General features: G+C 42.0%; 1 protein-coding gene and 1 long non-coding RNA gene across 3 annotated transcripts; both read left to right on the top strand.

Annotated features, from left to right (window-relative positions):
- The first annotated feature begins 9,004 nt into the window (after window positions 1–9,004).
- six2a (SIX homeobox 2a) lies at window positions 9,005–11,749 on the top strand. Of its 2 annotated transcripts, none has more exons than XM_042333394.1 (2): window positions 9,005–9,588; window positions 11,387–11,749. In XM_042333394.1, the coding sequence occupies exons 1-2, from the start codon at window positions 9,029–9,031 to the stop codon at window positions 11,724–11,726; spliced, it is 900 nt and encodes a 299-aa protein (XP_042189328.1). In that variant the 5' UTR covers window positions 9,005–9,028; the 3' UTR covers window positions 11,727–11,749. The 2 variants fall into 2 exon arrangements, with proteins under 2 accessions (XP_042189328.1, XP_042189327.1); XM_042333393.1 differs by having other exon boundaries at window positions 9,005–9,594.
- A 19,602-nt stretch (window positions 11,750–31,351) lies between these two features.
- Window positions 31,352–34,768, top strand: LOC103180810. Its single transcript, XR_006084950.1, has 4 exons — window positions 31,352–31,662; window positions 32,623–32,704; window positions 34,052–34,250; window positions 34,363–34,768. It is a non-coding gene; the product is annotated as an uncharacterized LOC103180810 (long non-coding RNA).
- The last annotated feature ends 37,321 nt before the right edge of the window (window positions 34,769–72,089 follow it).

Raw genomic sequence — 72,089 nt, 5'->3', positions numbered from 1 at the left:
TGGAAATTCGTGCGGTGGGATGGATGATTGCTGGAAAATTGCGTGTCGTTGTTTTAGAAAGCACTTTTTTTGTTGTTAAAAAAAAAGCCAAACTTGAAATGCTCCATCGTTTGAGGAAATGCAATCCCAATGGGTGTCTGGCAACGATTACAAGACATTTCACTGATGTTTTCCGATGACACCAACAAACCTCACTCAGTGCAGTTTATAACAGTTATCTCTTTCTCTCTCTCTCGCTCTTTTTCTCTCTCTCTCTCTCTCTCTCACACACACACACATCGAGGTGAGTGACTTGAAATCATTCCCATTTCATCTGTTTGTTTAAACTATGTGCCGTGGACTCGGTGGAGACAGTTTAATGCTGTTTTGACTGGGTTTTTTTTTCCCCCCTCTCTGGTGGCAAACGTCATGGTCCGCAGTGAGACTGCTTAAAGTGATGAAACTACACAGCTCGAGTTGAATTCTGATGTGGATGGATCACTGCAGGTTTTCAGTTGAATGATTATCTATTATTAACCGCCCACATAACACATGCAATATATATATATATATATATAGCAATGTATGGACTCGTGCACCGGTTGTTGTTTTTTTTCATACACTTCTCAATGTCTCCAAACAGTAAACCAACACTTTCCCACGTTATCGCTGAAGGGCATCAACTCCTAATGTGTTGGCTTCAAAATTTCAGACCTGAAGATGACTCCCTTCTTTTTAATTCGAAGAGGAAAAAAAAATACTTTTAGTTTCTCCATCGTTCTTTCTGGAGCAGCTCAACGTGATTTGCAAGCAAGCAGACTGGCTAAATCAGCACACGATTATATTTCATAAATATTAAACGAGTTCGCATCAGTTTCCATCATATACCTTGGAAATAGAACAATATTTTGTAAATCAATAAATTAAACAATGAATCCCGTAAAGTGACCTTGTGTAAAATACCCGACTTTTTCGCATGCAGTGCTGCAATTAATGAAAAACATAACTTCAATGAAACTCAAATTGATCAAAACCCACAATACATTTAACCCTCAGGTTGTGAGTGAATTCGTGCATCAGACGCACTCCCCCAATCGATTTACCCCAATGGTCTGTCTATTCGATCATTATCATAATAAAAGTTGGATTATAGGCGTTTTACATCTCCTACTAATCGCATGTTTTGAATTGAACTTGATTTTTTTTTCGTGTCATGAGTTTTAATCCTCCTGTTATACCCGTTGAGATACGCAGAATCATTCAAAGAGTAGCAAAGCTCATATCCCATCATTTAATTTGGCATAGAATAAGGAAGCCCTCTGATGAAGAAAGCTGAAATGTTCGGTAATAACCGAGTAGTTAGTGGATCGGTCGATGTGTCAGTTTGGATATTCATTACCTTAAAACGCAGGGCCCGAAAATACAGAATAAACAGACGTGAAGTCGGGAAAAAAATAAGAATTTTATTTTATTACTCACAAAATCGAGATGGTGTAAATTAACAAGGAGGTCGCTTTAAAATGCGTTCAATTACCCCCCCCCCCCCCCCCCCACCCCCCGCAACGTTGTGAGGCAGATATTATTGCAGACAGCCTTTAGCAATCAAACATATTTCATAGCTGTCGAGCGAGAGAGATAAAAAAACACTAGTTTCAAGAACACTTGCTGAAATTTCTGCAAAGCAATGCAAGATTCAAGTAAGATTTTGTTGGGGGAGGGAAGAGGAGGATGTAAATATATCTCGATAGTTGCACCTATATGCTTCATATAGAGGAATGTTATACTCTTATCACAATTTCGTCCTAATTTACACGTGGATCGATTTATATTATTATGCAAAACTTATTTGCTTGAACGCGTTACAACGGTAGATTCGATTGCAAAATGCAATGCTTCTTTGAGTCTTGAGTTAGTATTATTTGCCTTGTAATATAGTTGAGTCGTTATGACGAAAACGTACAAATGTCACCGTTTTGTACTTAGAGTGGTGGTTGGGGCACGAATAAATAAATGAAATTGAATACACATAGAAACACCCAGAAAAGAAGCGGTGTCCGAGATTCTTAAGGGATGAAATAGCTTCTTAAATTTACAATAAACACAGCAACTTTTTTTTTAAAAAAAACAAGAAATACATATCTTGAAGGGGGCGGGGGGGGGGGGGGGTCAGATATACACGTATTGTTTGTTGTTCTAGCTCAAGAACAAATGTTTAAATAAATCAGTTCTACAGTTAGGTATCCCCAAAGGCATGGGGTGTATTTGCTAAAATAGCTGTAATGCTTCATTACTCGTGAAGCATTTTGTACCTTCTCGGTTCCATTTGTGTATTGTGGTGTTGGGGTATACAGGTGAAGGTCATTTTGCTGCCCTTCTAGATTTCCCACCTTCCCCTGCAGCTAACTATTTAAATCCTAATGAAAAATCACATAACTTTTTTTTTTGGGTGGTGGGTGGTGGGGTGGGGGGGGGGGGGAGAGAGTCAGGTTCAAAGACTCTTTAATTGCGCGACGTAGAACAGCCATTTAAAACAAAATGCACCAGAGTGTACAGTTTTCAAATGATTAAAATAAAAGTGAATAAATTAAATTAAAATAAAAGTACGTGTTTTAACGAGCAGGTCTGAGAGCCCCCTCTCCAACCCCCCCCCCCTCCCCCACCCCCACCCCACACACCCACACACACACACAGATACACAACTTGTTCTGCTCTTCCAGAAAATTGGAGCTTGGGTTGTGGGTTCAATACGAAACCCACCTCCTGCGAAATGGGTGAATTAAAATTATTAATTCGGTCACACGAAACCCGAAAGCCTCCCCCTCCCCCCAAAAAAACACATGATTGATTTGGAATAAAAATACGATACATTACTTGATGTGGGACTGTTTTTTTTTTTCCTTTCCCCCCCCCCCCCCCCCCCCCACCCCACCCCCACCACGTAATAAGGACCGATCTTTACCATTTGCTTCAGGGAATTGGTTTGGACTTCGCTTCCCCCCCCCCCCCAAAAAAAAGTCCTGTATTTTTGCACCGTAGCAGCTCGAAGTTGTTATGGTCTTTAAAAAAAAATCAAAGGGCTGACATTACATTACAGATTTGGCCTTCGAACTGAGTCAGGAATCCGCGGAGAGCCTCTGAAGTCCATCTCTCAGCCAAAAAAGCGACTACTTGGTTGGTGACCTGAAACACCGGAGGGTTTGAAAAGCGCGTTAGGATCTGTACAGAAGGTCCAATCTCTGTTTGCGGGGGTGGAGGGGGGGGGGTTCGGGTTACTCCGAGCAACTGCGGTAAAATGCAGTAAAATACTGCATTTCTGCAAAGAGAGAGAGAGAGAGAGAGAGGGAAATGATAGAATGCAGTTCTGAGAATAATACTTTTTTTTTCAGATTGAAATCAAAATAGAGCGATGTGAATTCAGTGTGAATTCACTGGTGTGTGTGTGGGGGGGGGGGGGGGGGGTGGGGGAGGGGGGGGTGGGGTGGGGGGGGGCGGGGGTTGGAAGTAGAGTCGATGCCTCGCTAACGGTAGATTTTTTAAAAAAAAGAAAAGAAAAGACCGCAAACACAGAGACACGGTATTGAGTGGGAAAACAGCGTTCATTTCAGAAGTCGCTTCCAAGCAATTATTTCCCCTGAAGATCACGAAACGTCGCGAAAGGAAAACACTGAGAGCCCCACAATACCTGTCATTAGGCAATATCAAGAGACGATGGTTCTCTTCTATCAGTTTTTCTCTTTTTTTTTTTACCCCCACCACCACCACCAACCCTTTCCCTTTTTTTTTTGTTGGAACATCTTGGAACGATCAAGCAAATTAAGACCGGTCGACCCCACCAGCCTCTCGGGTTAGGTAGTGGGAGGTTGTCAAAATACAAGAGCAGCCATTAGTAGAAACGTGATATCTGTTCATCAGCGAATCTAATCACTGGCCCACAGTCAGCCGAACCCGCAAACTTGTCCCCTCTCAGATCCGCAGCGCTGGAGAGGCACCGGGAGCCTCCGCAGATAGTGCTGAACACTGATCCTTGGTACCAACTACACTGTTCATTGGGGGTCTGTCACTCTCACTCACTCGCTCGCTCGCTCACTCGGTCTGGCCCCTTCCTGACCAACTATTCCTTCTGGTAACGTTAACAGCAATTGCAGTTTATTCCCACACACAAAACATACACACATAGAGACACACACATACACACACAGAGAGACACAAATACACACAGACATACACACAGAGAGATACAAATACACACACATACACAGAGAGAGACACACACACACACACACAGAGAGACACAAATACACACACATACACACACACAGAGACACACACACACACACACACACACAGAGAGACACACACACATACACACATACATATACACACACATACACACAGAGAGACACATATACACACACACACACACCGACACAAACAGCCACCCGCCTTCTCGCCGCTATAATACAAGGATTAACTTTTTTAAATCAGCTTTGGGATGGTTGTTGGGGGTGTGGGGGGTGTTGGGTGTGTGTGTGGGGAGGGGGGGTTGTTGGGGGTGTGTGGGGGGGGGGAAGGGGGGGAGAAATCGCCGTTGAGACGTTCCATACGCACTTTCTTTACGGTTACAACTTAAACCCCTAATTGGATCCCTTGAAGAGCAATACATTGCTCGTGTTGTGGAACTCGACTGCCTCTCGAGCTGAGGACAACTGAGATTTTATTTTCCTCTCTGGACTCCGTTTCCCGGTTCCCAACAATTGATCATTTTACTCTTTCATCTCCATACGAAATCTCAATGTTTTATCAGTACTCTCCCCAACCCCCCCCCCCCCCCACCTTCCCCTCTCCCCCCCCCCCCCCCCCCCAACTCCCCCAATCCAATTGTATTGGTAAAATGTCACCATGGTCAAAACCATCGTATGGAGTGAATTAAGGTGAATATGCCTTTTCGTGTTGTTTTAAGATCGAAACCGCCGATAGCTAAACCTAATTGCCAGTAAGTGACAGAGCTTTATTGTTATTCTCTCTCTCTCTCTCTTCCGGATTAAAGAGAAAAATACCAAGACAATGTTATAAAATAGATCTGTACATACATACAAACACAGACACACACAGTACGCTGAAAACTACACTGTCTGGATGAAAATTGCTCGCTTCTTTGTATATATATATGTATATATATACACATACACACACACACACACACATGCATCAAATGTTTTACGACTGAGCTTGCCGTGAAAAGGGAGTGTCTGAGGTGAATCGGTGAATTGTAGCCTCAGGTTCAATGGAAACTGAGTACCTGTAATGGAATGAATGCAGAACTTCCTCTGCTCAATAGGGGTGAGCCGAGCCGAGCTGAGCTGAGCCGAGCCGAGCCACACACGGCCTGAGCCGCAGACTGGAGACGCTTTTATTTTATTTTTTTTGCCTCGTGTCAAAAATTGTGGCCCACAATTTGTAAAGAAAAAAAAATATATAACCGTTTGAAAAATGCAACGTGTTTGGACGACGAGAACGACTGTCACCGCATTACAAGATGTGGCCATAAGCAAAACACAGGTGATGTGTATATATATATATATATATAGTGTCCCACTCTGGAAAGGGATGTTCCGAAAAATATTATTCGGGTCCCAAAAAAAAATAACCACTTGAGAATAGTGCAGTACTCCCGTTTGGGGTGAGGACAGACGCACGGGGATGTGGCTGCTAATTTGAGGGCGAGAGAAGCGATCCCAAGAGGGTTTTTTTTTCTACCAATAAAATAAAATCGAATACAATACAATACGATACAGTGCAACGCGTTCATTCCGCAATCCCCGTCTCACGCAGAATTACACCCAAATCCAAGACGCGGCGAGTGCTTTAACCCGAAAAAGCGAACACACGCGGGGGTTGTGTTCTGTGTGTGTGTGTGAAAAAACACACACACACACACACACACACACAGTGTAAGTGTTATTTTCCTTCGGGTGTGACTGACTGTCTTACCGGGTGCGATAGGATAAGCCACAGAAAAGCAACTTTCAATAAATACGGCTCATGACCCGAAATGTTAAAACGTTTATGGAGAAGGGATGATCAATTCAATTCCCACCTCCCCCCCCTCCCCCACACCCCCCCCCCAGCTCGGATGTGACTCCGAGACAGACTGACCTGTGGTCCAGCAGTTGTTAACAGGAGCGCTCTCTATTTATGGAGTGTCTCTTTTTTTTTAATGGTGATTCGGCAGAAGTATTTAAAGGGGTGTTGTGTAACGATTTGTTTTGTTAGGGCGGACAAGACAGAGGGTGGGGGTGATGGGGGTGGGTTGGGTTGGGGAAGGGAGGGGGGGGGGGTGTGGTCGCAGGGCTGGATGTCTGCACTCACTGCGAGTCACTGGGAGGATAACTCGCCCCGTGTTTTGATCGATCGATAGGGTACATTTTAAGGTACACTTGTTCGGGACTCAGCGGAGAGACGTGGCTTGCACTTGTGGGGAAAAAAAACTCGCGAAGCGCCTTGAGACGCCTCGACAACGGGATAAAGCGCTGTATCAAATGTAAGGATTATTTATTATTATTATTATTATTATTGTTGTTGCTCTTCTCATCTCCCCGGCGTTATGGAGCGCTGGGAATACTCTGCGTAACGATGTTTAGTGACACCCTTTGGGTTGTGTGCAGCGCCTCGTTAAGTGCAAACTTCTCAAAGCACTCGATGGTACACACTTTTAAGGGTGGCGGCTGTGTGTGTCTGTGGGTACACAGACCTTTTGCGTACAAACAGTGCCTCACAAACAACCAAGAGTCGGAGCGGTCAATTTAACGGGAAGGTTTTTTTTTACCAACGACGTCCTGGAGAAATGCCCTCTATTCCAACAGTATCAAGGGGGGTTGGGGGTGGGTGGGGGGGTTTGGGGGAGGGGGGGTCCTTGACAGCCACCTGCAGACTGACTGGAGACGATGTCACTGGGCTGCAATGTCAGTCCTGGACCATGAGCTTTAAAGGAATCTTTAAAGGAAGTTAGAATGAGAGAAGTTTCAGCTAGGCCAGATGTACCCTACTCTATTTTTCCTCCCCCCCCCCTCCACTCCACCCCCCCCCCCCCCCCCCCCCCCCCTCTCTCTCTCTCTCTCTCTCTCTTTACGTTTACACAAGAGAGTAAACTCCGACGATTTGCATTCATTAGAAAACGAGCGCAAACGACGTTATCACTCAAATGTGTTATATATACACATATATATATGCACACACACACTATACATAATATAATAACACAGCAACTGAGGTCTGGTCCACGGGGTTAGGAAGATGCTCTAAAACAAAACAAGCCAGTGCATCCTTGTGCATTTGCACTGTTTGCTACTGCTGGAATATTATCTACCTATATTATATTACTCTGTCCTCTTTGCCACCACAACAGATTTATTTAGAAATCACTGATCGCCAAACGTGCGAACAGTACTTTTTTTTTGCCCACAAAATGTAGACCGTCAAATTCACTTCACAGTCTAATTCTTTGAAGCGGTTTGAGACGTATATCAAATGCAAGGATTAGTAGTAGTATTATTACTGCTTCAAATACCCCTCTTTCTCATATAATCCAACCCCCACCGTGCGCCAAAAAAAAAAACGCCAAATGATATCAATTGCATTTCAATAATAATCTCACTGATCGACTTGGAATAAATGAAGTGTCGCTGTTTGGGTGATGATGGACTTTCTCTCTCTCTCTCTCTTTCTCTTTCTCTCTCTCTCTCTCTCTCTCTCAGCTCGCTTTTCTCACCAGCTTGCCTCTCCGCAAACTCGTCCAACAGAGAGAGAGAGAGAGGAAGAGAGAGAGAGAGAGAGAAAAAAACACACAACATCTTGTTCCAATTGTCAGCACAGGATTTGGGGAGATGTGTTTTAACCCGTGCGACGGGTGTGTGGCCTGGGATTGGAGATGTAACTACAGGTACCAGAAGCCATTAGGTTTCACAGTCTCCCCCCCCCCACCACTACCACTACCCCCACCTCCCCCTCCCCACCACCCCCCACCCCCCCACCAAACCAAGCACTCACTTATTTCCCGATCACTGGCGCCACCTTCGAGTTGCCTGTGAATGTTGCTGGGTAAGAAGGCAAAGCAAAACACTCCCTCTCTCTCTCTCTCTCCTTCCCTCTCTCTCTCTCCTTCTCCCTCTCACTCCCACTTTCTCTCTCCCTCTCTCTCTCGTTTTTTTTGTGTTTGCTTTGCACGGTGTCAATCAGCGAAGAGGCTTTTCACCCCCCCCCCCCCCACCTCCCCACAGTCCTTGTCATACCGACTGCTGCAACAAACACATATAGAGCCAGTCTGCAAGAAGAAGAAGGAGTAGGAGGAGGGGAGGGGGGGAGGGGGGGTGATGGGGAGGGGGGATTTAGTGGGGTCGGGGAGGGAGGGGGGCGGGGGGGGGGGGTTGAGAGGAGGCTGTAACAGTATTAAAGCAGGACTTGTTCTCGCATGGGGTTGATTGCCAGACTGGGAGCCGCATAAAGGAGCCCAGTCTTACAAGGTGGGTTGGGGGAGTGCGGTTGTGGGGGAGTGCAATCTGTTAGCGCAGGGAGGGAGGGAGGGAGGGAGAGAGACACCTTCAAAGGCGATCGGGTTACTCTGATTGACAGCGTCTCCATAGCAAATAATTTGACTTAACTATTGTCTTATCCTCACCATCCGTAGGTCAGATCTCCGACCAATCGTATGCTACACAATGACTATTCGTGCCAACTTGGAATAATATTATTGGAAAAAAAAGAAACCCCCCAAAGCGAGAGCACTCTGGACGTCTTGATGCGCAGTGATGTCGGGGCTGGTGTGAAAGGTTTCCTTCTTTTTGTGTTACATTGGACGCCCAGTCCATATATGCGCCTTCAGCCCCCTCCCCAGTTTCTGCTGCGTCTGAGGCTGCGGTGGATGTGGCTGTAGAGCATTCTCAAGGCGGAGAGGTGGTGGTGGTGGTGGGTGGGTGGTGGGTGGTGGTGGTGGGTGGGGGGGGTGGGGGGGGGGGGGAAGGGAAGGGGTGGGGGGGGTGGAGGTTGAGAGATCATGTCGATGCTTCCGACGTTTGGCTTCACTCAGGAGCAAGTGGCGTGCGTGTGCGAAGTGCTCCAGCAAGGGGGGAACATCGAGAGGCTGGGGCGCTTCCTGTGGTCACTACCTGCCTGCGAGCATCTGCACAAGAACGAGAGCGTCCTCAAAGCCAAGGCCGTGGTGGCCTTCCACCGGGGCAACTTCCGAGAGCTCTACAAGATCCTGGAGAGCCACCAGTTCTCGGCGCACAACCACCCGAAGCTGCAGCAGCTGTGGCTCAAGGCGCACTACATCGAGGCCGAGAAGCTGCGGGGGCGACCGCTGGGGGCCGTGGGCAAGTACCGGGTCCGGAGGAAGTTCCCGTTGCCTCGGTCCATCTGGGACGGCGAGGAGACCAGCTACTGCTTCAAGGAGAAGTCGCGCAGCATCCTGCGGGAATGGTACGCGCACAACCCGTACCCCTCGCCCCGGGAGAAGAGGGAACTGGCCGAGGCCACCGGGCTGACCACCACGCAGGTCAGCAACTGGTTCAAGAACAGGAGGCAGAGGGATCGAGCCGCCGAGGCCAAAGAGAGGTACGAGTAAGTGACCAACCGCTTCTTTTATTTTTGGAGGGGGAGGGTGGGTGGGGAGGGGGTTATTTCATGCGTTGTTGTTGTTGGTGGTGGTGGTAGTAGTGGTGGTGGTGGTGGGGTTTTTTTGGGGGGTGGTGGTGGTAGAGTGGGGCAGTGCAAAGAAAAGACTGTAAATCGCAGCAGCAGAATTTTTATTATTTTGATGTATTATACATATATACGCGTGTGTGTGTGTTACTCGTTTGCAAAGCAAATCTCTCCCCTGTTGGCAAATGTTGGATTTTCCTTGAGTTGATTTGGATTTGGGTTTTCTTTTTTCATTTGGTTCTGTTCTGGCTTTCCGAGAGAACCATCGATCCAATTAACCCCCCCCTCCCACCCACCCCGGTGTGTGATATGGTTTGGATTGCCCTGGCATTATAAAATAACACCCCCCACCACCCACCCACCCCCACCCCCCCACCCCCACACACACACACTCCAATCCCCCTGCAACACAACTGCTCTTATATTTATATATATATATATATATATATACATAGAGAGAGAGAGAGAGAGATGTCACTAAATAAATGTCACTAAATCACAAAGCGAGAAAGGACGAGAAGAAAACGCAACCGACGAGGGGTTTTGTTTTGTGTGTCCCAAACGATATTCGATTCGCCTCGAGTTAATTTCATGATAATACTCGAGTACCAGAGTAACAACAACATCACAGCAGTTTGTCCCGTCCGGACGTTATATTCGGGGCAAGTGATACACACACACACACACACACACACACACCGCTGGTACCGACCCGCAACTCACAACCGTTCAGCGAAGGGTTTCTTTGGGAGTCCAATTCGTGAGGCGCGTTGCACCTTTCCAACTGCAGCCCTCATACAGTTGTCGAACCATTTTCTCAACCGTCCCCCGTCCCCCCCACCCAATCCCCCGAATAATAATAATAATAATAATTGCCTTAAGTTTTTTTTCCTAATAAAAAAGCAAAAAAAAAGTCACCCCTTTCGTTCGCAATCGACCACCTCCTCCTCCTCTACAGACTGTGGCATTTGAAAGAATTTAAAAGAAAACACACACACACAAAACACACATACTTCTAATTGGGGAGAAAGAAAGAAAGAGAGAGAGAGAGAAAGATTTATATTTCCCAAACTCTCTCCCTCTCCTTTCTCTCTCTTTTTGTTTTGTCCAAACGAAGCCACACACACAACAACAACAAAAAAAAAACTACCATGTGAACCGAAAGCGGTGTTAAAACCCTCTGCAGTCGGTTTGCCCGTCTCCCGGACGCGGCCCTTTATCCTTAAGGAAACAAGAGGAAAAGTTCAGGCCAAGTCAAACCCTTGGAAGATTTTTTTATTTCCCCTTTTGTTTGTTGAGGTTTTAAAGAAAAATGTTTTTTTTTTAAAAAAAAATAAAGTGCTGGGTGTTTCATTCGATGTGATGTCGTGATTATTGCCGATGCATTTGACTCGGATGATGATGATGATGATTCTTCTTCTTATCAGTATTATTATTAATATTATGCGGCAGTAGTAGTAGTAGTAGTAGTAGTAACAGTAATATGATGGAGTAAAGCGTTCTGATTTTTAACCACTTTTGCAACGTTCAGAATATTTGGGAGAGAGAGAGAGAGAAAAAACACCCACTGTTTCTTTTTGTGTGTGTGTGTTGCGTGTTGTGCGTTATGTTCGTGCGTTATGTTGCGTGTGTGTCTGTGTGTCTGTGTGTCTGTGTCTGTGTGTCTGTGTGTCTGTGTGTCTGTGTCTGTGTGTCTGTCTCACCCGTGCAGGGAAAACAACGAGAACTCAAATTCCAATGTCACAGCCGGCAGTCGCAACCCAATGCATCCTTCCATGAACGGGAACAAAAACATGTTGCCGAGCTCGGACGAGGAAAAGACTCCGTGCCAGACGCCGGACCACACGTCGGGCAGCCCGGCGCTGCTCCTGGGGGTGGGGGGGTCTCTGGGCCAGAGCTCCAACCCCAGCCTCCAGCCCCTGCACACCCTGGCTGTCCCGCCGGGCCCTAGCGCCGTCGCCGTCCCCACCGCAGATGTAGTGCACCACCACGCGTTACAGGACTCCATGCTGAACCCCATGTCGTCCAATTTAGTCGACCTTGGCTCTTAAAGAGAAAGACATTTATTATTATTATTTTTCTTCTTCTTCTCTCTCTTTCTTTCTCTTTCTCTCTCTTCTCTCTCTCTCTTCTCTCTTCTCTCTCTCTTCTCTCTCTCTTCTCTTCTCTCTCTTCTCTCTCTTCTCTCTCTTCTCTCTCCCCTCTCTGGCTCTTCTCTCTTCTCTCTTCTCTTCTCTCTCTTCTCTCTCCCCTCTCTGGCTCTTCTCTCTTCTCCGAATCAGAACTCAACTCAAAAGAGACTCACTCACTCTCAAGATGATCTTTTTATATATTTTACTTGACCATTACCCCCGATGATGTACATAAACCAAAAAAAAAAAAGAACAAAAAACACTCAAGTGGATATTTTGTCGACCGTTTGGAAGGAATGATGGATATAGCTTTTTTTGGGCGGATGGGGTGGGGGGGGGTGGGGGGTTGGGGGGGGTGGGGGTTGGGGGGGAGTTTAAAACAAAAAGGTACTGTATTCGATTGCTTAAGTAAGAGGTTCATGTAGCAAAAAAAAAGTCTTAATTTTGTTTTTTTTTGTTCCTTTTTTATATATATATATATATATATATACGATGGACGTGGCTTTTTTTGTTTCAGACCGACCGAAATTTATTTTGCTCGGGGTCACACTCACGACACTATAAAATTGCAAATGCTCAAGTCATTTTTTTGGGGGGGGTGGTGGGTGGGGGGGGGGGGGGGTTTGCTCGGGGCTCTTTTTTTTTTCTAAAAAAAAATGTCATCGCCTCTCTATATATATCCAGGTCAGGTAAGGAGGAAGCGCTTGAAAGGTTTTTTTTAAATGTGTTTTTTTTTGGATAAAATATGCTTCCCCCGTTTTTTTTTTAATTCAGAAACCAAACAAATGCAACACGCTGTAGGCAGATGACTTTACATGTAGATGACAATTGTACAGAAAGCTGGCTTTCCTGTAGTAGAACTGGTGAAACGTTTAATCGCAGTTATACTGGACACAACAGGGGGGGAAAGGGGAAAGGGAGGGAGGGAGTGGGGGTGTGGGGGGTGGGGGGGGAGTTGGAATCTGAAAATATATATAATAACCCTATTTCTCCAATGGTTAGAAATAATCTCAAGTTTATATTACAAAAAAAAGGATTCGCCGCATCCCACACATGAACTGTTTTATTACTGTTTATATTACCTGAATACAATTTTTTTTTTTTTTGGGGTGGGGGGGAGGGGGGTTGGGGGGGAGGAAGGAAGGAAAGAAAACCGCTTATTTTATAATAAAAAAAATTAAACACAAGCTACAGTCTGAAACTCTTTGTTTTGCTTTCTTTCCCCCCCAAGCGCCCCCCCACCCCCCCACCCACCATCCCCACCACCCCCCCCCCCCACCCCCCCATTTTATTGCATTATTATAAAGTTAGTGAAACTGATTATTGCTGACAGTGTTGTATACTTGGCGGTGTTTGATCAAGTGCAAAAAAAGTTTTACCCTGTGTTTTTTTTAATGTAAGAAATATTTCACGTCGGGGTGTCGCATTATAAGTCGACACCTGGTGAAAATCGCTTGGGGTGGGGGTGGGGTGGGTGGGTGGGTGGGTGGGTGGTGGGGGGGTTAAATATAACGTTACTTTAACCAGTCGCTGTGGACCGAACTTGTCCTTGTTCAGGTGAGAGAGACGGTTCGTGGAGGAGAGGTTAGAGCAGAACTAATATATTCCCAGTCTCACTTTGTTCCAGAAACCAAGGACTCCACCGATGTGTCACTAGGTTATAGTCACTAGGTTATAGTGTTGGGTAGTTAGTCTGGTTCGAAATCATTCTTCAGCTATTTTGCCCTTTACCTTTTCGCACAACTAACCACGCAGAGTATCGTTGAGTTTCTAATATATATATATACATTTGTATACACACATATATATATATATCTTATCTATATCTAAATCTATACATTTCTATGTTCAGATAATCAGAGCGTTGGCAGAACTGAAAGTAAAACGAATATATGTGATTGTCCTGCGGCTCCCGACACACATTCGATGTGTAACTCTGCAGAGATCTTCGCAGAGATGTGTCGACAAAGAAAAGATGCACTTTGTTTAAGAAAAAGAGAGGGACACAGAGAGAGAGAGAGAGAGAGAGAGAGAGAGAATAAATTATTGGCCCAGGCTGTGTGCATTTTGCAACGGGTGGGCTTTATTTTTCTCTCTCTTTCTCTCACTTTCTCTCTCTTTCTCTCTCTCTCTCTCCCTCTCTCTCTCTCTCCCTCTTTCTCCCAATCTCTTCGAGTGCTGTTGTTTAAAAAAAAAATCCGAAGGACGGTCGAGCGGGAGCTAATGAGACGTTTATTTATATCTGCGTCGGGGCAAACCGAGCCCTGAAGGGAAATGGGACACGCGAGAAAGTTACCTTCGTGAGCAGCGACTGGTTGGTTGTTGCTCGAAGCTTAAAAAGCTCACGTCGTTTGAGGCTTGAGCTCTCGGGGTGGGTGGACTCGACAGACCCAACAGTCTTTTGCATCCAGTCGATGATAATAATAATAATAATAATATAATAATTATTAGTAGTAGTGTATCTGGTTGCATGTTGTAAACTGATTTAAGTTGAGACTGAAGCAAAAAAAAGTTTCCGGTGGAGTGTAAGTGTTTTGACACAAGGTCGAGTGGAACATTATCGCTTAACTCCCTTTAATTTTTTTTTTGGGGGGGGGGAAAGAAAGAAAGAAAGAAAAATAGAGAGAGAGAGAGAGAGAGAGAGAGAGAGAGAGAGAGAGAGAGAGAAAGGAAAAATCAAGAACGTTTCGATTAGAAAATACGGTTGGGACTTGAGTTACACGACACGTCGCCTTTTTCTTAAATAAATGCCTGTGGGCTTTTTCTTTTCTTTTTTTTAAAAAAAAGTCAGATTGTTTTAACAAGACGCTGTGTGTGTGTGTGTCTGTCTCTCTCTCTCTCTCTTTTTTTCTCTCTCTCTCTCTTTCTCTACCTACCTCCACCCCCCACCCCCACCCTCCCTTTTTTTTTGCTTTGGGAATTTCGCTGTCGTTTTAAACGGGTCCAGAGCTCACAGCTGATGACTTTGAGCCTTGCAAATCGGAAGCGATGCTATCAGCAAAGAGACAGAGAGAGAGAGAGTGGCAGCAATAAACCAAAAGCGTGTCGTTTTCGGGAAAGAACTGTTAACACCAGCGAGGCAAGTGTGGAGCAGTACGAGAGAGGGAAGGGGAGAAGAAAGGAGAGAGAAAGAGGGAGAGAGAGAGAGAGAGAGAAATGGTGGGAAGGCCTACTTTGAAATTGACTGTTCGTGTAACCGCAATCCAATACGTGGGGATGCGTTTGATAAGGGTTAGTAGAGGCTCGAAAAAAAATAGCAAGGGCAGAGTGATGGCATTGACAAGATTTGGACGTGGCTGCACGATGGGACCCTGGTTCCCCTTCAGGCTTTCATGCAGTTCAGTCAAGCAGATCCCTCTCTCGTTTACTGTGTGTGTGTGTGAGGGAGAGAGAGTGTGTGAGTGTTTGGTGTGTTTTCTGACAAGTGCAGTGCATTGCAACGCCGAGGGGGTGAAAGCAGCAAATCCATAAATATTCCATGTTTCTGTGGTTGGATTAAACATTCAGTTACATTCAGTGCTGCTCGTTGTTTTCCGCTCTCTGTTTTGTTCTCCAATGCTGGAGCAATGGTTTTTTTTTGCCCACTGGATGGATGTCTGTTTTGTTTTGCCGTTGTTGCTGTTTCAGGGGCGAGTGGATGTTAATGTCGATATTAATGCCTGTGATATTCGGAATAAGTCGTGTTGCAACGTGCCTTTTGCAATCGGAAATGATTGCGATATAAATAGAAATATAAATATAAATATAAATATAAATATAAATATAAATATAAATATAAATATAAATACAAATAAAAATATAAATATAAATATAAATATAAATCGCACCGGTTTTTAAGTTGTCCCCACATTCCCCTGGGCTCGCAATGATATTTTATTTTGTTCCAGGAACGCTTTGGGATGACATTCGTCATTGAATGATCATGCCTTCGAGCATAAGCAACCATTTTTGTAGCAAATGCTCTCAGGTTGTTTTACATTGTAATCCGTATGCAAATATTCAACGTATGAGCACAATTCTTCACCAATAATAACAGGGAGTGAACTAAAACGAGGTATTAATCACATTACGCAGTCTGGTATTTGTAGCTGTTGCATTTACTGACCTCCTGTGCATAACAAAGTGCAATGCATTTTTTTTCCCCCCCCTAAAGTAGTGCTTTTGAGGTACTTCACGTTTCGTTTATTTTAGAAGATGACTTTTTTCTCTCTCTCAGAAAAAAACGTTCAGGGCAGTTCTAAATTTAAGACTAAGTGCAACTCACGCAGCGCGTTTGGGAGACAAAATTGATGGGAAATTCCTTCAATGACAGTTCTTGGCGCAGCCCCCACCCCCCCTTTACCCCCTCCCCTCCCCCTCCTCCAACAGCAACATAGATTGGGCGAAATATGTTGTGCAATTTTAATGTAAGCTACGGTTTTAGTGAATCAACTAATCGATGCTGTAAAATATGCGCCACACAAAGCAACAAAAAAAAGCGTTAGAAATTATGCACATTTTAGCACAACTCTGGCATTCGCAGTCACTACACTTTACAGTAAACTCAGTGAAGCACTTTTGAGGCGTCCTCTTGACGTGAAAGACGCCACATAATAATAATAATAATCCTTGCATTTGATATAGCGCTTTTCACGTCGGGAGGACGTCCCAAAGCGCTTCACAGAACACACTGTAAAGTGAATTGACTGTATATTTGTGGGCGAACGCGGCAGCCAATTGCGCACAGCAATGTCCCACAAACAGTCGTAGATTGAAAATGACCAATTTATTATTGTTTTTGGTTTTGGAGGGATTATTATTAGGCTCTGTGTGGAGTAAGGAAACTTGCCCAAGGTTTCGCCCTCTGCCTGGAATTGAACTCAGGTCTCTCACTTGCAAAGCGAGTGCTCTAACCACTGAGCTACAGGACTCCACTTCTCCCCGCTATATGCATCCCAGCAACTCCAGACATAATGTAATGTAAACATCTAATGTAACGATTGTGATTATTAAAGAAAAGCTGTGGGGTTATGTTTTTCAGATACCGTATTGGTAAATGACTTGTTTTTGTGGCTGATTTATCTTTCACTGACTGGGTAACAAGTGAATCGTTTTGGGATAGTCCAGAGAGCTGATCATTCCCTGGCTGGTGATTAAACGAGGAATACTGCTTATTATATATTACTATAATATGAGGAGACAAGTTATATATATAATATATAAAATTATATATAAATATATAAATATAATATATATAAATTATAAATAAAATTAATAAATCATACATTATTATATATGATCTTATTATATATACTAATATATAATATTATATATAATAATATGTAATATATTATATATTATTAAATATGAGGAGACCAGTGCAGGAAGCAATGCGACTGTACGTAGCGTTTTGATGTTCGAGTACAGCAGAGAAAGCAGTGCAGTGTACCCAGAGTTTTAGGGGAAATGATAGGTACGTTGGGCTCTGGATATTTTTCAGTGATTTACACTATCGTCATGTGTGGTCGCAGTCGTAGGTTCGTGTGAAGGCGGTGAAATGAATCACAGTTTGTGTTTTTTTTGCTGTCTGAAAATTCCGTCGAGAGGAGCTGCAGTGTCACAGTGACGGTCACAGCTGTTTGGTTTGGGTTTGACAAAGGCAAACGCGCTGTTATTCAGCGATGCGACACTTCTTTTCCCATTGATGTCATTTTGAACACTCAGACAGACAGACAGACAGACAGACAGACAGACAGACAGACAGACAGACAGACAGACAGACAGACAGACAGACAGACAGACAGACAGACAGACAGACAGACAGACAGACAGACAGACAGACAGACAGACAGACAGACAGATTCAGGTTCGAACTCCCTTCAATGCAGTCGCTTGAAAAAAAAACCACACGTTTGGAATGAATTTGCCGCAATTTAGTGCGGTTTCACCAAACTTCCACTGATACCTGTTTTGTTCCTGTGATTACACTTGAATAATAATAATAATAATAATAATAATAATAACAAGGCTGAAATTTGCCTCTTTGCAAACTCGGTCGTTCCTTTGCAACTTGACAACGTCGATTCCCATGTTCAACCCTAACAACTAATTTGGCCCAAAATCTACCAGAATCCTTGGACTGAGCAATTGGACTGAACCAGAATTCGGTTTGAGACACAGCACTGCCGACTGACTCACCTACTCGCAGCCAATTAGACTCCCGTTGAACGACAGTATTTCGTCCAGAAAATAAGACAGTCAATTCACTTTGCAGTACGTTCCGCGAAGCGCTCCGAGACGTCTCGAAGACGTGGTGTAAGGCGTCATATCAAACGCAAGAATTATTATTATTATTATTATTATTATTACAGTCGTCTCTCAGGTGGTTTCTAAGTGGACAGATTGAGCATCTGGAGCGGGAGCTCATTTTGATTCTTTCAATTATAATAATAATAATAATTATTATTATTATTATTATTTACAAGAATGGTCATGGCAACTTTTGGGGTCCGGTTTGTTGTATGTTGTTTTTATTATGGAGGGTAAATAGAACATGATTTTTTTTTATCACTGGCAGTTTCTATCTGTGCGTGTGAGAGTTTGGGTAAAACAATCTGACACGACTCGAGTATTGATCAAAACCTCCCACCCATATTTATTGGGGTATCTCACATGAGTTAATTTTCTGTTGTCAAGAACCGTGGGGGAGGGTTTCTCTCTCTTTCTCTCTCTCTCTCTCTCTCTCTCTCTCTCTCTCACACACACACACACACACTTGGGCAGAAATTGAAGCCATGAAATCAAACGTGTTTTTTTGGGGGGGAAAAGATTGTCGAGTCAACCACACGTTTAAAAAAAAAATCAAAACACGCGAGGGTCGAGCCTGCCCCTGGGTTAGCTCTCAGGCTGACAACTTGGGGAGTCCACTGACAGGGGCTTCGAGCGCACGTATTAGAGCGAGAAAGTGGTCGGTAAAACTGCAATAAAAGAAACAGAAAGTCCCATAAGTACACACAGCTGTCCCGTCGGCATTTGGAGGAAAGGTAAAGCAAACTGAGGCTTTGGGGGGTGGGGGGGGATTGTGAATTTGATAGCAGTCTTAAGTTTGTTCGACTCGAGTTTACCGCCACGGGATGGAAAGTGGTTGCGTAAAACATAGCGTACGTGGGGTTTTTTTGGGTGGAAAACATAGTATACGTGATTTTTTTGTGTGGAAAACATGGTATAGGTGGGTTTTATTGTGTGGAAAACATGGTGTACGTGTTTTTTTGTGTGTGGAAAACATAGTATACGTGTTTTTTGTGGAAAACATAGTATACGTGTTTTTTTTTGTGTGGAAAACATAGTATATGTGTTTTTGTGTGTGTGGAAAACATAGTATACGTGTTTTTTTGTGGAAAACATAACATACGTGTTTTTTGTGTGGAAAACATAGTATATGTGTTTTTTTGTGTGTGGAAAACATAGTATACGTGTTTTTTCCTTTCTGTTGCAGCTTGTAACAGTATTTGCATTCATGTGCACTCAGTCTCGCGTGTCGGTCAGATTTTGTGCATATGGACTCAATATGACTGCGAATAATCTAATGCAAGGATTATTCTTAATCATTGTTCTGAATCATAAGGATTAAACTGTCGCCAAATCGATTGTGTTTCCTGCTTTAAAAAAAAAGTTACCCTCCTTTATTATTATTGTTATTATTATAATTATTATTATCGTTATTATTATTATTATTATCATCATCTACAAAACTGGATATATGCACTGAGAACACTTATGGAACAGGCTCCCTGGGGGAGACAGTGGAAGCGTAAAATGTTTGTTTCGAGGACGAATTGGATAGATTTCTGCTGGAAAATAAGATCTCGGGATACAGACTGCAGTCTGGGACACAGAATATAGCTCAAGCGACTGCGAGGATGGCGTCGGGCGAATTAGAACGGACACTGGTCTTTTTTTTTCCCGCAAATTCTCATTTTCTTATCAGATGTGATAATGGACCTGAAAGTTTGATCGGGTTGACACGGGACCACGCAAACTACAGTGTCTTTAACGTCAGCCCCCGACGACGTGGTAAACTGAACGCGATGTGATCTCGGTGGCAAAAGAATATCTTACCAACTCCGTTCGTACAACTGCATCCGAAACCGGCGACGCTGCGTTGCGTTGCGTTCAAAGCAAAAACCCCGGTGCGCGGGTCCATGTTAATAGAAATTCTCGTGTTATTTTCACGCTCGATTACATGTCGATTTCATCAGGCAATGTGCTTCCCGGGTGGCTGTATGCCACTTGATGGCAAAGTGCTCATTTGTATACGTCGGGTGTGCAGATAAAGTCAATATATCCAAGAAAATTATTTGTTGGGGATGGGGATGGGATGGGGATGGGATGGGGATGGGATGGGGATGGTGGGAGGGGGGTTTGGAATTGCACTTCGGTGATGCTTGAAGGCAAAGAGGTCACTTTGAAGTGGAGAGTGGTTCCCAGGCCGTTATCTTCACGGGCTATTTTTTTTTTTTTTTTTGCATCTCACGCACGTTTCGAAACCGGTTATTAAGTTCGAAGCTTAAACTCGCGAATAGCTCCGTAGATTCATAGATTAATCGTCCAAGTCCTGAGCTCAGGGAGAGTGTGTCGGCCTGTCGCTGCAAAGGCGACTCCTTGCCCTCTTTCGGGGTGGAAAACAGGGCTCTCTGATCGTCCTGTCTCAGAAGTCAGTGAAAACACTCAAACAGTGTCATGTCCTTTTGAGGATTGTTTTGCAGACGCAGCCTCTACCAACGTGAAGTTTCACAGTCTCACAGGTATATCAGCTGCAACAACAACAACAACCCAAAACAGAAGAGTGGGTGGGGTGTGGGGGGGGAGCATTACAGCTAGTTTAGTCTGGAAGACCTTTCAGTCTTAAAAATAATAATATAATAATAATATGTAAGGTCGCGAAGAGTTGTGGAAAAATCTTCTTTGGGAAGTCATATATTTTGCGTTTTTCTGGACACGTTTAATGTGAATTGTTTTGCCGTCTCAACTCTAGATAGACAAACACTGTGTATAACAGTTCAATAGAGTGTGATACTGGAAACGCAAAAATTAGAAACACAAAATGTTATGAACACAAACATATGTGACTTAGATGTATATATATGTGTGTGTGTGTGTGTATATATATATTTTAGAAAACTGACCTCCGAATTGAAACTGGATTTATGTTTGGTTTTCCCCTTCGAATTGCAAAACTATCACTAAACTAACGAGATTACACACACACACCCACACACACACACACCAGGTTTAAAGAGAAACTTGTGCAAAGGCATTTTTGCCATCGTAACTGTACACAGATGATATGCCCAGGTCTTAAAATACGACTGCACTGATTCGCTGTTGGCAGGTGGTTTGGAGATACGCACAGATTTTTAGTGACTGAAGCGGAAAATCTGGTTCTCGGGTCAGACAGAACGTAACCTGTGAAACAGGTGTCAGTGAGTGGAATTCAAATAATAATAATAATAATAATAATAATCCTCGCATTTGATGCAGCGCCTTATCACGTCTTCGAGTCGTCTCAAAGCCCTTCACATGATATACTGTCAAGTGAGTCGCTGTAACCCATTAATATAACCATTACTGCTAAGTACGGATAAACATTGAAGCAAATACTGTCTCATGTTTAGCGTAAGACACAGCGGAAGAAATGTGAATACTGTACAAGTGTTTGTGGCACTTCATTCTGATACGCACTAATAATTGCAGTCATTCACTGCGCACAAAAGTTTGTTCAGTGCACGAAGCGTTGGGCAACTTTTACTGCCCTAACGGAGTCCTGTTGGGTATTGGTTGCTCACTTTACAGGATATTCCGTGAAGCGCTTTGAGACGTCTCGAAGACGTGACGAGGCGCTGTATCAAATGCGAGGATTATTATTAAATATGTTCAAATGGCCATAAAATTCAACGGCGCCCCTTCCCAAAGGGAAACACTGATGTAGTGAATTGTATGTCGTGTTTGAGTGTCTGTCTGTGTGTGTGTCTGTGTGTGTGTCTGTGTGTGTCTGTATGTGTGTGTGTCTGTGTGTGTGTGGGTGTCTGTGTGCTTGTGTGTGTGTGTCTGTGTGTTTGTGTGGGTCTGTGTCTGTGTCTGTGTGTGTGTCTGTGTGTCTGTGTGTGTGTGTCTGTGTGTTTGTGTGTGTGTCTGTGTGTGTGTGTCTGTGTGTGTGTGTGTGTGTCTGTCTGTGTGTGTGTGTGTGTGTGACCTTTTAAGAACTGGGTATCTATCAAGTGTGTGCAGGTTGTGTTTCACACAGGTTGTGGTCAGTTAAACACATACACATGTTATAGGTGTATGAATCTTACTTTGATGCGTTGTGTGAGGGCGAACAGGTTAATGGTTTCGTTCAGTCCCTTTACGCGTGGTTCTTGCTATATTATCTGCTGATAGCATTGGGTTCCCGTGGATTTTAGCGCAGGAACAGCCGAACTTATAACGCCACTTACAAATATATACCTCGAAAAAGTAAGTGTTTTCACCCCAATTCGCTCAGTTGCTTCGAGGCGTTTCGACCACACGATACGGCTCTTGCGTTAAAAAATGCAAGAATTATTATTCCTATTTTTCCAATTGAAATTGTCGTCACTGCAAGTGTTAATATTAAGTGTTTATTCGAACAACGCGGTAACCCGATTCCCACCACCGCCCGATGAAAGTATTCGGAGTCCAACTTCCATACGAAAAAAAAATAACAGAAAAAGAAAACCAAGTCGTTTTTTATTTGCTGATGTGCCAACGCATGAGTGGCAAAAACAGAGGATTGCACCCAATTCACATGGGTAACACTTCAAACCCATATATGTACGCCATCTATTTTTAATAGAACTACCCGAATATCGGCATAATAATAATAATAATAATAATAATAATAATACTGTTAATAATAACAGTCAAACATGTATTTGTCTACCCGCCGAAGCAATGTAAATCGGTGTTGTAAAACTATTTGTGAATCGGTGTAAGATTTGGTGACTTCTGGACGATTGCAGTGAATTTATAGAATGCTGCAATCCTACCCCAAAAAAAAAAAGAGCATTGCCCAATCTCTCCCTCCCCGGCAAATTAACGCCGACGGCTAAACTTTGGTCTCGGTCTAATAATATACGCTTCAAATTAACGATTACTTTTAGGTCCTGATGGGCTCTCTCGCTTTGTGGGACGAATGGTCTACGATTGAAAATATCTCGCATTCTCTTACAGGGATTCACAAAGAATTAACCACGTAACGCCTCCACCATCCGCGCTGCAGCGTTTGTGTGTGTACCTGTTTCACTGGGATTTTCGGGTCTAAAACCTGCGGTGTTTTTAATTGAAATCCTCGCTTTTATGTCCCTCCAAAAAAAAAATAATCGGTGGAGCGCAAATACAGTTTCTTTCTGTTGGTCAGAAGTAACCTCACGTTGATCCGCATCAATCTCAATCCCAAACCCAATGCCACACCAGTCAGTCTGTCTGACTGGCAGTCGAGATGGTCTCAGCACTGTTTGCAGACAAATTACCTGTGAAATAATAATAATAATAATAATAATAATAATCCTTGCATTTGATATAGCGCTTTTCACGTCGGGAGGACGTCCCAAAGCGCTTCACAGAACACACTGTAAAGTGAATTGACTGTATATTTGTGGGTGAAATCTCAAGGGTTCACCTGCATCTCGGGTTTCGTCTTATCCGTATGTCATAAGCGGTCACAGAACCGAGTGAGTAGGCGTTACGAGAAGGGTTGTTCAATAAAAAAAAAATCTTTATGGTGAAACACCCAGAGTCGCCGGGGATGGTCTGGCACTCGTTCGGACGCGTGGTTCAAGTCGGGATTTGCCTCTGCAAAGTAGAGCTGAATGACTCTGAACCCAATTCACGGTGACTGTCGCTGCCCAGTTTTCCCCCCCACACCCCAAATAAAAAAAAAAAAAAATTGGCCTTTTATTTGGAGCTCACTTTTGCAGTCGAACTCGGGTGAGTTAGCGTTTGGGACGGGTTTTTTTTTTTGTTGTGGGAGGAGAGAGAAAAGCAAACCCACTCCTTGGTGTGCGCTGGAGGGTTTAGGGTCACATTGGAACAGAAAGGATGGATTGAACTCTACGTCTACGTTTGCACTTGGCCAAGGAATGTTTGGTGCTGGCCCTGGGATAGTAATAATAGAAATACACTCAATTTCCCCACCAAGGACATATTTGCAAGAGGGGTAGAGGAATGATATTTGGGTTACATAGAAAAGCGGTCTATGCCAAATCAGAGCTCGCATTTCTCTGTGATCATATATACACTTCAGTAAATACATGTCAGAAAGTCAATATTTAGTCGTATTGTTGCTGGTGCTTTTTATTTTTCCATTCTTTCAGCTGTGGTTTTGGGGGTTTTTTTTGAAAAAAAAACTATGAATGATTTGATGAGGTATGTTACCTCATCAGCAGGCGATGGAAAATAGGGTTGGCACACATGGCTGTAACTTCTCCTAATCCTTGTTGCGTTCTCTGTGGTTTCGAAATGGTATGTTTTCAGAAACGAAGATGAAGCTTTCCACTGCCTCTCCCAGCTTCAGTTTCCATAGATTGATTGGATGATATAACTTCTCAAAGCTGCCTTCCTTGCATAAAAAAGTGAAGGTTCCTTATGTCAACCAATGGGCCCACATCGATGAGGAATATTTGGTGACAATCAAGAATCCGAATTAAGGAACCAATAGTCAACTATGAATAACGAATGATTGATGTTTTCCTACCCATCAACTGACAGGCAGTGAAATTGGTGCAAAGTGAAACAAAGGAAACAGTTGATTCTATTTTAAAATTAATCCTACTTTGATTTTTTTTGATAAAAAGTTGTATAAACCCCAGTGGTACCCCAACAAACACTGTGGGCTCACCTTGGTTCTTTTCAACCTGCGCCGAAGGTAAGAGTGTGCATTCCATCCCAATGCAAACCTTGGGAATTTCTATGTGTAGATGCGATGCATGGAACTGTCAGTTTGGTTTAGATACTCACAAACATTGAGGTGGCTTTCCACATGTGTCAGACCCCAGTTGAGAAAAAAACATTGCACTCAAGTTACATATCAAGAGAACAACATCAATATTGTTGAAAATATTGCAAATCCACGTGAGCTTAGTTTTCTAATTTTGAAAATACAAAATGTACGTTCAGTTGGAATGGATCTGTTCTGGAATTAGTGATTGTAAGAAGAGCCAATTTTAAGCAAACAGTCATAGCAGTTTAATTTTACAAATAAACATTATTATTAAGATACATGATCTATTAATAAAGCTTTGGTTGACTTAGATGAATGCAATTCAATTATCCACTTAAGTACATCACAGATGGCATATAGGAACAGGAGGAGGCCATTCAGCCCTTCGAGCCTGTTCTGCCATTTAATTAGATCATGGCTGATCTGTACCTCAACTAATCCTTTCAATTCCATTTTCCTGCTTTCTCCCCATATCCCTTAATTCCCAGACCTACCAAAAATCTATTAACCCTCACTCTTGAAGCTGTGGATGGATCCAACATCCATGGCCTTTTGGAGGAGAGAATTCCAGAATTCTACCACCGTTTGAGTGAAAAAATGCTTCCTGATTTCACTCTTAATTGGCCTGGTTCTAATTTTAAGGCTATTCCCTCTTGTTTTGGACCTCATATTTTTAATTGTTTGACAGCTAATTAATTAATCCTTAATCCTTCTGAAATGCCACTTAATGTTAGCCCGTAAAACCATTTTATTTTAATGTTTAAGATCATGCAGAATTATGACAAGTTCTTACACACAGCGTTAGTTTTGAAGCTGGTTTTCTGCCGTGCATAAAGAGAACCAGATTTCAAATTCAGACTGAATTAAGCATTTTCCATAATTCGGAACAATAATAATAAATGATAATAAGCCTTGCATTTGATGTGGCACCTTATCACACTCCCAAAGCACTTCACAGAATTATTCTTTCATTGAAGCGCAATGACTGTGTCGGCCAACATGACAGCCAATTTATCCATCGCAGTGCTCCGTGAAGTGAACCACCTTTTTTATATGGAAGGATTGCTTGCCAGGTTCCTGAAAGAAACTCCATTCTCTTTACAAATAGTGTCAGAGGGGTATTTAACCACAGCCTGAAACAGAGAGACCTGCGTTTAATGTCTCACCCGAGAGATGGCACCTCCAACAGTGCAGTTCTCTCCAAGCATCGGATTAAAATGCTAATCTAGACCATGAGCTCAAAGTCCTAATGGTGTAAAACAAAATGGTATTATAGGCTAATACTAAGTGTCCGAAAGATTTGAAGTGTAAGCATCTTGGACGGGAAGTTTTGGAATCACGAAAATTATGTTTTTTTCCCCCCTTACGAACTCTGCGATTAGATGAGACGACTATTGTCTGAGATCGAACCATTGATGGGACATTTCTCACAAAAGAAGAAAACAATAAATATAATAATATTTTGACCATTTTCAGCTCTCTGATATAAAATAATTTTAACTTCTTTTCAAAACAAAAGGTACTTAAAAATAATTTGAGGATTTCTTTGAACCAAATTTTCTCTTCGTGATAAACGTTCATCCTATCAATGAAGTACTTGTTCTCAGCAACAGTGAAATTAAGCTGAACACCCTTCCTTCTCCGCATTTAATATTCCCTGGACTTTCAACTGTGGTGGAGATGGAAAAGCGTTTTTGGTTTACTTCCACTCCTCCATCTGGGGGTAACATTTGTGCCTGTGTATGTGTGTGTGTACAACAAGCAGTAAAAGAAATGAGCAAATATATTCTGAATAACTCAATTATACCTTTCAATTGTTTTATTTTAAAGAATTGTAGATTCTCGTGGATTATCAATGGGCGTGCTGTAAATAATGCTGATCGAGTCAACACCAAAGTGGAAATAATAATAATGATGATAATAATCCTTGCATTTGATATAGCGCCTTATCACGTCTTCGAGACGTCTCAAAGCCCTTCACAGAATATACTGTAAAGTGAGTTGACTGTATATTTGTGGGCGAAACGCAGCAGCCAATTGCGCACAGCAGTGTCCCACAAACAGTCATGGATTGAAGTGACCAATTTTATTATCTTTTTCTTGAGGGATTATTAACAGGGGTGTGGAGTAAGGAAACTTGCCCAAGGTTTCACCCTGTCCGGGAATCGAACCCAGGAAAGGCTAGGAATGAGCAATGTGGTATATAAGCAATGATGTGGGAAATTGCCTCTGATTGTATCTGCATTGCACCGTATATACCAAAAGCCTTAAGCGTCTTGCACATTGTGATTAATACGGTACACATTTAGTTTATGTTTCGAAAATGTTTTACAATGCCACTTTTGAAACAAAAAGGCAGTGATTTCTTTGGAGGGGGGGAAAGGTAAGACAAACCCCGTTTTGAAACCTAACGATCGAGGTAATCCACCAGGCAATGGGCATGGTCATATGGGAAGCGGGGTATTATCATGCCTTTCTTCATCTTTTAGGAAGTTATTTCATAATTCTTGTATCAAATATCTGTTCAATACTATCTTGCTCTATTAGAAGTGTGGCGTGATTGGTCTACATAGCCTCCGAGTTCCCTTAACAATAAACTCGGTGAATGTGATAGTGTTATTTTGGGCAGTTGATAATTGTCACTCAATTTGGGTGACTCAATAACTTCAGATTCAAGAGTTTTACACTTTGAAAGTTTAAGAGGATTAACTAGCTGTCAAAATATTAACAGTTGGTAGAGTTTCTCATTTAGACTCCAGCTTTCTTGTTTCAGCTTTCCCATCGATTGCAGTTTTCTTTTTCAGTTTAATAGTTGTGTTGTTTTCGGAAATCAAACCGGCACAACTATTAAGCTGAAAATGCAACGTTACTAATATGGAAATATTGGCGCAGTATAATGTATTATAATCACCGACCCACATGCCGATGATTCCCTAAACCTTCTTATTTGTTGACCTAGTGCAATGTGAAATTAGTGAACAATCTGCACAAGTTAAACAGCTGTTGTTATTAGTAATTCTACCCGAACCATAGGACAAAGTTTCACCTGGCTCACTTTGCATTGGATATAAGAACGATTGAGGTAAGAAACCAATAATCATATTTTCTTTGATTGCTCTGATTTTCTGTGTGGTATTTGGACGGTGTACAACTGAGAGTAAGTACCAATCTTCTTTTCATACCTCTACCTAGAAATTGCCTTTGAAAATTTACTCAATATAAACCAGCAAATTACTTGATATAACCCATCCTCTTATTTAATTGACTTCTCACTCTTTTATTTGGATACATGTACATATTTCTAGCACTATATTATTCAATGAAACTCCACACGGATATTGCAGTGTATAACCTTCCCCCCCCCACCCCTTTTCCTTAAAGTAATAATAATCCTTGCATTTGATTCAATGCCTTCTCATGTCTGGGAGACATCTCAAAGTTCTTCACAAGATTTTACTGTTAATTGTGACTGTGTATTTGTGAGCAATGTATTAGATGTGATCAGTACATCGTTTTCTGCAGTAGATTTATGCATGTTTTTCTGTTAAGCCAAACAACTATTTTCAAATTGTATGCAATTTCTGTTAGTATATTTCTTGGGGTTGGGGGGGTGAGGGGTAAGTCAGAATTTTTAAAAAATGAGTTATTCGGAAGAGATGCAGACTCTTCTTCTATCACGAGAATTGACCACTCTATTATGTATTTCACAACATGGGATCTACTTTACTGGTTATGAGAGATATTCACAAACCAGTGGGCCTTGAGGGGATTGCACATGCCCTTACTTGTGTAAATAGAACAAATAAAAAGGATTACAGAACGACCTGTAATTGTTCATAATTGGTTATTAATTCAATAAAAATTGACACATGTAATTCCCTCTGCACACAAATATTCGCGCTTGGTTAGCACAATAGATTAGATCCCAAGAGAAGTAAATATCTCATCCAAAAGTACGAGTGCCAGCTATTGCTATCTGCTGGTATCTCAGAGGGATAACCATCTCTTGATAGGACTTAATGTATGGAATATAGCTCTTCTTCTGTTAGCACACGTTGACCCGTTTTACAATTATTATAATACAACTGTGATTCTACCGCTTACAAGTGAAACAAACAAACATGCCAATAAAAGAGTCTCTGAAATGGATAGGAGAGTTATGAGAACCTTCATGATAATAATGTTTTCCTTTGTAATTATTCCTTTCACTCCTGCACTGGGATACTGCACTAACATGTTAAATCTCTTCATTTTAGTTAATAATAGAAGCATAGAGAGTCCGTGGAGTCCAATTTTCTTAATAGCAATGTGTAATTATGTTTAATGTGTAATTATCAAGTTTCTAAAACTTAGAATCTGTTGAAGAATGCAATCAATAATTTGTTAGACATTCAAGAGGGTATTCTTCAGCACATTCTATGTTTTCAAAACGTTATAGTTTCATGTTCCTTAATCATAAATCTGTTTTTAAAATACTACAAAATAGATCCCTATATCTCAGGCAAAAATTAGAGCCATAGATTAGTCAAGCAAGAGGAGCTATTGAGATGTAACTGTGTAATGTATTTAATCTCCACAATTCTAGTAATAATAATCTAATAATAGTAGTAATCCTGGCATTTGATATAGCACTTTTCACGTCTTCTAACGTCTCAAAGAGCTTCACAAAATAGACTGTAAAGTGAATTGACAGTATATTTGTGGGCGAAACACGGCAGCCAATTGCGCACAGCAGTTTCCCACAAACTGTCGTGGATTGAAATGACCAATTTATTATTGTTTTTTGAGGAATTATTATTATCAGGTATGTGGAATAAGGAAACTTGCCCAGGGTTTCACCTTGCCGGGAATTGAACCCAGGTCTCTCGCTTGCAAAGCGAGTGCTCTAACCACTGAGCTACAGGACTCCAATACATATTGTAGTAAATCATATTGTAAATACATATTGACAATGATCTTCTTGGCGCAAGCACAAAGTCTTCTTGTTTTTCAGATATATCCAAGCAACAACAACAGCAAGATTACATTTGTATAGCGCCTTTCACGTTGGGAGGACGTCCCAAGGCGCTGGACAGTGTACAGCATTTCAGACAAGCAAGACCTTTATGTGAACTACAGCGAGGCTGTTACAGTAAAGAGATTTAAGTTACTGAAAGAGTGCTGAACAAAAATAACAAGCCACAGAGAAAATAACTTTCTGGGTTGTGATTATCAAAGAACTACACGTTAGACACAGAGGTTCTGATAGCTAAAACACGCCTCATTGTCGACATTGAGAAATGCTTCCATCAGTTCCAAACGTCAGTCAAAGGCACATCAAAAGCTAAAGAGTTGCAATTGGGTCACATTTCAATCATCAGAATTTGTTGCAGAAATGTATGGAAATTTTAAGGAGATAACCCCCCACCCACTTAAACTATAGAAATGTTGTTCTTCCAAGAGATGGAACTATCATTGAAATTATTAAAAGTACCATTATCAATTAAGTGAAGGCGTAAGACATTTACTATATTGAAGGTAATCGCAAAGGGCATAGTCTTTAAAATTAGAGCTAGGCCATTTAGGAGTGAAATCAGAAGGCATTTTTCACACAGAGTGTTATGGAAATCTGGAACTCTCTCACCCAAATGGCTGTGGATGCTGTGGATCCATCAACATTTTCAAGACTGAGTGGATAGATTTTTGTTAAGTCAGGGTACGAAGGGATATGGGGCAAGGGCTGGTAATTAGAGTTGTGGTGCCAATCATTCATGGTTTTATGAAATGGTGGAACAGGTTCGAGGGGCCGAATGGCCCATTCCTGTTCCTATGTTCATTTATAGTTGCCCACTGTCTACAAATAAATGACCAGGTACGATTGCAAAGGATTCGTCTCACGCTTTCACACCTAAAAATTCAGCAGGACAGGATTGAAATCTATTTCCTCTTGGAAAACAGCACAGGCTCAATGGTGAGGGCTGCAGCAGGTCACGGCCTTCAGCGGAGCCCAATTTCCACCTGTTCACCTGCAGTAACCTCTGGGCGCCTTAAGAATTGAAACTGTCGAAGTCTGAAGGTCCGGCTGAAGATTCTCAGCAGCTTGAAGGCCTGAGAATCTCTGGCACTGGAGTGATGTGGTGCCTCATGCCACTAAGCTTTGGATAGAGAGGCGGGGGTAACAAGCAGGCGTTCCCATCCCCCAGCCAAGCTGCTGTGGCCATCTGCAGAATATCACATTACCCATACAGTACCAGAGATTACATACCACCCGGTAACATGCTTAAACCAGCATAGTCCCTTCCCTGTAAAACAGTACATTCTGCTGCTGTGGGAGATTGGTGGTAAATCTCAGATCGAAAGGCAAGGCTCATAGGTCATGATATTAAAATGGATCCCTGAGGTTGGTGGAACAGCACTCCAATCAGGATGCCTTGATTATTATTCCTTAACAAAGGAATAGAAATGGAAAGAAAACGAAAAAACATATTTTATCGATATGCTTATCTGAACATTTACTGAACTTTACAGCATTATTCTGTGAAGTGCCTTGAGACACCTCGAAGATACGATAAGAAGCTATATTAATGCAAGGATTATTATTATTACTGTAAATTTCTACCGATCGTACTTGAATGGTGCTGGTTTGATTACACATTTTTATATATTTATAGATCAATGTTTCTTTATGCACAGGGCACATTTTGAACACTTGTTTACCTGTCTGCAAAAGATCTTTCCAGGTTACATCTCTCTACCCATCTGCAGATGCTGGTAACACATTGGGATATTTAAATAATTCCTTAGCTCCACACGAAGAAATCATCGGATCCTCTTATCAAAGACATCCATTTATTATGCAGATTCCATGAGAATTCCTTTCAGGTGAGATTGTCTGCTAAAAAAATGAGATTTTAGTGCAAAAGAACAAAAAAAACTGGTAAATAATTTTTTTTGTTTTTCTCCTGAAATGGTATTAGGTGAGACCATTCCTGCACCCACATGAAGGTATTAAGGAATAACCGCATTTGATGATTTTGCTATTAGTTTTACTCGTAGCATCTGAATGGAACAGGAAATGTGTAAGACACAGGAATGATCAAGGCAGTCCTGCTTGCAAATTCCATTAATTATACTTTAACATAATTAGTGGACAGTAGTTTTCATAGCATCCTCAAATCTATTTTAGATGAAGAAAGGGCATTCCAATTTCTTATTGTTTGTGAATGATCTGGGTTCTACTTTGCGGTATTTCTTGATATGAGGGTTTGTAATGAATTCCAGTTGACCCATTGGAACTCTGCCTTGGAAGCAGAGTGTGTCTTAATGGAAACTTCAAGGTCTCTACGATGTACTTCCTGTTATTAAAAGGCAATTTTCTCCCATCCACAATTTAGATTTCTTATATTCTTTTTAAAAATATTAAGAATACTGTAAGTTGGGTTAGATCTTAAAGAAGCGTTGAATAATGGATTACCAGAACAGAATAAAACTGTTCCTTTAAGCCACCTTACAGTTGACAAATGTTCATTGAGTGCACATTCAGCTAAGAAGGGGTAGAAAATAACACTTAAGACACAGCAAGACCACAGACAAGACTAGTTTAAATTATATTTTATGTTTCTTAGTGTGGCTAGATGCTTTTAAATCATTGGCAGTGTCAAATGTGCATTGTAACCATTTTCTTTAAAGAGCATATATATTTAGAGAGGCGGTTCAGATGAATTGTGGTGATGGAACAAACAATATACCAACCATGTGCTGCGATGGACCCAGTCGCACAAAATGTTTTAAGAAATCAATGTCTATTTAAATTGTTTTGCCTTTTTCTCTTTTCTCTTGTAGGCGAATCGTGAGCAACAATTCGATAGGCCAGGACTCTTTCAGCTTTGAAAAGAAACACATTGAGTGGACCTCATAGTAGAATGTAAGACACTGTACTGATCGGTATAGCAAAAGTACATCTCGAACAATACTTCCAGATATGCAAAGGCAGATGAAGGTAATTTTAGATCAGACCAACCAACATATTATTTTTACTCAAGGTAATCAGCAGCTGGATTGAGTTATCGGGATGAGTGTTTGAAGCCAGGATGATAGACTCATTCTGAACTCACTGTTCAGAAACAGTTTAATGCTGCGATGGGAAAATAATAGAGTTGGTATTCTGGAAGGATGAAATTTGATGGTTAGAGGGATTTCGTCATCCAAACCTTTCTTGTAATCTTATGATTAGATATTGAAACAGATGTTGACTAAAACTGAGCATTAAGTTGCTTGATACAATTTAATGGATTGTTTGCAATAACACGGCTTGGCCTCTCCACTAATCTTCATTCCCCCCATTCTGTGGGCAGGAGGAGTAGTTCTACAATACAAATATGTTTTCATTGACAAACTAAGTGCGAATAGTGCAGAAATAAAAGTGGTTTCCCGACGCTTTCCTTTTTTATACAATTTTTAAAAAGACATTTAAGGATTTATTTTACAAGTTGTAGATCACAATAAATATGAAATAACTAGAAGACAGCTGACAAAATAGTTCATTAAACACATTTTATTCATAAAAAAGCAAGGCCTCAAAGCAAAAAATAGAAAACCGTAAAATTGGATTGCAATACATTCACCACCCAGAAGAGACAGACATAATCACAAACCAAAATGGACTTAAACAAAAAGAAACAAAAGAAACCTATTGGATTCCAGCAACACGAATGATGAGATCTCTGATTCATAATCCCAAAGCTAGATTTTGGTAGATAAATACAATTCTAAAATTAAAAAGGTATTGGAACATCTTAAAATACAAAAACAAAACTCCTCTGGTCTGTAGTTGAAGCTGTTGTGATTTATACCAGTATTTTGACAATAGGCGCAAAAAATACAAAATGAGACTCTAAAAGCCTTATTATATAAAAATCGCTAAACATCAATTATCACTGTACAGTAGGAAAGCAAATGCAAATCAATGGATCGAGGGGCTGGGTAGCGTTATCGGGTTATCACATAAGCATTTCCCTCTGGGACTTCAGTTCTCATCCAGCCCAAAACAGGTCAATCTCCTTTCTGCTCGCTGTAGGTTTCAAACAAGAAATTCGCTGAGGAAATTTCAAGCCACTATGACAGTGGTCGTGTGGCCAGAGCAAGAAAATGTCTCTAAAGTTAGTTGATCGTGGGTGTATGGCGCGAGAGTGAAAGTATTGATGTCTTTTTTCTTGTGAGATAGATCAATATCCATTGCAACAAGTGTTTTCTTCCTCTCGTGTCTTTCCAGCAGTCTGTACAGAAACCAGAAGTGTTCCTTCCATTCCCGAGCTTCGTAAGATCTTTAACCAAATTATAGAGCTGACCCGAGCTGAAGTTCGATGGATCGAATGACCTCCTCCTATATGCCTTTATGATTTTATGAGCACTCCTGCTTTTTTCTTTAAAAGAAAAGGTTGCTTTTCGCCAAACGAGCAAAAAAAAACGAAGTAAGTGGACGATTACTTTGTCTTAAACGTCACTTAGAGGGGAATCTCCAATCCCTTCTACGGGTATCTTGTTTTCAGTCACTAATTATCTCGTATCATTTCATCTGCACAGGAAACAGAAGCTCGCAGAGATTGTTATCGAACGTGTGTGACCAGATTCCCGATGTAACACTGCTTACGGCTACTTCGTAAAGTAAATGGGGAAACAATAAATGTCAACGTAGGAGGTTTTGTTTTAATTGCGAGACTTCATTAAAAACATCTGTCTGACCCAAGGAATCGGTTAGCTTTTGTGTGTGTGTCCCATGTGCTAATAGCTGTCGTGAAAGGTCTGGCGATATGGAACATAAAACACACACACACACACAACTCCCACATTAACAAGTAATTGAAACTTGTGGCTTCACTGTCTGCAAACAGAATGCGGTTGTCAACAGCTCACTGTATCACGGAGTTGTTTCGCTATTGGCCAGCAATAATAATAATATAATAATAATTAACAATAATATAATAATTATTATTATTGGCCAGCAATGCAAGGGATATAAGAATAGCAACACTGCGATGTTCTATTGAGACGTTTCCTATGGGAGAAAAAAATGTTGCTAAATAGCTGAGGAGTTCAGTTATATATGTTAGTGGCTAATTTGCTCTTGGCCAAAAAAAAATCATCATTTTTTGAAAAGTACACAGTTCACAGTTTCCGTCTTATTACTTAGCAACAAGAGCCAATTAAAATAGTTCTCTCCAATTTCAGTCAATTAATAATGTTCCTTTGGGTAGAAAAAGAGGAGGCGTCAGCTCGCAATTGAACTTAAATGCCAAGTTGGTGTTGTTTAAGCGTCTTGGGATGTCCTCCCGATGTGAAGAGCACCCATTTATAAATGTATATTTGTATTGTTATTGTTTGTAATTACGAATAAATACATGTTTTACACTTTACTTTCTTTTTCTTTCTCTCTCTGATACATATATGCGCAAACACATCTCTGGCGACTTTCAAATGAGAGGTGAAATTAATGCAGAATTAATGTCAGTATGAACATCATTAATGTTTCTCTGTGATTAGGCAACGAGTATGACAATGTTCACCTGTCCTTGCTGTTCCAGCATGCGACATCATCCCAAGTCTCCCTACTAAACTTTCAACACCTTATCACAAAGGTGCAAAAGGATCTGGGTACTGAATAGGTTTGGGTCATGTGCACCATTCTCACTGCAGAAAGCATTCACTTGATGGGGCATATACTTCTTGGATACCTTTCATTGACTCCCCTGGAGTAACATGTCATCTTTTTGCTTTGTAATTATCTGCTCTGATCTTCTTTCTCTCTGTCCTCTCTGATCTCATGTCTCACATTCACATCAGTCACATTACCTCCTAATGGTGTGACATTTTGTCACAGAAATGCAAACATCGTTATAAAAAGGCCCCATTGGAGAGGCTGGATCTGTTTTCATTGGAGCAGGTTAAGGAAGGACATGATTGAGTTGTACATTATGGGAAGTTTGGTTAGAGAAATAGGGAGAAGTTATTTCTATTATTAAGGGAGTCAGGGACATAGATATAAGATAGCAACAAGAAGAGTGAACGGAGAATTGTTTTCAAGCAGAATGTAGTTCGGATGTGGAACTCCCTGCTGAGTATGGTGGCGGAGGTGGAGTCCATTGCAGCTTTCAAGAGGGATAGACAGGCCTATGAAAAGAGGGCCTTAAAAGGGTGTTGGGTAAGGCAGGGTGGGAGACTTGAAACAATTTCCTAGCTCTGTGAGCCAGTGCAGACTCTGCCCCGTAGATTTTTATGTCTCTGTGTTTCTAAGCAATAACCTTACCGGGTGACAGTTTACATAGTATATAGATACTCAAGAAAGAAACCTCATTCCTTTCTTCCTCCTCTCGTGTCTTCTTTTTATACTGTATCATCAAATCATATAACAATCATTGTTCAGGTGCATCTGTAACTTGTTTTAGTTCTTGTTATTCGTATGAAAGTCAGGTGTAACATAATATATTAACAATCTGATTTATTTCCTGCAAGTCCTGTTTATGAGGTGTCAATGTGGTGTAATCCATGCAACTGTTGTACTTTCCTGAAACAAACCTGAGTTATCAATGACTAAGTCAATTGTTAGCTTATTAGTAGAATACTGTAATAACAATGTGGTAACAATATTATAACAACAGTCATTACATTTGGTATAGCACCTTTCATATCAGGAGCACGTCTCAAAGCACTTCACATGACGAACTGTAAAGTGGAGTCACTGTGTGCTTTGAGGATGAAACCAGCAGCCAATTTTACACACAGCAATGCCCCTCAGACAGTCATGAAGTGAGTGACCAATTATATTGTTGGTCAGGGCCCCAGGAAAAAAACATTGTATTATTAATCCTTACATAATTGTAGCGGTCCAAATAATAACCTGGTTTGGATCCAAACTGCTGGATGGGATAACAGCTCATGGGCTCAAAAACTGCAATTCACCAATGAAAATCTTAGCTCTCATTGTCTGTATAATGTACAGAGCGGTAATTATTCTCTTTGATATTTAATGCAGAATCCCTCATCACATTTGGCAGCTGATCTTTCGTGCAATATAGCTTTTTTTTTTAACTTGGAATAAGTCACCCCATCCCCCCAAAATAGATTGAATTATACAACCAATATTTTTTCCCAGATGCTAAGAGGATGATGGGACGTTCCAACAACAACAATTTGCCTTTATAGAGCATCTTTCATGTCGGGAGGATGTCCCAAGTCACTGGACAGTGAAGGGTTTGCACCTCAGCTGGGGGTTGGAGTCGAAAGTGGTGGAGGGCAAGGTGGGGGTGGGAAGATGACCAGAGTCACAGTTGAAAAGGAAGGTCTTGAGAAGGGGTTTTGAAGGTGGCAGAGCGTGAGGACAGAAATGCTGAAGATAGAGTGGGCAGGGCAGTGGACATGGAGCAGACCAGTTCCTGCCAAGCAGAGGGAGCAGAAAGGTTGGCCAAGTTTAATAGGTCACCGAGGTAGTATTTCTTGTAAATTCTCTGAAATGCTAGGTTAATAGATTAAATCCAGACCCGGCTGGAATTTTCCTCCAAATATAGCTTGTACTGGATTCTTATGTGTGAGTTGACTTGTAGGGTGTGATTTCGTGAAAATAATGTGTGAGTAGTGTCCCAGGCATCCCACCCTCCAATTACCTAAGGATGGCAGGAGAAGCAGAAAATCACATACCATTAGCAACCCATGTTGTAGCTCTTTGGTTTAGTGAAGGTTCCTAACTCACTCTCACAGCAGTTCTTTGCTCTTTGCTCTTGCTGCCCCCAACCCCCCCACCCCCACCACAGCTCGGAGTCCTGCTCTTCCGCTGTGAAGCCCTCTGGGACTAGCTATGTTAATGCAAGTTGTTGTTGTAGTGACAAGTCTGAGACTGATAGATTTTTTTAAAAATAGAGGGATTAGGGGATATGGGGAGAGGGCAGGTAATTAGAGTTAGGTCTGAAGATCAGCCATGATCTTATTGAATGGCGGGGCACAGGCTGGAGGGGTCGAATGGCCAACTCCTGCTCCTAATTCTTATGCTCTTATGTTCTAAGTCATCGACATTTAACGGTTGCATAATGGTTGTCGCGATCATCGGTCAGCATCTCTTCTCCGCGAGCAGTTCCTGAGGTTGCAGGACAATGCTGCAAAGTGTTAACTTTACACTTAAACTAAACTCAAGAACACCGAGGTAAAACTTGCGGTGTTCCTTCAACCTCGTGGAATTAAAGTTAAGAACGGGTTTAAGACCGCAGCTTAACCATTATGATTTTAAAGAAATTATATGTCTTTTTTTTTAAAAAAGCCAGTCCGCCAATTCGCTCTGAGACAATTTTCCTTTATTTGAGGCGAAAATGGTATCGTTACTCCAACATAAAGCCAAACAAAAGGTTATGCTGGAAGTTTGCAGTTTTACTGCTGATGTACGGTTTCATTTTAGTCTCTGCTTTTATATTTTACGCTTAAACTTAACCACGCGGTTAAGTCTACAGTTCTAAAGTTGTGTATTTTCCAAGTAGAATTAAGATGTAAATGAAACGGGTTCTGATGCAACGCCTTATCATTCAACAGTAAATCATTCCTCTTAACTGGCAAAACACAATTTTTTGAGGATTTTGTGGATTTTGTCTGGATTTAATCTATTAACCTTCTTTCGCCCACAAAATATACAGTCAATTAACTTGATAGCACACCGTGTGAAGCGCTTTGAGACGTTTGAGACGTGATGAGGTGCTATGTCAAATAATAATGATCAAATGCCAGGATTATTATAATTATTAGTACATTCTCCTCTTTCTGGTCGGCATAACATGTTGAGAAATAGCTATTATTTTGTTGTGAGGCTGTTTGTGACATTTCGCGGCTCAGATCCAAGCAAACACCAGATGAAACTTCTTCTTTTTTTGATATTTAAATGAAAAGTCTCGAAAATTTGGTTCATTGGGACCCCGCCGCAAGACTGTCCTAAAAGAGAGTGTGACAAGTTTTGGTGAGCTCGAAACAACTTTTTAACAAAGTGCTAGCAATTCACAGTCTCAATGCACACTTACTGTTACTATTGAACAGGTTAACTACATCTGCTAATATTACTCTCCGTTTACCCCCCCATCCCCTTCCACACTCAAACATATATTAACAAACACAGGCACACACTCTGTCATACATCAAGATAATATTCTTGATATATATATACATATGCATGCAAATTAAAGACTGATACTGACACAAGCACACGCACCCACATACACACACAATATACCCATATATACTATATATATATACAATATATATACTATATATATACACATATACCCATAGACACAGAAAATCTGTATGAAGGCAAAATACCTCTCCCCTATATAAATATGTTCTCTGTGTGTGTGGTGTGTGTGCTCCTGTGTGTGTGTGTGGTGTGTGTGTGCTCCTGTGTGTGTGTGTGTGTGTGGTGTGTGTGTGCTCCTGTGTGTGTGTGTGTGTGGTGTGTGTGTGCTCCTGTGTGTGTGTGTGTGGTGTGTGTGTGCTCCTGTGTGTGTGTGTGTGTGTGTGGTGTGTGTGTGCTCCTGTGTGTGTGTGTTCCTGTGTGTGTGTGTGTGTGTGGTGTGTGTGTGCTCCTGTGTGTGTGTGTGTGTGTGTGTGTGTGTGTGTGTTGGGTGTGTGTGCTCCTGTGTGTGTTGGGGTGTGTGTGTGTGTGTGTGCTCCTGTGTGTGTGTGTGGTGTGTGTGTGCTCCTGTGTGTGTGTGTGTGTGTGTGTGGTGTGTGTGTGCTCCTGTGTGTGTGTGTGTGTGGTGTGTGTGCTCCTGTGTGTGTGTGTGGTGTGTGTGTGCTCCTGTGTGTGTGTGTGTGTGTGGTGTGTGGGTCTGTGGCAACTCTTTAAAATGCTTTCAGTAAAAACACTAAAAATACTGACTCAGTGTTTCAAACTATTTTAGTCTCTGTGAAAGAGTCCTTCCTTTTCTACTGTGAAACAGAGTGAGAGAGAGAGAGAGTGAGAGAGAGAGAGAGAGAGAGAGAGAAAACCCACACATAAAATATAGCAAACCCCCCCCCCCAAAATAAATAAATAAATAAAGGGAAATCGTGAATTGTTGTCGCAGTCGTAACCCAAGTCCCTAAAAAGCTGAACCGGTTGACAGTTCCGACAGAACTGGAGGAAACATTGGATGCACTAAAAAGGACTGGTCCAGGAGCATCTTTTGAGGTGTGTGTTGTGTTGTGTTTTTTCTTCTTTCTTTTTTCATCCTTTCAACAGAATAGCAAAGCAGATGTGGTGGGTGGGGGGGGTGGTGTGGTGGGTGGGGGGGGGTGGTGTGGTGGGTGGGGGGGGTTGGTGTGGTGGGTGGGGGGGTTGGTGTGGTGGGTGGGGGGGGTTGGTGTGGTGTGGTGGGTGGGGGGTGGTGTGGTGGGTGGGGGGGGTTGGTGTGGTGGGTGGGGGGCGTTGGTGTGGTGTGGTGGGTGGGGGGGGGGTTGGTGTGGTGTGGTGGGTGGGGGGGGTTGGTGTGGGGGTGGGGGGGTTGGGGTGGTGTGGTGGGTGGGGGGGTTGGGGTGGTGTGGTGGGTGGGGGGGGGTTGGGGTGGTGTGGTGGGTGGGGGGGGTTGGTGTGGTGGGTTGGTGGGTGGGGTTGGTGTGGTGGGTGGGGGGGGGTGGGTGTGGTGGGTGGGGGGGGTTGGTGTGGTGGGTGGGGGGGGTTGGTGTGGTGGGTGGGGGGCGTTGGTGTGGTGGGTGGGGGGGGTTGGTGTGGTGGGTGGGGGGGTTGGTGTGGTGTGGTGGGTGGGGGGGTTGGTGTGGTGGGGGGGTTGGTGTGGTGTGGTGGGTGGGGTTGGTGTGGTGTGGTGTGTGGGGGGGTGGTGGTTGGTGTGGTGTGGTGTGTGGGGGGGTGGTGGTGGGTGGGGGGTGGTGGTGGGTGGGGGGGGTTGGTGTGGTGTGGTGTGGTGGGTGGGGGGCGTTGGTGTGGTGTGGTGGGTGGGGGGGAGTTGGTGTGGTGTGGTGGGTGTTCGTTCTGTGGAATCACACCCCAATAATTTCTGGAGTCTGCTTGTGTGTGTGAGAGTGTGTGTGTGTGAGTGAGTGTGAGTGAGTGTGTGTGAGAGTGAGTGTGTGTGAGTGTGTGTGTGAGTGAGTGTGTGTGTGAGTGAGTGTGTGTGTGTGTATAAGAGTGTGTGTGAGTGTGTTGTGTGTGAGTGTGTGTGTGTGTGAATGAGAGTGTGTGAGTGAGTGTGTGTGAGTGTGTGTGAGTGAGTGTGTGTGTGTGTGTATAAGAGTGTGTGTGAGTGTGTGTGTATGTGAGTGTGTGTGTGTGAGTGTGTGTGTGAGTGTGTGTGAGTGAATGAGTGTGTGTGTGTGAGTGAGTGTCAGTATGTGTGTGTGTATGAGTGTGTGAGTGTGTGAGAGTGAATGTGTGTGTGAGTGTGTGTGTGAGTGTGTGTGTGTGTGAGTGTGTGAGTGTGTGTGTGAGTGAGTGTGAGTATGTGTGAGTGTGTGTGTGAGTGAGTGTGAGTATGTGTGTGTGTATGAGTGTGTGAGTGTGTGTGTGAGAGTGAATGTGTGTGTGAGTGTGTGAGTGTGTGTGTGAGTGAGTGTGAGTGAGTGTGAGTATGTGTGAGTGTGTGTGTGAGTGAGTGTGAGTATGTGTGTGTGTGTGAGTGAGTATGTGTGAGTGTGTGTGTGTGTGTGACAGCTTTCTGACAACTTCTCACCTGCTAAACTCCCTTGTAACCTAAAACCCCAGACAGTCTCTGGCAACTCTTTTTATATATATATATATAAAAAAAATACTTTTGAGATATTTTTAACACAGCAGAGACCAAAGGAGAGAGAGCGCGAGAAAGGGAGAGAAAGAGAAAGAGAGAGAGAAAGAGAAAAAGAAAAAAAAAAGGGGGTAATTGAAAAAACACCTGACGGAAATATAATAACATAATCGCATCGCTGACAATCAGTCAGTCATTCAGTTCTTTCTTTTCTTGGTAAACATCCCCCAGACAGACATCACCATCTGTGAGCAAAACCGAGACAGTCAAAGTCAGTGCAGAGTGAAAAAAAAAACCGCATAATAATGATGATGCTCACTGCTGTGTTGCTGTTGGATTTTATTTGGGATTGAAACCTCCTCTCTGGTCCCCTGGTCAGTCCAGAGACCACACAACCCTTTCACCTCCTCCATCAACTCCAGACTGATGGTCCACTAAAGCCACCACACAGGGAAAGGCTTTGAGCACCCACCCCACCCCTGACCTGGCTCTGGGTTCTCCAAAGGTCAACCCCCACCCCCCCACAACAATCTCCCCCCCCACAACAACCCCCACCCCCCCAACACACGCACACATATGCGCACTAACACTCCCCAGACCTACATGAAACACCACATCGCCCCCCGCGTGCCCTCTGCGCCCTAACGGATTCAAGAACCAACCATTCCGTAAAGACACCCACTGTGAAACTGGGTCTAAAGTGTCCATTAAGTGTAGGGGGGGGGGGGAAGGAGGGGGTGGGGTGGCGGTGGGTGGGGGGGACACACAAAGGGAAGTGATGAGGCTCGAATAGCTTTTGATCCTTTGGGATGTCTTTGGGCTGCTCTGTTTACACTCCTTGTGGCTGATCATTTGGAGGGGTGGGTGGGTGTGTGTGTGGGGGGGTTGTTGGGGGAATCTTTTGTCTGAAGTTTGCGCTTTCGGTCAACCGCGTGTTTTTGAAGCTCGTTTTTTCCCAGAAAGATCAGATCACCTCTTTGAGTCACACTTTAGTGTGTGTGTGTGTGGGAGGTGGTGGGGGGGGGAAGAGGGTGGAAGCCATCACTTGTACTGTGACACTACTTTGGGCAAGAATAAAGAGAGGGTGGGGTGGGGGTGGTAGAAAGAGAGAGAGAGATAGACTAAGAGAGAGAGGGGGAGGTTGATGGTGGTGGGGGGGTGGTTTGGTGGTGGTGGTGGTGGGGGGGTGGTTGGTGGTGGTGGGGGGGCGGGGGGGTGGAGGTGGGCCGAAGACGTTGATTTGTTTCAATTCAAGCTGAACAGGTAGAACGAGCTATGAAAGTGGTTCTTCTGATCTTCTGGAATTCAAGCGGTTGCAGCGAACAAAATATCCATTACCAGACTCAGACTGGCCCCGTAGTGTGTAACTCGACCTCCTCCCCTTTGTGCACGGTGACCTGGAAACGAACAAAAGGCAAGAAAGACTGCCTCTGGGCTGGACCCTGAAAAGGTGCCCGTGGGAAAAAAGGTGTCGCAAATCGGGAAGAACGTGTACATTCAAGTGCTTAACAGCAACCATAATAGAGGCGATTGTCGGTGTTCTATACCTGGCACCCAACCTATCATTAAAAAGCGAAATCAAATATTATCATGCACGCAAGAATGCCACTTAACCTCCACCCCACCCCCACCCCCATCTCCCCCCTCCCTCCCCAGTTAGCAGTCAGCAAGCCACGCATCCAGGTCTGTTGTGCAATAATAATGATAATAAAAATAATACTGATAATAATCCTTGCATTTGATACAGCGCCTTATCACGTCTTCGAGACGTCTCAAAGCGATTCGCGGAATAGACTGTAAAGCGAACTGACTGTATGTTTTGTGCTATGGTGAAGCACGCGCTAAAAAAAAAAATTGCTTCTTGCCGAGCTCTGCATATCCACGTTCAAACAGAACACTGCCTACTTTCTATTAAACAACTGGAAAAAATTGGACGAAATGCATCTGACAGATGCCGTGCGCCAGAAAGTACAAGTGAATGTTGAAAGCTGTAATGGGCATTCAGTTCTCGTAGGGCTAATATTGCAACTGGAAGAATTTAACATGTAAATGAAACCCACTGCTAGGAATTCCCTGTGTGCCCCTCGTGTCTAGATATTTCAAACATATTTTAAAATCGAGGTAGGAACATAGGAATATAGGAACAGCCAGGCCATTCAGCCCCTCGAGCCTGTTCAGCCATGCTATAAAATCATGGCTGATCTGTACCTCAACTCCAAATACCCGCCTTTATCCCATATCCCTTGATACCCTTGCCTAACAAATATCTGTGAGCGCAATTGGCTTCCGCATTTCACCCACAAAATATACAGTCAATTCACTTTGCGGTATGTGCTGTGAAGCGCTTTGAGACGTCTTGAAGACGTGATAAGGCGCTGTATCAAATGCAAGGATTATTATTATTATTATTATCTACCCACCTCAGTCTTGAAAATTTGAATGGATAAAACATCCACAGTCTTTTGGGGAGACAGTTCAAGATTTCAACTAGGTGAAGGCTGGCATTTGGTTCCACTTTAGTCGTGTTTCCATCCACTCTATAGAACAGAGTGTTCACAAAGTCATGTTACCCTCACAATTTTATTCTGAGGTGCACTGACCAACAACTGAAACATGTGGAAGAATGATGATAACTCTATTTAGAAGTACTCAGTTGTATTCGGTACAAATGTTTAACTGTACTTGGCTGTCCAGAGGATGAGTGTGTGTGTGAGTATCATCTGTTTTCATGGCAGATAATGATCCTTCACCATACATCTTCTGTGACATGGATGGAGTGATGAGGAAGTTAGTGGTATCAGTCATGGTTACACTCGATTCATAGAAAATAGAAATTTATCGTAAGAAAAAAACACAGGAGGTAACAGAACTCTGTGAACACTCTGTATGTAGTTAATGTGTGCTGCACGAAAATATCTCCACTTTAATATCATTGTGAATAAGGTTTCTTTGGGGGTAGGGTGAGGAGAGGTGTTTGGAACCTTTAGCTGAAACAGGAATTTTTGCATTTGGTATGTTTATCTTTCTGTAGTGCTGTAAATAACATTAACTCGGAGAAACACCATCTGATAAATTGTTTTATATTTTAACCTTGGCAAGGTAATTCTCCTTCCGACGTGAAATACGCTATCCAAAAGTAATGCAAATGTAATTTGTTGTTGTTTTATGTGCATGGAAACGTCTGTTTTCCCGTTGCTTCCAAATCCAGTAAAACTGTAGCTCCTGGGAAGAGAAACAAAGAGAGAGGCATTTCATGATAATGCACAAATACAAAGCACATTTGGGGGGAAAAAAAACGGGATTCCTTATGTCCCATAGCGATAATGATTCTTATTTGATAGAGCATTGAAACGTCTCAAAACGCTTCGTAGGTAATTGCTGTCGAGTGGCTGAGTTTGAGCACGAATGGATTGCAAATAAAGGAAGAACTCCTCTTCTGGGAGTCTCAAACGAGTGGAAAAATAGCTTAGCAGTTGGGATTATTGGAAGCTGTTTGCGTGTTTGATATACAGTATCTCTCACTTCATGATGCAATAACCCTTCCACATACAGAGGTAACATGTGCTTGTACTGGAGCTCAGTTTGCAAGGGGGATGGGGGTTTGAGTTCAGCAACTACTGTAAGTTTTACCCCACAATTCTCATCAACCGTGTTGCCTTGTATGAATCGTCGCCAGAACCCACTTTCTGTTCTGTTCCAAACCCAGAGCCGGCCCTGAAATATTTTAACGGGTTGATTGGAACTTTGTAAAACTTAAAAAAAAAGGAACACGTTTAGACTTTCCTCCTGGCTCCTTGCTTTGTAGCTTCAATAAGTTACCTTTCTGAGACCTCAGTCTCGTGTATATCGTTTTGCATTGAAAGGTAAAGGGCCCCAGTTCTGTTCTGGAGAGCTGACTGGCTTTGAAGAGCAGCTCCGAGCCAGGTGCCAACTCACCCAGACGCAGTGAGGTGTCAGATCGCATGTTACTCGTGCGAACAATCTCCAACCGGTTGCAGTACGTTAAGTGAGTCACTATATCAAAGAATAGCTGCAAGTCACTATATCACTATATCAAAGAATAGCTGCAATGAACCGTGTTACTGACCCCGGAACCAAACTCCCTTCCCCCCCATCTCACCAGTTCTGACCCAGGCTCCACTGGCTCCCCATCACCGAACCCATCGACTTCAAGACCCTCACGCTCGTGTTTAAATCCCTTCACTCTCCGACCCTCGCACTCTCCGCCCCACCATCACAGGTCGCGCTTGCAGCCGCTATGCCCCAAAACTCTGGAACGCTCTCCCTCAATCCCTCCGCCTTGTCCTCTCTCTCCCCTTTTTCAAGTCCCGCTTGAAAACCTTGCTTTCGACTGTGCTTACGGCCACCATTGCAAGACTTGGGTTTGTATTGTGTTGCTGCTGGAGTTTAACCAACTAAAGCCAATTATTTTTTGGTCAGTTGGATGTCTGATACATGTGGAAACCCACCATCATCAAGAGTATCCAAACCAACGCATGGAAATCCCAGAGATAGATTGTTGGGTTGGAATGCATACTCTCTCTCTCTGGAGGAATTTATCCTGCTTACCTAATTCCAGAAAGTATTAGGTCCAGGTTGGCGACAACCGAGGCTTGGGGACCCCAGAGTGTGCGTTGGGGTACAGATTCCCTGCCTCGCCCCCACCCCAGTGACTTCCGATTACACCTGTAGATCTTTATTTATAATCGTTCCTACAGTCACCTTCCCTCTCTCCCAGGCTTGGTATCAAGCTCTGCCATTGGTAAGTGCTCTGCTACCCAGCTTCAAGGGTGCAATATCAATGCAATTTGTTGTCGTTGCTGTTGTTGTTGTTGTATTTACTTGATTAACAAAGAATTAATAATCCTTGCCTTTGGTATCACACCCTTCACATCAAGAAGATCTCTCAAAGCACTTTACAGGAATTGTTGTAAAGTGCACTGACTAAATTTGTACATGAACTTGGCAGCTCATTTACATATGTCTCATAAATAGCCATGAATCAAACGACCAGTTTAATTTGGAGGATTATTGGCCAGGTCACCAGGTGAAACTCACCTTCCCTTTTGAGTAGTGCTATAGAATCTTTATCCATTACTTGAATGGGAAGAGAGAACCTCGATTTAACATCTCATCTAAACAACAGTACCTACGACATTGTCACATCACTCACCCACCCCAACCCCGCACACCACTATCAGCTCCCTAGACTATGTGAGTTCAAGTTTCCATGTGGGGCTTGAAGCCACAAGCTTCTGACTCAGAAGCGAGACTGCTACCAAATGAGCCAAACTCAGTCCTTAATAAGATTAGAGGGCTTGCACCAAATTGTTAATTGGCTTGTAGATATAATCCATTCATTCTTTTGCAGATGGATTTCCAGATTGTAAGCAAGGTTCCTCCTGCTCCCTCAAACACATCCCAACAGGATGCTCCTTTCTTCACCTATTCTGAATATGTTCTGAATGTCAATGTATGGATAACTGTTTTTTACACGTCAATGGGTGTTGCAGACGCTTCGTATAACTTTTAATATCTATATCTATATATATGACTAAATTTAATACCAAACTCAGACCCAGCATTCAGGCAAGAAGAAAAATGTAGATTTACAAACACATATCAGATAAAACTCACCTTTAGCACTTTTCTATTAGGGAACATCGGTCAAAAACAACATTAAGAAGAATTTGGTCACTCAATTCACGACAGTTTGTGAAATACTGTTGTGCGTAATTGGTTGCCGCGTTTCGCCCACAAAATATACAGTGACTCCACTTTACAGTATATTCTGTGAAGCGCTTTGAGATATCTTGAAGATGTGATTTGGCTCTATATCAAATGTAAGGATTATTATTATTATTATCTCTGAAGCTGTTTTTACAACTATTCGAAAAGTAACAGCAGAAAAGCCACCTGGTTAGTAACAAGTTTTGGACTCGTTGGCATTTGACAGTTTAATGCTCATTCTTTGGTTAACAATTATTTGCTCTATAAATGAAACTATTTCCTGCCATCCTGAATGTTATTTGAGCATGCTGAGAATAATAACCCTGTGCACAATTTATTTTAATCTCCCAGATAATGCCTACAAAAATGAACCGTGTTTTTCCATATAACGTTTTGTAAATAAAACACATGCAATATTTAAGGCAGTCTCCTTTTATTTGTTCTCAAATGTTATTGAGGACCAAACTCAATGTATTTATGCAATTGTCACGCTAAGAAGTTCTTGTTAAGCTCCTGTTATACAATAGTTTACTCTATCAGACCCACACACGGGGAAAAAAAAGGAACATGTCTGGATGTGGTCCATGGATTTACTCTTATCGGAAGCAGACGGCAAGAGATCTGTGTACAGTCAGGATCTTCGTGGGATTGGGTTGTGAACAAGTTCCCTTTGATGTGACTTAGGGCAATGTCGAGTCGGGTACATACCACCAACCAATCTGATCGCTCTGTGTCTGCTAGCTCACTATTGGAAGATCGTGCCGCAAACTCTTGGCAATAAGCATGAGGTATCAATCTCCAGCGCTGTCACTTTCAGCGAGTGCCTGTATTCAGCCAGATTCAGGGATCGGGTTGGTGAGTGAATGGAGAGTGCTGGTGTCTCAGAATAACGATAACAGGCAAAATACTAGAAATAGGAAGTTTAAGTAGCGGGTAATCTCTTGAGATAGGAATTCCGTTTTTGAGTTGTCATCTCCTGGGAACGACTGGTGGGTGATCCGTACATGTAAAAGACAGATCCCCTAGGCATGTTGGTGAGAAGCCTTGTTAACAACCCAAACTTTTTTTTAAAATGGAAGTTTAAGGCTCTGTCAGTGTCAGACCTTGGTAACTGTTTATGGAAACCTGTGATAGAAATGTTCTGCTACTGGATATAATAGAGAAAAATAGACTCTTGGTATTTATGGCTGTGGATACCTCTGTTTTCCAAAGGCAGAATTTTGCAAATTCAGGCATCATTTGACAGAAATGTACTTTCTTTTTTTTATTACGATATGCAGCATTTGGCTTTTTCCCTTTTGAAGGGTAAATAGAAATGGGGTTTGCAATGGATGTGCTTGCAGTGAGTTCAGAACAGGATGGGCCATATTCCTTGTTATGTTGTCACCAGGTCGATGCATTAAAGCTGTTTCCTCTCTCTCCTTCTCTTGAGTTGAAAGCACCTCAGGCAGAGTCAGAGGAAAGCCAGAGACACATGTTCGCAGACAGACAAGGTGAGTGTGGATCTCCAGTGATAATGACCGAGTTCACAGGAATGAATGTAATTTTGGGCTGTTTTTGATGTTAATATCAACAAAACTTTTGGCTTCACTGATGATATCAATCAATACCATCGATTGGGGATTTTTTTTTAATTGTGATTGAACAAGCTAAGTTTTTTTTGGAAGTAAAAGGGGAGAAACAAGAATTTGCCTAAATTTTAATAATAATAAATAATAAGATTTGTTTGCCGTTAGGTTCAGGTCCAAAGCAACGGGTCAGAATAGATTATGTGTAGAAAATGTTCAGCCAGTGGTCGTGTTGTAGGGCAGAGGTTGTTTTTTTTCTCTCGGTTGGAGGCGTTTGGAGTGCAGGAGGTGATCAATAAGGAGAGACTGGTAAGAGTAAAGAGCTGCAGACTCTCAGCCACCAAAGCAAAACCTGCACTGTGGTTATATTCATGACAATGAAACACTCTTGGAGAGAATTGTGTTCACTTTTTTTTAAAATGGAAGGGAGCACTGTGACAGGGAGTTTAGTGTGGAAATACCACACCAATATGTATTGAGCCCAAGATAAAATGATGAAAGTCTGGGAAGTAAGTGAAATGTAAACTGTGACAGGTGGTTTATAGCTGGAGATCCATACTCTACCATGTGTTTTTTTTATTTTTATTATTATTATTACTTATGTGACAGGCGTTGTATCAATCAAATTGTTATTATTATAACAACAACAACACAACAACAACAACAAGATTCCATTTATAGAGCGCCTTTCACGTCGGGAGGACGTCCCAAGGCAATATCCACTTTGCGCAAGCAGCAAATGTCATGAAAATAGCCACAGAAATAAGTTAAAACAGCAAATGTGGATATAATTAACGTACCGGACAAGCGTTTGAGAAACATAAAACAAAAAAAAAGCTCAAAGGATACGGGAGGAGAGTTAGAAAATTAGATTTTTTTGAATCAATCATCAAAATATAATCAAAAAAAAAGATTTTTTTTAAAGGGGGAAAAATGTTGTCTGTGAGTCTTATAAAACTGCAGCAGTCAAATCACATTGCGATTCAAATAGTCACTGAAAAGGTATCAGTGGCAAAATATATTAATCCTCGACATACTCGCTGTAAATGTGCATTGGATGGAAAATGGACTCAGGAACTCTGCACTCACTGAGCATTGCCAGTCAGTGATCACCAGTTGTATATTATCAATTTCATAGGAGTTTCCCAGTTGATCGTTTCATCTGCAAACGTCTCCCTTAGGTTTCCATGTCGAAGCCGCAAATAATGTCACAAGACACAGACCGAAGAGCCAGCCTTGTGTATAAATATATATATATACATATTATACATAAATATATACAAATATATAAATGTAAATTCAGGCAGAATTGCCTGCAGTTTCGGCGTTTGGAGTTTCCCATTTCAATTGAATTTGATATAATAATAATAATAATTAATAATAATAATATTTGATATAGCGCTTTTCACGTCTTCTGGCTGTTTCAAAGCGCCTCACAGCGTATACTGTAAAGTGAATTGACTTTAATTCATATAATTAATGAATGAAGTAACTAATTCAAAAAGTACTTTAGGTTTACAGACTTTAATCCAGACCTGGGGGCGAAATCTTTATCCCTATATATATAATATATATTTATATATTATTATTGTAATTAAAGGCATTAGACGTAAATTCTGTTCCAGCAAACACTGCTTAATGCCACACAGTGCCCTAAAATCAAACAACGAAATGTACAAGTGAACTCTGGACAGACCATGACAGGACAGGACAGGGAGAGAGACTGGATTAAAGTCTGTAAACCTAAAGTACTTTTTGAATGCACCCTTAAACTTAACAGCAATATTTTTGTTCTGAATGGCGGAGGATGAACAGTAATAAATAATAAATATATAATCAATAAATCAATCCGAAAACGCCATTGAAAAGGTAATAATAATACATGTATTTATTATTTATTGTAATAAATAATTGTAAATGTATTCATCATAATAAATAATATAATAGATTTATTATAATAATAAATGTATTGTTCTAATAAATAGTAATAAATGTATTTATTTTTCATTTATTGTGTATTTTGAATTGACCCTTTTGTATGCAGTTGACCATAGTACTTGAGTGGCCTTAAATCATCCACAGAGGCATTTAATACAGCATAACCTTTCTGACCACAACACTACTTTAAGGGAGTTCAAGACCTTCACTGAATAGGAAATTAACTTTGCTTTTAACTATATTACTTCTTAAGTAATACAGCGTCAAGAAAAGTGAGTTTCGATCGAATTCAAACTAGATGGGTGTGTGTGTGTGTGTGTTATTAAATAACAGAGACACTAAAGAAATAAACACACAACACTACATCAAATATGGATTGCCCTCACGCCCCTATTATTTTTTTTGTTTGCAACCGACACTGCAAGAAGAAGCTGCCTTTGTTGATATGAAATTTTCACAGGTCAATATTCAGTTGGGCAATGATACGAGTGAATAGTTCAAATCATTTGGCTGCAAACTTCCACGCCACACATAACACAGGTGGTTAGTTGAACAAAGAATTCTCATCAATTCATGTATTTATTCCATTTTGACATAAAATCTCAGGCAATCTTCACCCCAATACAGCAGCGTAGTGCACACCTTCCTTAGTAACTGTGCTGTGTTTTCATAGACTAACTTGAACTGAGGTGGTCTAAATCTCTGCCCCCCCCCCCCCCCCCACCCCAGAGGTCATTGGGAACTTTTCCTTACCTTTATCGACTCCCCTAAATGGAAAGTTAGGAGAGGAGCAAAACCGCAGCCCCATCTGCTGCTTGGCAGACAAATTACAAGGATCCAAAATAACTACTTTCATATACAGTAATAATAATCCTTGCATTTGATACGGCACTTTTCACGTTTTCTAGACGTCTCAAAGCGCTTGACAGAATATGCTGTAAAGTGAATTGACTGTCTATTTTGTGGGCGAAACGCGGCAGCGCACAGCAGCGTCCCCACAAACAGTCGTGGATTGAGTGACCAAATTATTATTGTTTTTCTTGAGGGATTATTATCAGGGGTGTGGAGTAAGGAAACTTGCCCAAAGTTTTGCCCTGCCAGGAATGAAATCCAGGTCTCTCACTTGTGAGACGATTGCTCTTACCACTGAGTTACAGGACTCCAGTAATAATAATCCTTACATTTCGTAAAGCGCCTTTCACATTAGGAGGACGTCCCAAATCACATCACAGAATAGAAGCAGTGACTGCGTTTCATAGGTGAACACAGCAACCAATTTGGGCACAGCAATGCCCTACAAAGAGCCATGAAGTGAATGACCTTTTCTTTATAATAATAATCCTTTTGTTTGATGCAGCTCCTTAGCATGGCATCCTCACATCTCAAAGTGCTTCACAGGATTTATTGTATTCGTACGCAAGCCGGTTTGCTTAAACCAAGCATTAAGATTTACGACACCCTAAGGGAAATAGCAGCTCTCCATAGTTTGCACAGGCTGGTAAATGTAAACAATTGTTTTTATTGGATTAATCCTACCCCACCCTCAATTAGTGCTTTGGGATCTTTAATATCTACCTGAATAGAGAGATGGACCTCAGGTGATCATTTCATCTAAAGCATGGCACCTTCGTTTGGTTAACTTGTGTGCTCTTTGAGAATCCTGCATTTATTGATTCTTATATCTTGGGAGGGAAGACAGAATAAATACAACATGAAGTGGAAGGGAGTTCCTGACCGAATGAACAGTCTTCAGGTGGGTACCATTTTCTGTTCCTAACTTTAATTCTGTGAGACGTAGTGCTGTTCAACTGTTTGGAGATGTGAAGCAACGTATTACACTTTATCTGCACTAATGGATGTCTCTTTCTTATTGTCAAAGTGCAATTTCCGTATTAAAAGGGACTGAGAATAAGACACCTAAAGAGAGGCGAGTAGGATTTGGGAGTTACATCTCAAGAGAAGAGCATGAGGTTGGCTGATGGCTCAAAGGAACTGGGAACTGGAGTACAATAAGAATGGTTCTCAGCACAAGTCACAAGAGGGCAATAGGAAGAAAAGCCTTCACTACATATCACTATACATCAAAATTGGAGGTGAATGGTTGGATGTTTTCCACACAGCAGTGGATCTGTGTAATTGAAAGCATTGTGTCCATTAATTCCTCCGCAAAGGATCTGCACATCAGTATTACCTAACAAGCCACACACAACTAGGTAATGTGGCAAAGCTACAATTGTTGAGTCTGTTTGACTGAGGGATAAACATGGCATTGAATATTAGAAGTAAGGGAGTCTATTTTGCGGTGTAGGTTAGCCCAATTTGTTCATTAAAATATCTGGAACTTGGTGATGCCAGCCCCGAATTGTTCTACTTCCAGTGTGCAGTTTTTCCTCGAGTTGGATTCATAAACTTGAGGTTTCCGAAAGGAGTCCATGTAATGAATTTCTTAATTAAGGCATCGTGTTTTAAGAAATGCCGCAAAATCAAGCCCATTTTAACGTGCGTCGGAAAAAGCTCAAAAAAAAACCCCCAGAAATAAACACAAGGTGGATTTACTGAGATTTAGAGGATTTGGCGAGGGTGATGTCATGACCTCAGAAAAGATGAAGCGTCAAAGCAGCAACAAAATTATTGCTTCGGTCATTGTTGTCATGGCGGTGACCATCGGGACTATTTTAATTGGTTAGTTTGGGTTTCGAGTTCTCTGGTGGCAATGTGGTTGCTAAGGGAACATTTGCTGTTTAGCCCTACATTTTCTCTGGTGCATGGATGAAGGGAAACAGATGTTCCAGATTAAATGCTTAAAAGTTTCTGCCGTATTCACACAAGAGACAAATATCTCATGTTCTATGATACCTCATTGTCGAAGGACTTTCAAATGAGAACTTAAAACCTTGTCTGCCTCTTTTTTCAGGTGCGCGTTAGAAGAACTCATGACGCTGTTTGAAAAGAGATGGGGAGTTTCTCCTGGTGTTCTGTCCAAAATTCCTCCAGATTATTTGATCAATTCTTCTCATGTCTATTTGTGGGACCTTATTGGTGCAAATTCCTGCTCCATTTGCCTGTAGAAAACAATAACAACAACAACAAATTACATTTGTATAGCGCCTTTCACGTCGGGAGGATGTCCCAAGGCACTTGACAGCCAGGGATTTGGACCCAAGCAGGACATTGGGATCAGGAGGGGTGGAGGACAGAGTGGGTAGGGATAGGTGGGTAGATGAAGGAGTGGTCGAAGAGGAGCGTCTTGAGACATGCTTTGAAGGAGGCAAGGGAGGGAGTGAGGCGAAGGAAATTTGGGATGGAGCTCCAAAGGGTGGTGCAGAGTCTGAAGACCCAACCGCCGATGGTGGGCAGGTTGGGAGACGTGGAGCAGGCCAGAGCCTGCTGAGCGGAGTGAGCGGACAGGTCAATATGGCGTAAATAGGTCACAGAGGTAGGAATGAGCAAGGTGGTGGAGGGTTTTGACGTCGACACAGGTGGAAAACAGTCACTACACATGACAGCAATTATTTGTAGAGCAAATTGTGCTGCAGTTCCAGGCACAAATACAAATAAAGGTGTAAAGCAAATGCTCCCAACTGATCTTAACTTAGTGTTTTTGCTAAACGATTTGTTTTAAAGTATATTTTCTTCTGAAGTGGTGACATGTAAAGTTCAAGTCTTTCCCCGAGATTGAGTCCTGAATGTATTCTGCCGTGTGTCATTCATTGTATCTTTTTACAGCAATGCTGCTTTTGCCCAAGGCAATGTCAAACCAGTTGCTGATAGCACATCTGCTCATATTTCAAAAAGTCCTCTGCAACCTTTCTCATTTTACAGTCACTAAAGAGCAACTTCCATCTGACAGACGCACACATGTCAGTTCTGCTCTGTGGCAAATCAGTTATTGTGAGCTAACCTGCTTCAATTGGCAAGTCTAGAGCATGTGTTAGTGGGCATTTATAAATAGCTAGCGCAATTTTACATTCATAATGAAAAGTTATTTATAATCGCTCGAGTAGTTCATAAGGGCACACGGATATATCGCTAATATTGTCAATGGGACCAGAATACAGTTCAGCTCCGATCGACAAACTATATAATAATAATAATAATAATAATCCTTGCATTTGATATAGTGCTTTATCATGCCTTTGTGACGTCTCAAAGTGCTTCACAGAATATACTGTAAAGTGCGGTTACTGTGCTTTGTGAGCGAAACTCATTGCATGCAGCACAAGGAGTATAGGGACTTGAGAGAACAGAAGGAAAATGAAAGTCTTTTCATGAGAAACAATAGTACCAAAAAATATGCATCATGAGCTGGAGGCTTCTAGTGTCTTTGCCGCTTCTAGGATTGGACTTCACTCCTACGTAGAGTTCAGACCAGCAATACCTGAACTTGTACACACGGCCGAGCACAATTGGTTGCCGTGTTTCGCCACCAAAATATACAGTCAATTCACTTTACAGTATATTCTGTGAAGCGCTTTGAGATGTCTCGAAGACGTGATAAGGCGCCATATCAAAAGCAAGGATCATTATTACTATTATTATTATTATTATTATTATTATATTATAACTAAGTGGCTTTGTTGGTGAAGCCAATGAATCATATATACACCAGCAAAGCCTCAGGTTCAATTCCTGCTCTGTGCAGAGCGAACTGATCTCAACCGATGTAGTTAGTAGCAGGAGTACAATTGACTTGACCAACCTTTCTGAGAAGTCATACTAGGCCTGATGCCTATTCCTGCTGGAAAGTGATTGTTTGTGGGTGTCAGGTGAGGACAGGGTCAGCTGTGATGCCCCACATGGTGTTGCTGACATTTCATGCCCAGGATCAGACATCGCCTTATGAGTCATGAGCAAGATATTGGCATTGGTGGAAATGTATACCGACATGAGTCAACACCTTCAACAACAACAACAGCTGCATGCATTTGCAGTGCGACCCTGTTAATAACACGATGTCTCAGATCTAAAAAATTAGACACCATGTTAGGAAAGTAGAAACAGGAATAAACTATTTGTCCCATTGAGCCTCCAATCTCATGGCTGTTCTGAAACTCATTCATAGTCTTACCTGACTTATCCCCCTACCCACAAACACCCATATTAACCAAGTATGTATGTACTTCCTCTTAAACATCCCCATCAATGCTAATGCTACATGTAGCGGGCCTTTGAGGAAGTGAATTCCACAATCGCACAATTTTCAGAGTAAATAACGTTTTTGCAAGAAAAATGGCTGCCAATCACAGGTCACCGTGGACATCACTTCCTTCATAAGAAAGTGATATCAGTGGCACTTCTGGCACATCAGTGCAGAGGAACATAACACATGGGCAGTGACATCAGTAGGAACATTATGACCCTAATGGTCACCATTTATTTGTGGAGGAAGTTATTCGCACTGGAAGTCAAGTGGACCATGGACCACAGATTAGTTCGTTTTCTTTTAGGAAATAACATTATGGGATATAGTACATAGGTAGTTTGGGATATACGCGCATGCAACCACCAGGAAGGTGAAAGGCGAACAAGATGGACTTTTTTTCATGTAGCATTTCTTATGTTCTTATTTGGAGTCCTGTAGCTCAGTGGTTAGAGCATTGGGAGACCTGGGTTTGATTCCCGGCGGAGCAAAATGTTGGGCAAGTTTCCCTCCTCCGTGCACCTCTGTTTACCGAGTCGTATGTAGGAACCCGGTTGATAGTCGATTGGTGGATCACTTTTCCGGGGGTAATAATTCCTTAAAAAAATGGCAATAATAAATTGGTCACTCAATCCACGACTGTTTGTGGGCACTGCCGTATGCAATTAGTTGCCGCATTTTGCCAAAAAACATACAGTCAATTCACTTTACAGTATATTCTGTGAAGACCTTTGAGACGTTTCAAAGACATGATAAGACGCTATATCAAATGCAAGAATTATTATTATTATGACCATAATCACATTCACCCTCAACCGGGGCAAGGACTAACTTGATACCCCTGTAAACAGTGCCTTTAAAAGATACAGTTCCAAGTCCTTTATAGAATAAGGTAATCGGAAATAAATTGAATGTGGCATGTGCAGCTTCTGAATGACACCAGCAACATTATATAGACACACTGATTTGAATTTGGGTGTGAATTTGGATAAGGAGGAAGTTCAACCTAGGATAATCTTCAAGAGGGAAGATAAAAATTTGGAGAGGGAGGAGGGGGGAAAACAAGGTTTAAAAAAATGTCAATGCATAATTCTCTGCCACCTATACAGCATGTGAGAGCAGCATATTTCAGGTGGAGGATTAACCGTAAAGGTGATAGATAAAGGTGGGATATGTGATCTTTGCCATCACTGATGGGAGATTAAGTTTCTGTCTGCATGAGGATCCAAGCTAATACCCCGGACAGCTGGAGAGTATTTCCATTTATATGACAGCCAGACATGTTCACCTGACGGGAGGGCGGGGGTGGTGGAGGGGAGACTCGATAGCATCCTGTGGGTTACGGACGTGACTCAGAGGATGCTACAGACCCCAGAGCCAAAAGGATGGGATTATTATTGCGCCCTCAAGGTTACGTCTGTAATCCTCTGACAGAAATTTAGGAATTATAGCCAGCAAAAAAAAATAATTCTGTCAATATTTCATTATGCCTTGCCCTTTGGCTACAATCACTTCCCGTGTTTCAGTCACAGAGTCAGTTCAGTGAGTACCTTAGTATTTTTTTTGACAATATAGCTCAAAGGTCACTTATTCTGACAGGACTCAGAAAGTGATAGTGTTCATTGCGGTATCACAGGTTGAAGGGCACCAATGGTCTTCCATATTTCAAGACTCCTGTAGCTTTCACTTCCTGAAGACATCAGTGTTTTAAGTTGCTGAATTTCAACCCAGCCCCAAATAATAATAATAATACTTTAGGCTATTATAACGCCTTTCATGCCAGGAGAATATCACGAAGCACTTCACAGCATTGAATGTAAAGTATAGTGACTGAGTATTTTGCAAGTGAATGAGGCGGCCGATTTGTGCAGAGCAATGTCCCACAAGCAGCCCACAGCGGGTGAAAGATTAATTTAATAATCTGGGCAATAGTTGGCTGGGACACTGGGAAAAAAAAAGTCCCTTCTCTTTCCAAACAGTGCAATAGGTCTTCAGCATCCACCTGAACAGGCAGACAGAACCTCAGTTCTAATGTCTCATTCAAAGCACGACACCTCCAACAATTCAGCACATCCCAGCTCTGAACTGGAATTTCAGCCTAAAAGGTCCCATGAACTCACAAATTCTGACTCACAGACAAGAGTGCTAACAACTGAGCCAGACTAGCACCCGGCTGATAAGAGTACATCATTCCAAATAGAAAGAACTGGCACTTTTGAAATGCCTGATTGGATTTAAGTGTCGCAAAACTCTTCACCGGGTAATTATTGTCAAGTGGAACTTGTGTAGGAAAACACGGCAGTCATTCGTGCCGGCAACATCCCACTAATATTCATGTCTTATCTGACTCGAGATTTTTCAATGTTCCAAAATAAATCCTGATTTTCACTGAATTCGTCCTTTTATTTGTGTAACCCCCGTCTCACATTTTCTCCTGTTTTTGAACCCCCCACCCCCATCCCCCACCGCCCTCCCCCAACACAATATCTGAAAAATCCCCCAGTTCTTATTTTATTGATAAAAAAAATCTACTTCAATGTTGCTTAATTTTACACACAACAGTATATACATTTACTGCCACTGTGTGGCTGTTCTATGCTATTGCTTGCCCAAAAAAGCCTGTGGACAATTCATGCTTTAAAGAATCACATTGCAAGTACAGTACTGTATTTTGCAAGTAACTAGAGTCGCATTGAATCACATTGCAAGTAATGTAGCATTGATGGGAAGTTTTACATGAAAAGGTGGCGTTGATTTTCCCACGCACTTACTCCAAATTCTGTTCAAACATTAACTCTGGCTCCGTTCAAATTTAATTAGTCTGCTTCAGTTGATGACACTCTCACCTCTGAGTCAGAGGGTGTGGGTTCAAGCCCCACATCACGACTTTGAATTTACAGTCTAGGCTGACGCTCTGTATTTGTGTTGGGGAGCACTGCGTTGTTGGAGGTGTTGTCCTTCAGACGAGACGTTAAACTGAGATCCTGTCTGCCTGTCCAGGGGGATGTTAAAGTTCACATGGCACTTTTTTGAAAAGAGAAGGGTGTTTCCCCAGTGTCTTAGCCTAATAAAACTGGTCATTTAATTCATGGCTGTTTGTGGAGCATTACTATGCACAAAATTGTCTGCCGCATTTGGTTACAAATGTAGAATCCCAGTAAAATCCTGTGAAGCACTCTGGTATGTCTTAACCACGAGATAAGGTGCTTTCTCAAAGGCAAGCATTATTATTAGAATCAACTCATGGAAATATTTGCCCATTTCAAACTGATTTACAGGATATACTGCCTATGATGTGTCACTATGAAAATACATGCACAACACAACTGTTTCAAAAAAGTTGCTGGTTACTCATTATTTGCATTACTTGAGCAATGTGTATTTGACTGCTCATCATATCATATGCCCAAATTTCCACCTAAGTCTCAGTCTGAAAGGCCATTCTGTCTTAAAGATTAAGATTGCGCAGAATTGCGGCAAATTCTTAAATCCAGTTTTAATTTTCTGCAGGTCTTAAAAAAAAGAACCATTTTTTAAATGAATGCTGAATTTGAGAATTTTTCACAATTCTGCGGGAACTTAACCTTAAACACGGAGAATGGCCTTAAGGGGTAAGATGATACGGAATTTTAGGTTTCGTGACACTTCGCCTGATCTTCGGGTATTACGAAAAGTGTTAAATTGTGTTACGCGGGAACTGTGTTCTTACCTTCAATACAGCGACCTCATTATTCAAGTTAATCCTTTTCAGGAAATGCCTGTTGAACACCTCAGGAAATCAAGCTTTATGGTTCATCTGTACACTATATGTTCTTTTGCTGAATTGCTGCATAAAATAGTGAACACGGTCTCTACGTGAGGTGCAATATTTCGTCCATTCTTAACTTTACAAACATTTTGTCCCTCAAATTTAAGACAGCGCAGAATTTCAGCATTCGTTTGGAAGTTGATTTTTCAAGGTTCCTGAAAAGAATCAGCACTTAAAAGTTCCTCGAAAGAACATAAAGAAGAAGGAATTGAATTCAATTAAGATATAATTCTATGTATTGTCTATTCCATTGTAGTTCTATAATTCTGCATAATCTAAAATTTTAAAGCAGAATGTGCCTGAAGATTAAATAACTTTTGTACCTCTGGAGTTAGTATTAGGACTTCAATTGGCGCTATATTAGTGGCAGAAGAGCAAATGCTGGGCGAGCATGTACTACTGCCACTCTCAGGCAGATGGCATCAAAACTTTTATGGTAATGTATCGCCCAACCTCTTTTACTGCACAAGGGTTGCATTCCAGTTAAATACATTGCTTAAAACACCCAAATTCATAATTGTTTTCGCCTGAGGATTATTGTCTTAGAAATTTAAGATTTGAAAACTGGCTTTCCTTTGGTAACCAAAGGTTGAAGAGGTGACACCAACACTCATAAGTTTGACTTCCCTTGCGACCTTTCAATGTATATAACAGACTGTGAAGTAATAATAATAATACTTACATTTGACATAGTGCCTTTCACACCAGGAAGAAGTCTCAAAATGTAGGATGTTCTGTATAGTATAATTTTTTGTGGACTTTGCGGACAAATGCAGCAGCTAATTTGCACACAGCAGTGCCCCACAAGCCAATTTTATTTGGGGATTGTTAATCAGATTGTTAATCAGTATTTATAACTGGTATTTTTGAATAGTGTCATAGGAATTGTAATATTCACCTGATCAGCCTGACAGCTCCTCAGTTTTAAGTCTCTCTTTAAGACGACACCACCATCAAATATTAACCTCATCGATTATGATGATCACGGAGCTTATAAAGAGAACAAAACTGAGACCTGCCTCAATTGAACTGAAAGCATGTTCTGGTGGTGGTGGTGGTGGTGGTGGGACAATGTATAATGACAGTGAAGCTCTAAACCCAGGTGTATAATGCATTGTTCGTATCATTTCCCCTGATCTCCCACCTGCGCTGAGGCTCAAGGAATGTGAAGGAATCCCGTTGATGAAGTGAGCATTGGCTGAAGATGATATTGAGAAGTCTACGCTGGAGGGATACAGAAAAATGTCAGCGTAAAACGTTCAGTGACTTTTGCCGTTTGTTTTGGAGGCTTTCGTTTGTTTACCTGGAGAACATGTCATCAAATTGTTACTCAAAAGCACGGCCAGTATTAGAACCTGATAGAAAAGCAACACTTGCCTTGAAAGGCAAACACAAAGCAGAAATGAAGCACATTGATTACAAAAGTTGGTGAGCCCACTAAATGGGTCAGCTCCCTGGTGATTGTGTGTAAACCAAGTGGACAGATACATGTGTCCATTGATCCATGTAATGTGAACAAGACTGTACCAGAGAGAACATTACACATTGCGTACAGGAGAAGAAACTATATCACAGCTTGCTGGAGTTGAACTGTTTTCCAAATGACTGTAGATCTATCCAGCAGATCTTGGCAAACACACCCCCATGACACCCTTGTTAAAAAAAGTCAGTGCTTACATTTTCCGTTTGGAGTCTCTCTGAAGTGCACCATCGAATCATTCATTTATTGTTTGAGGATATAGACGGACGGTGTTGACACAAACATGGACAGGAACATGACGCCAAACTCAGGCAAGTGCCAGAGAGAACCAGGATGAACAATGTGCATTTCAACAAGAAGCGTAGCGTGAGTTCAATCTGAATGAATTTACTTTTATAGGAGATTGCGCACAGAACAGAGGCTTGACATTTCTTGTGGTTTCAGCCTCGAGACTTTTGACTTCAGTTTTATCTTAAAATCGCGACGAATTTTGGCAAAGGCTTAAATTCAATCTCATGAAGGTAGATGAGCGAAGAAAATTGGATTGAAAACCCTTTTGCATTACAAGTGCATGCAGGAATATCTCAACATCATTTACCTACCCGACCAACAATCCTCCAGGTGAATTGGTCATTCATCTCAAACAACAGCAACAACAAGATTACATTTATAGAGCGCCTTTCACGTCGGGAGGATGTCCCAAAGCTCTGGTGGGTGACTGTGGGTGTGGGTAGCAGAGTGGATGTGGAGGAGAGGTTGAGAGAGGAGTGGAGAGAGGAGAAGTCTGAGGAGATGGAGCAAGAGGGGGTGAAATGGAGGTTGAAGTCACCTAGGATGATGAGGCAGTCGGAGCAGAGGCAGAGGGAAGCAAGGAGGGTGGAGGTGTCAGAGATGAAGGTGAGGGAGGATTTTTGGGGGGGCGGTAAAGTAAGAGAATTTTTAGAGAGAGGTGGGAGGGGTGGCAGAGAGTAAGGTGTTCGAAAGAGGGGAACGAGCTGGTGGAGTAGGTGGATAGGGCAAGTGACGCCCTAAATATGAGGACCACACCACCGCCACGATGGTTGGGGCGTGGGGCATGGTGGTAGGTGCAATGAAGGTGCATAGAGCAAACCATTTTCATTCTCTGGACCACCCGAATCGATGGGATGTTAACTTGCAGGATTATCAGGAGCCAAGTGGGAATGATCATCTGCCCAGTGACATGCTCGCTCCCACAAATCCCATTGATAAATCAGACTGACTGATCAGTCATCAATAATCCCCTTGCAGAATTGCAGACCTGCCTGTTTCAGCTGTCAAATCACCATGGCCAAGATGGAGAGTTGGCAAAATTACATCCCTTTCTTCCATCAGGCATATCACATCAGAACCAGCTTGACTTTCGAAAAGAATCTGATTTCTTCTCCCTTTCCACCAAGAAATAAATTAGTCCCAAGGTGGTCGATATGCAGTTGGCAAGGACGATTTTGAGTGTGTGAATGCATTGGCATCACATTCCATAACATGTGAATGTGTTTAGTAAACCTTTCAGTGGGAATATTTGCGTGTGAATCACATAAATGTAAATGAGTTGCTTGCACATAAGTAAAACTGGTGAAGTTTTTGGTGTAGGAATTCAGAAGCGCGTGCAAGTCACTTGCATACTAACAGACTGCAGGCCACAACCAGGCTATTATGGACATTCTGTACTGCACTTGGGTAACTGGATTCATGACTGTATTAATAATAATAATAAAACTTGCATTTGATATGCCTTATCACGTCTTTGAGATTTCACAAAGTAGTGTCCCACGAAGAGTCGTGGATTGACTGACCAATTTTTCACAGTTTGAAGTGAAAAATTTGAAGGAATTATTACCCCCGGAAAAACAATCAGCTAATTGACTAACAACTGGGTTCCTACTTACTGCTAGGTAAATAGAGGCGTCACTTTCCCTCTCCCCCTGGCTCGGCCTCAGGCTCCGCCATTGTTAAGTGCTCCTAGATGCCGTCCGGCGTGGAGGGCGCAATATAAATGCGAGTTGTTGTTGTTATAAACCAAAACATTTTTCACCGCATTGTAATAGTTTCAGGCAAGAATACGTTGGCAGTCGATTTGGCTTAGCCATCCAACATCCCCAAAAAATGATTTTGTCACATTTATCTTATCATTTAATCCTTCTAATTTCTAGGAAATTGTCTGGATCATTTCTGAAACCATCTATAATTTCCGGTTTGTCCCTTAATACTTAGAAATCTTACACATACAAAAAAACAGTTTCCTGCATTTCCTAATTGATCAATTGTTAAAATAATCAATGTCCTTCAACTCAACGGAAGAAATGAACTGTGCTAAAAAGATCTGTAGAAACAAATGAGCTCCTTAGCTTTTTTTTTCCATTATACAAGGAACAGCTTGATATCTCTTCCAGTCTACTGCCCTAAAAGTGAGTGAAGCTCTTAGTAAAGCACACCACCACAGCAGATAGCTTCACGCATTCAATCTGCAGTCAAATGGCATGAAGCGTGATGTGAAGCCTTCTGACTTTGCTCTTTACCTCTGTTAAACTGAATTCAGGAAGTTCAGGCCATGAAGATCACCTGGCATTATCTCGCTGTCAGTTTCCAATACAATACAATGAAACAGACTCTCGTATTGTCAACCTGGTATTAAATATGAAACAAATATCCTTAGACACGGTAGAGCCACTCATCTCATCAATGTTAGAAAATAGATAATACATTTGAAATCTAGTCACAGTCGTGGTTTGGATTTGTTTGTTTGTTTGTGAAATTTCTTTAATGTAGTCTTTAATAAAGAATCAGAATTCTGTCAGAATTTAATAAAGAATTTGAGTGATTTTGTGCCAATCTACACTGTACAACCTACATGGATTCCACTCCAACAAGATCAAACTCCAGACTAGCATTGCATTCCTGTGAGTCAGCAGGGATTTTTGATGCAGTTTCTTCATATTTCTTCACAAGGAATCTTGATTTTAAAAAAAATTGCATTTTAAATACAAACTTACCCGTTTTCAATGTAGGTAATCTGCCGAGGACTGGACTCTATCAGCCATTGGAGTTCAGCCATTTATTTGCATGAAATAATAAAATCAACGACCATTACATTTGTATAGCGCCTTTCATGTTGCGAGGATGTCCAAGTACTGGATAGTCAAGGATTTGGACCCGAGCTGGGGTTGGGATAAGCAAAGGTGGAGGACATGAAAGGTAGGACGAGGAGGGTGACCAAAGCTGAAGGAGTTTGGCCAGCCAAAAATACAAGTTTATAGACATGAGCTCCTAAAGTTAGATGTATTGTTAAGGGAAGTGCATCATCTCCATCAGGCTGGTCACATTCCTTCAGTTCTCCCCTTTTTGTAAAAGAGGATCACAAAATATACAGTCAATTCACTTTACTGTACATTCAGTGAAGCACTTTGAGATACCTCAAAGAGGTGATAAGGCGCTGTATCAAATGCAAGGATTATTATTATTATTATTACCTACCTCAAATCTAGAAAACTCTGCATAAAACCATGATGAAAGTGACATGAGTAAAATGAGAGTGCGCCTTTTTTGAGATGATCTTGCTTGATGCAAAAAATGGTTTTAGCAAAACTGTGTTTTTAATATTATAGACTGCCTGGATTCAAGCAAGCGCTGCCTGAGTGGCAATCTGCATTAAAGTGTTGTAGGAGCTATCCATCAGCACCATCATGTCGAATAAATATTTTAGCATGCAGTAATTTCATATTAAATTCATTACTGATAAAAAATGAAAGTTAATTCCCATGATAAAGCCTGGCAGTCCTCACAGTGGAGAGGTCGACTGTCAATTGAGCATCTAAGTTCAGATCCCAACCTTGATTATAAATCAACATCAGCTTTCACCAAAACTCATCTGGGCTGCAATGGAGCTTTCTTCAACACCAGATGAAAAGGTCTCAGGGGGAAGAAATACTGGCGGAACGAGTTCCATATTACATAAGTGTATTTCTTGTTGAGTGAGCATGGAACAGCATTGCCACTAACCTTAGTTCTGGACAATCTTGCTCTCTCAGCTGAAAGAGACATTTGGCAGTAGAGGAGAAAGAGACATAACAGTGGATGCAAATGTACTTGGCAGAGAGGAAGATAACTTTAGACTTATTGCAATCTTTGTTCTATCTTCCTACCAATTTCCCTTCTCTTTTCAAATAGTGTCACGAGACCCTTGGTTTAACATTTCAGCCAGAGGATGGCACCTTCGATATTATAGCACCTTTCCTCCTCTCCCCCCGGCCCCCACCCAAAACACTGCAAGGCAATGTCAGCCTAGATCATGGGTTCAAGTCCACAATACAGTACTTTTTTGTTAAAATTGCTAACTAATTGATAGGAGCAGTAGGAGGTCATTCAGCCCAGGTCAATCAACATTACCGAATGTAAACATTACTATTATTATCATCATCAACTGAAATTAAGAATGAGAAAATAACAGCATTCCATTTTCTATAACATTTTATAACATTAAAATGTCTCAAAGTTGCTTTACGGTAATTACAGTGTCATAACTGTTCGTAGAATCATAGAATCATAGAATTATACAGCACAGAAGGAGGCCATTCGGCCCATCGTGTCTGGGCCAGCTCTTTGAAAAGAGCTATCCAATTCAATCCCACTCCCCCGCTCTCTCCCCATAGCCCTGCAAACTTGTTCTCCCAAAATAATTATCTACTTCTCCCTTAAAAGTTGTTATCAAATCGGCTTCCACCGCCCTTTTGGCAATGCATTCCAGATCCAACCAACTCGCTGTGTGACAACATTTCTCCTCAACTCCTCTCAGTTTCCATTAACAACTATTTTAAATCTGTGTCCTCAGGTTATGACCCACCTGCCAGTGGTGGGTTTCACCGTGTTCACCCTATCGAATCCCTTCATACTTTTGAAGACTTCTATCAAGGCTCCTCTTAACCTTCTCTGTGCCAAGGAGAAGAATCCCAGCTTCTCTAGCCTCTCCTGATAACTGAAGCCCCTCATTCCTGGTACCATCCTGGTAAATCTCCTTTGCACCGAAGAACAGAGGAACCAAAGCCATTTGTATTCTGTGCTTTTAGCAATTTGTTTAATTATTGAGGCAAAAAAATGAATAAGTTTGCAATAATTCAAGCAGGGTGACAATAGGCAGTATTACAATAAGCAATAGTATGCTTTTTGTCATTGTGGTGACAACATCAAAGTACATCAGCAACTGACACAATTCTCTTGTTTTGGGAACGCTGATGATAGTTGGCAATGGATCTCTTGAAGCTGTGTTGTTGTATCATCAATGTCTGTTCTGCCTTCTTCTGATGTTACTTGAATCTTGGATGCTCGAGTGGTTTGAATTTCCGAACTACGAGTGAGAGTTCTCCCCCTTGGATGGGCGAATGATGCACTTATTCTCACACCGACTCGAACTGCCCAAGCATTAAAGTGTAGCTCAGCTATGCTTCTTTATACCACGGATATCTACTTCAGGACAATCAGTGCAAATCAGCACTTTCTCACTCTCCTGATTATTTTACTCTAGTTAAACTACAGGCTGTACAGCAGTAATTAGCTCACAACGCAACAGACACAGTATATTATAGCTGCAATAACAAATTCACTTCTTCTTTCTTAGCCAACGTCACTCTTTATAATACAATACACAATATAAATAAATAAATCTAATAATAATAGTAATCCTTTCATTTGATATAGCGCTTTTCACGTCTTTTAGATGTCTCAAAGCGCTTCACAGAATATACTGTAAAGTGAATTGACTGTATATTTGTGGGCGAAACGCAGCAGCCAATTGCACAAGGCAGTGTCCCACAAACAGTATGGATTGGTGACCAAATCACATTTATTTTGGTAGGGATTATTATGCCCGGGTAAAATGATCTGCCAATCGACTAACAACCAGGTTCCTACCTATTGCTACGTAAACAGAGGCGTGTGGTGTCAGGAAACTTGCCTAACGTTTCGCCCCATCTGGGAATCGAACCCAGGCTTGCGAGGCGAGTGCACTAACCATTATGCTGCAGGACTCCGCACACCCATTTGAATGTGTTTCCAGGATTCTGCTGAGGTCCTATGTTGGGTTGAAGTGAAATTCTGGGAAACGTTTATGCAGATTGAAAAGATGAACGTGTGTCCAGATTAGGTCGCATGGTCTGTCTTTGTTTTTCAAAACAACCTGTGAAATGTACTTTAATTTATAAGACTGAAAAATAAACGGGTTCCCAGGAAACTAAAAAACTAGCCACTCAATTGTACTTATAAAGGGGAGATTGTTCCTTCGCCCCAACGTAGCCCAAACCCTCATCTCTGCTTTCATCTTTTCCAACCTTATTCCAATGCTCTCCGTGTCGGTCATCCCAGCTCCACTGTCCACAAAATCCCAATAATTCAAAACTCCAACCCTCTACGCTCTGTACCCCCATCGCACCAATCCTTGCCAGGCTCCCCTAGCTCCCCTATCACATAGAGGATCAGCTTCAAGATGCTTGCACTTGTCTACAAATCCCTTCACGCCCTGGCACCTCCTTACTTATTGACCTGCTTACTCCTTACTCCACTCGACTCTGCCTCCGCTCGGCTGGCTCTGGCCTCCTTGGTTGCTCCTTGTCCCTTCTGCTCCACCATTGGCAACCATGCTTCAGCCACTGATCCTCAAAACCTCAATCCCTCCACCTTGCCCCCTCTTATCTTATCTGAAAATGGGATTCCTGGAGACTTCCTCTTCAACCGTGCTATAGTCATCATCCTCCCACCTCCCCTTATCTCAGTGTTGGGCTCCACCACGATTGAGCTCTCTGAGGCACTACCCTGCTTGAATAATAATAATAATCCTTGCATTTGATATAGCGCTTTTCGTATCTTCTAGACATCGCAAAGAGCTTCACAGAATAGACTGTAAAGTGAATTGACTATATTTGTGTGCGAAACGCGGCAGCCAATTGCGCACAGCAGCGTCCCCACAAACAGCCGTGGATTGAAAATGACCAATTTATTATTGATTTGTTTTGAATCCTGCTATGCAAAGGCATGGACAAGAAATTTTAAATACTATTACCGAATAAGTTTAGACTGCTTTTGTCGAGTGAAATCCTTAAAATCAGAGCAGGCTGCAATTGAAAAGATCAATCGAGTCTGTCTTCAATAGATCAAAAATGCCAGACTTTGCAGATGTCTTTTAAACAATAAAGTGTTGATATAGAGGCAGAAAGCAAAATACTGAGGACGCGGGAATAGAGACAGTATTGCCTTAAGCCTACGAATTGGCTGGTAAACAATATCTAGAACTGCTTTGGCAAAAATAAAACCTAAACCGTCTTGAACGCACTTGTGGTTCATCTTAAAGGGGTCAGTTTTCAGGGAACCAAATATCCTGGTGAAATATCCTGACAGAGAGCCACTAGATGGCAATGCAACACCACTGAAAGTCTGCAGGTCAGACTTTGTCTTTTATTTTATTTTATTGGGCTTTTTTTGTGTGTGTGTGTTGCCAGTGGCTTTCTTGTGCGAAATATGTCGTCTGTGTATACATCTGTACTGTCAACAGGACAAACATTTATTTATTTTCAAACCGCGTTGCATGTGGGACACTCGAGTAAGAATTCACCCTTTTTTTCAAAAAAAAAATTAATAAGAATAAGTGGGATGTACTGTTTATTGTCTTATGATCAGGTATGAAATGTGACTTGAAATGATTCTTGTTGATACCCCAGAGGAGAACTACCCATTACGAGTGGGCCGATGGGGCTGGTGATGTGTGTGTGTGTGTGTGTTTTGGAGGAAGGAGACGAAATAAGAAGTGAAAGAAATTAAAGGTTAAAGCAATCCTGTAAACGCCAGCTAACAGCTGGCAGCTGGTTTGACGTGTCAGGTGAAAAGCACTGGGAATCACAACGAGTCACATCATGTAATATCTGCAAACACAGGGGCGAAAAGCCTCAAGTCAGAGCTTAGGTTTGTCATCTTAAAGAAAAAGGCAACTGAGTGATCAAAATGCCAGGAAACGAAAGCGTTGGATCGAGGTACATGATATCTACACATATATATATATAAATACCTATATTATTTAAATAAATACATTATCATTGAAATGTTGAATTAAACCTTCACTTTACACTGTGTCTTGTCCTGCATTTGACACGTGTGGCCCTCCTGTAAAGTGGGTCAGGTCAGGTGAAAGTTTTATTTGGGGGGGGCAAATGCAGCCTCTCGTCCCCCACACTTTAGGCTCGAAACCTGGTTGGAGATTCACATCCTTTTGCGGATTGTGCTATTCAACTGATCTTATAACTGAATGGGAAAAATGTCCTGGTTGTTTTCAGCCCAGGACTGTCCCCTCCAACAGGGAGGGCAGGAACTGCTGACCTGTGAGCTCTGCACACCCAGAACTTGTGCATATATATATATATATATAAAAATAAATAAAATGTATATTAGTATATTAAATGATCCCTTCCCTGATATTATTAGTATATTACACGATCCCTCCCCTGGTTTAATACCCTTCCCGTTTCACCGCCAGGTCTCGAGTCGAGACCTTCGTTGGTTTAAAGCGTTTCACTGTCCTTTTTGTGCGTCTCAAAAAGGGTTCACACGAAAAGGAGACGTGCACAGCCCCTTCAGTGCACACACACACACACACACACACACACACGATGGCATTGCACACCTGCACGTGTGCATTTTGTTTCGCTTCGATCGATTGTTATTTAGAAAGTCGCTTTTACTTACTCAGGATAATTCAGGATCATTTTTTTTTGTTAGAAAGTCGGATTTTCTGACCGAGCAAGAGATGGAGCAAGACAACCTGACTGTGAGATTACCTGCAGGTAAATTAATACAGATATATTTGTATATCTATCTATCTATCTATATATGCAAACGTCTGATCTGAATTCAGTCTAAAAACATTTCAGCGAACCCACTTCCACCCCCCACCCCCCCCCCCCAAAAAAAAAATGTGATTTGTGTGCGTGTGTGTGTGTGCTTTGTTGTTGTTGTTGTTGTTGTCGGGGGTGGGGGTGGAAGAAAGAACATTAAAACACATTTCCTTAAGTAATTTTATTTGAAGGGGAGTGGGGGAGTGGATAAATCGAATGCACCATTAACTGGAATAATGAAATAATCAATTGCAAGGATTATTATTACTATTGTTGTTAATTATTATTATTATTATTAATGTCTTGGCTTGAAATAGGGGAACGCCACGAATCCTCTCTCCCCGAACTCGAAAGAGCAGTGAAGATCCACTCCAACTCGTGTGTCAGTCAGTCCCTGAAATCCCTGCAAACTGCAAACACACTTTTATTTTTTTTTCCCTCTGACGTTGCAAATTCGGTAAAGAGCACATCAGAGGGTCGATTATCTTTCGTAGTGTCTGAGATCGAGGGATACAAATGTCGGATTCATTCATAATAATGCGTTTCCGTGTCTCTGCGGTGGTCATATTTTAACGCACGCAAACTGGTGGGTGCGTTTTAATACTTCGCAGAGCAATTTATCCTATAGCTTTGGAGTCCTGTAGCTCAGTGGTTAGAGCACTCGCTTTGCAAGTGAGAGACCTGAGTTCAATTCCAGGCAGAGGGCGAAACCTTGGGCAAGTTTCCTTACTCCACACAGAGCCTAATACTAATCCCTCCAAAACCAAAAACAATAATAAATTGGTCATTTTCAACTGTTTGTGGGACATTGCTGTGCGCAATTGGCTGCCGCGTTCGCCCACAAATATACAGTCAATTCACTTTACAGTGTGTTCTGTGAAGCGCTTTGGGACGTCCTCCCGACGTGAAAAGCGCTATATCAAATGCAAGGTTTATTATTATTATTATTATTATTATCCTCGTCGGCTCAGACTTTTTATTGGGCACTTGCATTGCGTGCGACTTGACTGCAAAGCGTAAACGTTTGCTGCTTTTTTTTTATTTTTAGGGGGAAAAAGAGAAGAAAAAAAGAGAGTGAGGGAGAGAGTGGGTGTAATTTGTATTTGGAGATAGAAGGTTAAGGTCCACGATTCTGAGGTCCCCTCTTGTGGAAATGCTGGGAAGGGGCCGGGAAGGAGGAGCAGCGGAGAGTTTTACTGTGCACTGTGGCCAAAATCATGTGTTTAGCCAAATTTCCACACACACTCTCACACACACACAGACACACACACACACACACACAGACACACACACACAGACTCTCACACGCAGACACACACACACACAGAGACACACACACACACAAACACACACAAACACACACACTCACACACACACAGACAGACAGACAGACAGACAGACAGACACACACACACACACACACACACACACAGGCAGACACACACACACAGTTAGACAGACACACACACAGACTCTCACACAGACAGACACACAGACAGACAGACAGACAGACACACACACAGACACACACACACACTCAGACTCTCACACACAGACAGACACACACACACAGACACACACACACACACACACAGACACAGACATATACAGATACACACCCCCACACACCCCCACACACACGCCTTTGAGGATGCACACACACAAAAATTACATTTCCCCTTTTCACACGAGTGTACTGAGGGATTCTCTGTGGCAGAGCTGTGGGAACAGACGAGTTGTAATGAATTCTTCATTCAGACACGACACAGAGAAAGGGAACCCTTGACACGAACTGTCACGCGTCACATTTTTTAATATAGCATTTCTTTCATTCCGCAGAATTTCTGTTACATATCTCCAGCACCGCCTGAAACTCGAGCACCGCTTTGTCCCGAGTGAATGGATTGCAAAGCAGCCCTTTTATTTATGTATTCAGGATATTTTTTTTTAAAAAAAATTATTTCTTCCCCAGTGCTTCTTTGCATTTAATGTGAATGGATTAGACATTGCAGCCC

Source organism: Callorhinchus milii, unplaced genomic scaffold (assembly GCF_018977255.1).
Source record: "Callorhinchus milii isolate IMCB2004 unplaced genomic scaffold, IMCB_Cmil_1.0 Scaffold3, whole genome shotgun sequence".
NCBI classification, from domain to species: Eukaryota; Metazoa; Chordata; class Chondrichthyes; order Chimaeriformes; family Callorhinchidae; genus Callorhinchus; species Callorhinchus milii.
This window is presented reverse-complemented; position numbering and strand designations above follow the sequence as displayed.

Bases quoted from the DNA above. Each gene is read 5' to 3' on its own strand.
- six2a (XM_042333393.1), top strand. From the start codon at position 9,029: ATGTCGATGCTTCCGACGTTTGGCTTCACTCAGGAGCAAGTGGCGTGC. The intron at 9,595-11,386 runs GTAAGTGACCAA...TCACCCGTGCAG, and splicing joins GAGGCCAAAGAGAGGTACGA to GGAAAACAACGAGAACTCAA.